Source organism: Pieris rapae, chromosome 7, assembly GCF_905147795.1.
Source record: "Pieris rapae chromosome 7, ilPieRapa1.1, whole genome shotgun sequence".
In the NCBI taxonomy this organism is placed as follows: domain Eukaryota; kingdom Metazoa; phylum Arthropoda; class Insecta; order Lepidoptera; family Pieridae; genus Pieris; species Pieris rapae.
In genome coordinates, this window is record NC_059515.1 from 3,165,349 (window position 1) to 3,226,296 (window position 60,948).

The 60,948-nt window shown below is 32.7% G+C and overlaps 6 protein-coding genes across 13 annotated transcripts; 4 read left to right on the top strand and 2 right to left on the bottom strand.

Annotated features, from left to right (window-relative positions):
* Positions 1–8,330: 8,330 nt before the first annotated feature.
* Positions 8,331–31,329, bottom strand: LOC110992689. Of its 4 annotated transcripts, none has more exons than XM_045628837.1 (26): positions 31,134–31,329; positions 30,002–31,054; positions 29,772–29,887; positions 29,179–29,327; positions 28,661–28,921; positions 28,290–28,410; positions 27,390–27,652; positions 26,678–26,815; positions 25,906–26,015; positions 24,901–25,084; positions 23,915–24,404; positions 23,285–23,395; positions 23,164–23,209; positions 22,533–22,660; positions 21,905–21,966; positions 21,306–21,457; positions 16,422–16,579; positions 15,940–16,013; positions 15,543–15,640; positions 14,395–14,557; positions 13,772–13,889; positions 12,958–13,128; positions 11,683–11,833; positions 10,086–10,319; positions 9,537–9,697; positions 8,331–8,597 (listed from the first exon to the last, which is right to left on the bottom strand). In XM_045628837.1, exons 2-26 carry the CDS (start codon positions 31,023–31,025, stop codon positions 8,550–8,552), a joined length of 4,731 nt encoding a protein of 1,576 aa, XP_045484793.1. In that variant the 5' UTR covers positions 31,026–31,054; positions 31,134–31,329; the 3' UTR covers positions 8,331–8,549. The 4 variants fall into 4 exon arrangements, with proteins under 4 accessions (XP_045484793.1, XP_045484794.1, XP_045484792.1 ...); XM_045628838.1 differs by having other exon boundaries at positions 24,901–25,075; positions 28,290–28,413; XM_045628836.1 differs by having other exon boundaries at positions 28,290–28,413; positions 31,141–31,328.
* A 585-nt stretch (positions 31,330–31,914) lies between these two features.
* Positions 31,915–36,385, top strand: LOC110992679 (TAR DNA-binding protein 43-like). Its single transcript, XM_045628966.1, has one exon. It carries the CDS (start codon positions 32,081–32,083, stop codon positions 33,311–33,313), a length of 1,233 nt encoding a protein of 410 aa, XP_045484922.1. The 5' UTR covers positions 31,915–32,080; the 3' UTR covers positions 33,314–36,385.
* Positions 36,386–36,647: 262 nt separating this feature from the next.
* LOC110992692 (U5 small nuclear ribonucleoprotein 40 kDa protein-like) lies at positions 36,648–40,046 on the top strand. Its single transcript, XM_022258614.2, has 6 exons — positions 36,648–37,380; positions 37,713–37,936; positions 38,005–38,194; positions 38,683–38,884; positions 39,587–39,784; positions 39,859–40,046. The coding sequence occupies exons 1-6, from the start codon at positions 37,163–37,165 to the stop codon at positions 40,030–40,032; spliced, it is 1,206 nt and encodes a 401-aa protein (XP_022114306.2). The 5' UTR covers positions 36,648–37,162; the 3' UTR covers positions 40,033–40,046.
* A 16-nt stretch (positions 40,047–40,062) lies between these two features.
* On the bottom strand, positions 40,063–52,206 carry LOC110992691 (protein phosphatase Slingshot). Of its 2 annotated transcripts, XM_022258611.2 has the most exons (8): positions 51,793–52,206; positions 51,324–51,382; positions 47,093–47,264; positions 46,791–46,954; positions 45,659–45,724; positions 44,722–44,916; positions 42,437–42,706; positions 40,063–42,174 (listed from the first exon to the last, which is right to left on the bottom strand). In XM_022258611.2, the coding sequence occupies exons 1-8, from the start codon at positions 51,844–51,846 to the stop codon at positions 40,257–40,259; spliced, it is 2,898 nt and encodes a 965-aa protein (XP_022114303.2). In that variant the 5' UTR covers positions 51,847–52,206; the 3' UTR covers positions 40,063–40,256. The 2 variants fall into 2 exon arrangements, with proteins under 2 accessions (XP_022114303.2, XP_022114305.2); XM_022258613.2 differs by lacking the exons at positions 51,324–51,382; positions 51,793–52,206 and adding an exon at positions 48,727–49,058.
* A 1,209-nt stretch (positions 52,207–53,415) lies between these two features.
* LOC110992700 (serine/threonine-protein kinase PLK4) lies at positions 53,416–56,254 on the top strand. 4 transcript variants are annotated; one of them, XM_022258622.2, is made up of 4 exons: positions 53,416–53,538; positions 53,617–53,694; positions 53,776–53,868; positions 53,971–56,254. In XM_022258622.2, exon 4 carries the CDS (start codon positions 54,074–54,076, stop codon positions 56,081–56,083), a length of 2,010 nt encoding a protein of 669 aa, XP_022114314.2. In that variant the 5' UTR covers positions 53,416–53,538; positions 53,617–53,694; positions 53,776–53,868; positions 53,971–54,073; the 3' UTR covers positions 56,084–56,254. The 4 variants fall into 4 exon arrangements, with proteins under 4 accessions (XP_022114314.2, XP_045484841.1, XP_045484840.1 ...); XM_045628885.1 differs by having other exon boundaries at positions 53,453–53,694; positions 53,953–56,254; XM_045628884.1 differs by having other exon boundaries at positions 53,453–53,694.
* Positions 56,255–58,189: 1,935 nt separating this feature from the next.
* On the top strand, positions 58,190–60,654 carry LOC110992727 (60S ribosomal protein L23a). The gene is made up of 5 exons (XM_022258656.2): positions 58,190–58,337; positions 58,751–59,175; positions 59,650–59,777; positions 60,175–60,351; positions 60,534–60,654. Exons 1-5 carry the CDS (start codon positions 58,307–58,309, stop codon positions 60,616–60,618), a joined length of 846 nt encoding a protein of 281 aa, XP_022114348.1. The 5' UTR covers positions 58,190–58,306; the 3' UTR covers positions 60,619–60,654.
* Positions 60,655–60,948: the final 294 nt, after the last annotated feature.

Below are 60,948 nucleotides of genomic sequence, written 5' to 3' on the forward strand. Positions count from 1 at the left end.
TGCACAGGCCAACTTAACACCCGACTGGACTGGTAATTTTACATGAAATGGAACATTGATCCTAATACAAGGATTTGTTTTATCTTAGTTTGTTCGCTAACGGTACAAAATATTTTTAAAAGCAATGTTTCTCATGAAGAAATAAAAAATCGTTTTGTAAATTTTTTTTCCATGATTTCCTCAATTAACATGCAAGTACACTTATTTATTAGTTATTACTCTATCGATGGCAGTGTTTGGCGCGTTTGTTTCTCGACTCTGAGTGCAAGTCTTCGAATACCGGCACCATACATTTCATTCTATGTAATTCTATGCTAGTTAACACTTGTAAATAATAACAACATAGCTTATTAGTCAAATTGCGTCGGAAATATAATATGTATTATTCCTGCCAATGAAGGTTCCAACCAAAGATAATTTGATAAAAATGTCATGATCCTATAATTTCTATTAAAAATATTCGTGATTTTTGGTTGGTGAATTTGTCACAAACACAATGTCATCATCAATCATGTAATTGCTTAACTTCAGCCAAGTGTGACATTGAAATGACAATGCTGCCACATCAACAGTCTGTTTTTCCTATAAATAAATATTAATAGGCGCCGACCACGAAAAGCAATCTCGGAGGGTGGCAGTTAAGTGCCCGCGGGTTATTTTATAACGAAGTTCATTAATGAGTTGCAGCGGAGCTTTCGCAAGAGTGTATTCAGCCACTTGGCACTAGAGTCAATAATCTGTTACCTGAGACTTTGCAACAACATTTTTAACGTATTATTTAATTGCGTAAAAAATACCTACATAGGGGGTAAGTTGTCTCTCATTCCTGTGTTGCATTACTAAATCTTAACGGAAACATAATTACCGGAGTGCTATGGTAATAGTATGGAAAGTAATTCGATGTACTTAATGAAAATTCGCGACGCAATGGCTGCTCTTCCTGCTAATTATTAATTAGAAGACGTGCAGAAGCGTTGATGTCTAATATAAAGCGTGTAACGCGCCTGCGCGTGACCGTCGCTACTTGTGAATGAATAGTGTGACGAAAACATTGTGAATGGAGGACGAAACGCTGACATTTGTATATTGAGTTTTTATTTATGAAAAAAAAAACTCATTTTGCTATCAATAGTTAATTAGAGGTGTATTTACCAGAACTTGCCTAACTCATAATATTATTATAAATTTCGCAAGTATCGTAAATGTCAAATCTCTAAAAGGAAACCTTGGTTGAAATCAAGATAATCCCGACGTCGCGTATTGTAAGCGCTTTTATAACACTTTTATGAAGAGCTCATCAGATTATCTCATCACTCGTTTAAAATCGTGTTCACGAAGGCCTTCTTGACGCAGCATCTATCACAAAAACCACCCAAATGCCTGCCGGATGAGCTAAGCCGCCCCGATCTCGCGCACGATTCATTGATTATGGCTATGAGTAAAAAATTCAATCATCGGCCAAAATTAATAACTATTACGAAATCTACGAGTTTTTAAAGAATTGGATTTCTAATTGTATCGGAGACATAGTTACGATGTTTAAACTTCTATTTATATTAACGTATAAAAGTAAAATCTTACATACATATATTTTACTTTGATAATAAGTACGTAATAAAATGAATCTGTGTTTTTTTAATAGTGCTGATGATATCAGGCTTTATTCTATACAATTTTCCGGAAATATTAACATAACGATTAATCTAATCTTCTTTTCGTGATTCATTTAAACGATACTATTAGCCGGATGTTTAACAAATAAAGGATGATATCAACACTACGCCAAAAACAAGATCCTCAAAATTAATACAAAAAAACTCATAACCGTCTTCTTCGGCGGTTGCTGTCTATTTACTATACTGAGTATATATATTTTGTAAGATTTTACACAACCGAGTAAAAGGACTAAGAAAGACTAAGAAATCCTTTTAATTTTCTATAATAATTGTCCTTCTGTAAGACATCTCATGTTTAACGTCATTTACGTTGTGAGACGACAGCACTGTGTGACAACATAAGGTTTTGAAACTTAATTTAGCAAATGTTAAAGCTTAAAATAGAATAACATATTCTATATTGAAAAGATTCCAGCTACTTTAATACAATCTAAATTATAGGAATTCGACCAGGTACCTGTTACAAATATTGTTTCTCAGAAATTAATGAATCATTTAAGAGCAATTAGTCCATCATCGCGAATCGAACCGGAACTGGACTTTTGAAGAGAAAAGTGTAAATAAACAATATAACAACGTAGGCAAAACACAAATTTTTTTAAATAATTATTTTTATTCTAGTTAGTTTCTAGTCTAGTTAGTTATAAAAATGTTTATTTTTAAAGAGCAGTGTTAGCCTAGTGACTTCAGCATCCGACTCTCATACCTGAGGTGATTGATCCCTGATTCCCGGGTGTGCACCAATGGTCATTCTTTCTATGTGCGCATTTAACATTTGCTCGAACGCTGAAGGAAAACATCGATAGGAAACAGACATGTCTTAGACCCAAAAAGTTGACGACGTGTGTCAGGCACTGGAGGCTGATCACCTACTTGCCTATTAGATAAAAAAATGTCATGAAAAGGATTCAGAAATCTGAGGCCAAGACCTAAAAAGGTTGTAGCGCCACTGATTATTTTATAGTTATAAAAATTAGTATTTACTATAGTAGTATATAGTTCGTCATAGTGAATTAGTGATAAAAACACGCCGCGTTGTAGCTCAAAGTGCAAGATAAGAATCAAAGTGCAAAACAATTAATGATTCTAGACACCTTTAAAAATATTATAAAAACAGATATAGTTATATATCTGCCCTATAAGAATTAAAGTTAATACCCTTAAATAATATAAAATAATTTGTTAATAAAACAATTCAAATGATGCATCAAATTGCGGTACAGGCCTTGACCATCCATTTGGCTTAAATAATGAGTGTTTTATTTCCTGCTTAAGGGATACTATTAGGTACTTTATTTAGGCATCAATCACTCAGACAAATTACTAATTATTACGCACAATCGGGAAGTAGACAGTAAAACAAATTATTACAATGCTAACGGGAATTTGTAGGTTACTCAAAACGTGAAAGGCACTTAATTTGCTTAGCTGCAATTACTGGACACCTACCATCATAAGTGCTATTCAGGTGTTTTATATTTTATGGCTTGTAAAGTTAAAGCTAAGGCTTCGTGGTCATCCATGGTATTTTATTGTATATTCGTGCGAATCTCATCTCTACAAGTGCCAATCTTACAGATACTATATAGCATAGAGTTAACTCTGGGCGTTGTACAACCGTAAACTTTATTCAGTCCATGAAAAAATTCGTAATATTTTTCAGCAAACTTACATAATACTTAGGTAATCCTTTTAACCAATCTCTAAGGGAAAGCCGTCGACAAGTTATTGCATTTTAAGAAGGGCAAAAATAGTTCGATAAATGATCTCATTTAGGAGAGGTCAACTTTACTTAACAATAAGAAAATTTATTTAAAAAAACCTAAAAGAAAGCTATATAAAAATTAATATAAATATTAAAAGTTAAACGTCATTATATATTTTCTTTACTTTCTCTTTCTCACTCCCATATTCTTTTATCGTGTGAAGAATTGCTATAACAATCTCTTCAACCTCACGAAATTAATGAATTCCTCACCCATTTTCTTAGAGAATCTTTTTATTAAATCGTTAAACAACTTTGTTGTCTGGCCATATTATATGCATAGATTTCCTCACACGAACACTTGCAACTAAGTATTTCTTGATAACTGTAGGTAATTTATTCAAATGTGATAATTACTCTGAAACACTCAGTTCGTGCTTAGGTTGAGTATTGAGTTGGTAGCCAATGTTTATGTGGCGTTTGTCCACAGCAGTACATGTAAGCTACATAATGACCACTGCAATTCATCAGACGACTCATTACCTGAACACTTTGATCGTAAACGCTAATTAGGTTCACAATTACTATAAATGTTTTAGTGTAATAAATGGGTGTTAGGATTTTACGCTTTCGTACTATATTAAAGGTATGCCAAATAATAGATTTACGAATTTCAGTCTCAGATATTATGTATTTCGCCACGTATGAATCTCCGAACCTAACAAAAATACCCGTTGGATATATGAACTCATTCTATCTAAGTAAATTGATACCTCAAAATTTATTTTTCCAAACCTCCTAAGTGATGCGATCGTGACCCTAATGTATCAGTGTGATAGTGTAATGGAATATTTATTTGAATCACTTAAGTAATTTATGGTCAATTAGTTAATCGTATTGTAAAAATTGAGCATAATGCATGAATTGGAACAAAGCGGCAAATTTTTTATCGCTTCATCCCAGTGCATACCTATTTTATTAAATTAATTAAGTCTATCACGAAATCCCAATTACGATATTGACCATGAAGGCATTAATCAAGCATTAATTGTGTCAAGAATTCGCAAAAATCCCTCTTATCCAATTTATTTTAGGAGAAAAAGACAAGTTTGCTATAAAATTTAGTTAACTTATACTGCAATTTACTTAGTTTAAAAATAATGTTAATATTTTTATACATATTTAACTGAATTTAATACGATATAGGTACGATTTAACTACTAAACTAAAATAATACTTTCCGTAAACATTTTCTCTTAGTTGCATCTAAAATTATTAATTAATGTTTTAAATGGTTTAAAACCCTGTGGATTGTCAATCAAGGGTTTTCTTTGATTTGTGTCTCTGTTATTTTATTTAAGGAAAACACGGAGATGTTCTTTATTAATTTAAATGTAGAAATGAATTATAAGCCTTACAGGTTTCACGATAGTTTTTTCAATTTTTAGTTTTTTAAAAAAAAATTGATTTATTTTAACATTATATATGAATGTACGTAATAGTATTAAGATACTAATGTCGTAAAGGGCCAATAATTCTGTGTCTAAGGGTCTGTCCCAGCTTCGAAGAGCTGGGCGTATTTTTTATTATTCTGGAAAGATAGCCTATGTGATTGAGGCATAATGTAACTAACATCAGGTGAGCCTCCTGCCCGTTTGCCCCCTGTTCTATAAAAAAAAAAAAAAAAAGTTTTTAAAACGATTCATTACTTTTTGACTTTATTTGTTTACAAATCTGTCCAAAAATTATTATTATAGTATAGATTCTACATTGCAAATCACATATTTTTATAAGAAGGGTCCCTATTTTATTAATGTTCAGCGTTTATATTTTCACAACAATATGAAGGACATCACATAGTTTTTAATACGTTTGTGATAGTCAAAAGGGGAAATTATTAAAAAGAATATAAGGAATTCCGTTTTAAATACAGATATTAAAGTTTCGTAACCGTTGATTAAATGTACATAGAACGTAAAGCGAACTAGGTTGTCCATTAACATATTTCGACTAATAGCTTAACGGAAACTCTTCAATATTAATCTCAGTGCATCGAATCTTTATAATGACAGCATTTATAAGAATTTTGAGGAAAACAAAGGGTTATAATTATCGTTAGTGATTTATGTAAGTGAATTAAAATTTTATCTTTTTACCCTAATGGTATTATGTATCGTACTTAAGCCATATATTTTAAGTTTATTTATATAAAAAACGATACGAATATGAGTACAAGATATTTAAAAGCCGTTTAAGGTAGTTTGTACGCGTATGACTTTGATTAAAGTGACTTGTGAATCGTACAATTAAGTTATACATAAAAAATATATTTTATATCATAACTAAAACAACGTAATGAAGATAGTTTTTTTGTATTAACTATACATAAAATTTAAAAAAATACAAAACCTTGTTACATTTTACAAAAATCTGTGTCAAATTGCACCTTGATTCCGTTAATGTTTCAGAAGTATCTGCTTAGGTACTTTGGGGTTACATTCCTATATGCAATCTATATTATAAAATTGTCTTGAATTACTTTAGTAAATTACACTTCATGTAACTCAGATAAGAATTTTCATATTGTTTCGTGTGTATTAAAATAAACACGAGACTTAATTACGTATATGTGATTTATTAGTCCCTTGATGCATATTAAAATTTCGTTTAAATCTTAACCATTAAATCGCTTGGAAGTCCAGTTACAATCAATATTTTACGTTGTCAGTCAAATCAAAGTAACTGTATAACATGGAAAATCAATAAATAAACCTATAAACATTGTGTCGTAACCATCGCGCATACATCTCGTATATTGTAAATAATCTAACGCCCAAAGCGAGATGCGCAAGGTAAATAAGAATAACGGTGGTTATACTGCCTCGGCACCGCTGCGCTCACCTAGACTCGGAACTTTGCCAATTCTCAATACTCGACCCTTAAACATTGGAATTTCTCACTTCCATGCTCGTAAATATTGTCCTTCTTTGAAAAGACTGTTGTACATGATTTGAGATGCTCTAGACTTAGATAAAAATGTACATATGTAAACTCACGTAATCCCATAATATATAAATACAGAGTCAGTAGACAGATAATTATTTTTAATTGAGTATTTTTTAGGAACAACTACTAGTCCGTCGATGTCCTACTGAAACTTTATTGTGTAGCTAGAAAACGAATCTAGGACCTGCGACTTATTCACATTGATTAAGACAACATAAACCAATGTCCATAATACGTTTTGCTTCTTTGTAAAGGTCTTTGCCCTACACTTGACTTAACAGATGACCTAAACCGGTCAATTGTCATTATTTATGATATACGTAACTTGAAACAAATTTAACGATCATCACACGTTCACGTGTTCCAGATCTTTGTAGTAGGCATCGACTTAACTTATATTTTACGACACATTACTTAAAAAGTAAATTCTTATCCAATAAACCTGTATAAGCAAGCCAGTTCTTCCCGTTGTTTATAATTCAAGTTACAATTAATAACATCATATTTCTCACGGACTTGGTATGTAATATTAGTATTTTCATATCACTATTGAAAGAAATAAAACAAAAACAAATAAGCCTACAGCAGCGATAAATTACATTTTTATAATTTTTTGTTCATGTGTACTAACGCGATAGCCAGCAAACGGATTTGAATAAAAAATACTTTTGCTAGCACAGAAAGCGACCATGTGAGACCAGACGCAAAAAGAATGATTTTAATTGGTCAAATGGTCCTTCTGACATATTGCATCATGTCAAGTGTCAAAGCGCATTGCACTTTAAATACTGTTGACCAATACGTATCGAATGTGGCCGTACAATCGTTTCGTCTTTCCTTTTCAATTGTCATCCTTCACAAAGTGCAGAGTACCAGAGATTATCATAAACATCAAGAAATCACGGAAAATCAGTCTGGTTGCTGACAGCCACTATAAACGGAGTTGGTGCTTTGCCTAGCTTTTTGTGATTATTTTTTCCAAATAAGTTAATTTCCTTTATTTTTCTACAATAAAATATTGCTTAAACTATGCATCTAGAATATGTGCATCTGCAACGTGTCTAGCACCGCACTTACCTTAAATAGATCGTGACTTCCACCCAATCGAAGACAAAAACCTTATTTGTCCTGTCCGCTCCTGTTATGGTGCGGTCGGGTGATTACCTCCTCGCACGAAACGTAAAAGAACTAACAGAAATGCTCATCATGACTCTCCTTAGAATGCACGTTTAAAGGTAAATTCTAAGGTCTTCTTACGCAACATATACATCTGCGATAAAGCTGTATTCCCTTAAGCGCATGTTTTTGTTGCTAGTTGGCAACTCAATAAATATCTTCCCAGCCAAATTATTGCAATTAATCTAATAGGAAATCGGTAAGTTACAAATAAAATATCGTTTATTGTGTTCATTGTTTAATTAAACATGATTAAGACAAAGAAAAGTTTTCTAAAAGAAAATTAAGTGTATATCTCTATATAATTAAGACTCCTTCAATAATCTGTTATCAATATAATACTTCTTCTAGCTATAAAGTATATGAAACTCGTTATTCTACATTTATTTTCCTAGCAAAAATTAATAGAAGAATATAGATTTTAATGGAATAAAGTGGAAATTGATTAATAGTAAACATTGACAGTGAGATTTATCAATATAACAAAAGTATATAAAGATAGTGAATGTTATTATTAGTTCTAGAATCGCTTAAACAATCACCAAATATCCAGTCAGTTTGAACATTACAATTTAACCTAAGTTTGGATCCAATTTAGTAATTTCATGAAGCGATAAAATAAACACTAATTCTTGTTAAATATCAACATTTAAGCAACAATTCACAGTATTAACTATTACAAGGCAATATTCGTCTACTAACGCTAACAATGTACTTTGTGGTGATAAAAATATCATTTCATAAACTATGTAGAAAAATTCCACTAAAAATGACAGCAACATTTAATTCTACAAAATACACGTAACAATGAAAAAGCTGACCCAAGACTTCTTAAGCGATTAACAAATTAATGTATCTATTAGTGTACTTTTCTTAAACTATTCAATTCCTATATAACTAAGTGAAACACATTCGTGTCGAATGCTCTGGCGAGTAGATTCCTACCTTGTCCAATGCAAACCTATACTAAATTCATCATTTTCGGATTATTTAGAGTCGATGGTGGCAGAGTCGACTGGTAAGCACTCCGCTTTCTGTAAATAATAAAAAGTAATTAGACACGAGGACATCCAGTGTTTTGGATAGACTCCCAGTCTTCTAGATTCAAGCGCGATAAAATTCCTTCCTTCCTTCCGACAAGAATTCACAGTATATTACGTCTGTTAGATAGGTTATCACATTTTTCATATGACTATATTCTACTACTTGGCATGAGTATAGTCACTATGATGTAGACCGATTGAGATTCTTGAACTGTTTCTTGACTACCACGAACGATATATTAACACTTGACACGAGGGTTTCACCTCCAATTCAAATAAAACTAAAAAACAAACAATGAATATGTTTCATTGTTTGTTTTTCATACATTCTTGTCTCTTAGGGCTTTAACCATGTTTAAAAATACATGTAGACTTTGAATAAAATAAGGGTTTCTACACCCAAAGCTAGACAGAGTCGTCATAGCGGAAAATGCGACTGTCAGGATTTTACTTCAATTTAATTTGTGATACATAGGCATAAACGCGATGACGAAGTAATAAATAATCCGCTTACGTAAACTTCAATACAACATTGCCATTAATATACCTCATACCTAGCATATTTTTTTATATTGAGTTGAATTCGGGAAAATGTAGTTAAAATGAAATGTTAAGTTAATTAATAACAAGTCATCAAAATTAATCAAAGCGTTAAAATTAATTTTAAAAATGTTCAAAGCCAGCAACCATGTCAACGATTCCCTTATAATTTCCTGACATTGGCTCTTCTAAGTAAGCCAGGGGGTCATCATACAACGAATTCGAATTATTTTTAATATCTGCAGATGTTGCATACTTAATATTACGTATTAGTTACAGTTCGTACCCTCTGTAATTAAATTCAATCATAAGTATGAATACAAAAATCAGTTTAAACTTAAACATATTCTTAGTTAGGGTCAAATAAAATTAATGACAAAATGTTATTACCGTGACGTCACATGCAATGCCCGCCCAGTGCATAAACGAGGGTAGGTCTCGAGCCGGCAGTTCCGCAGCTAGAGCTTTGACTCGAAGGTTTCGGTCATCTGTCAACAATACCACTTCGAAAACGCGCCTAGGACTCTTCGTGTCAGAATTTTCTTTTGTATCTGTTTAAATATAAAGTTCTCTTTTAGTACGTTATTCAAAAGACTAAAATTTAACAAATACTTAAATAAAACTCATTTAAAAACCTACCTACCTACTCATTTAAAAACCTATTTAGAAAGAACTTTTGAATCGTGATGTCTTAGTTCCAAAATGGTAGGACTTTTTGATAAACCAAACTACATTCTGGCATGCCAATTTTTAAGTTGATCGATAAGATAAGGATAAACTATTTCTTTACATATTAATGGATATATGTATGTCAAAAAACTTCACTTCAATCATCCAAATTTCTTTTCTCGTTATTTGAACAGAACATCAAGTATCAACAAGTATCAGAAAATAGGTTGAATTAAAATATTTTAATAATATATTATTAATTGGACCTACCCTGTTCAGAAGCGAGATTCGCCTGTAGATTGATAGCTGTATCCAATACTCTGTCATCATTCGAATGGCCGGCTCTGTGGTTCTCCGCAGTAAATGTACGCGAATTCAGCAGTGACCCACGTGCGGTAACGAGTCGTACGCCTCGCGTGCACGCCCCGCCCACCCAGCTCAGTGCGTTACGGGCAGCCTCACCCAAGCGCGAACATTTGCATAGCCCCTCCAGCTCAGTCATAACTTCGGAAGAAATGTTAGATTGAGACCCTGTATGACCACTTAGTTCTACTTTGAATAGCAAAAACGTTAAATATAGATGTATAATACTACTACTACGAAACCGTAATAACATCGGATTTCGTGGCCCCATAGATAGAATGTGTAATTCCTATAACACTTACATTTTCAAAGTTGATGTGTTTTCCTGCTCATTTTCCCCTATTGCTTACAATCGCTTTTTTTAATTCGTTGTTGTAATTGTTTTGTCTTTTGTGTTTGATGGATGTGATTACATTTTCAATATTTTTTTTTTATTTTTTATTAGTGTTGCTCACACTTTAATTTAAAAAAGGACATCTCTGTGTAACAATTTAAGAACACTTTCTTATATTTGTAAAATAATGACATTACGAAATTGTTTTATATTTTATGAAAACTTTTACAAAAATATTAAAAAAACATGGTTCAATACCATCATGTACATCAAGTAGATTTCTTTCTCGGAAAACACTATGAAACGATGTAATGTATAAAATGCATAAGAAGTACTTTAATGATGTTTAAGAACTGGCGAATTGCCAAACGTCCTTGGACTTGACTCATTATAAGACAATCGAACTCTACAAAACACAAACCATATTTACAAGTTTTAATATTAACAAAAACTAAACATAACTAATGATGATCATGAATTATTTTTTGAAAGTTTAGGCAGGGTTTTAACGGTGGGAAACATAAATAGTAAAAAAATTGTAAAAACGAATATTGGATTTTACGATAATAACTGTACTTAGCTGAGAAATATTTGATTTGTCTAAGGTCTGTTTAGATATATAAAATGTCACTTGATTGTCATGTAGTTAAAGTGTTTCATATCTGTAGAAGGTCTGATTTCTTTGGTATTAAAAAAAAAACAATTAAGTTTAGGCACAAATATGAGGGTATATGATAAAAGGAGATTCAACGTTTACCGGGTCACCTAGTAATTATAAATGTTGATTTTCACACATCACTCACATGACACAAAACGGTCAAAGATCAGAAGAATGTATAAAGTAGCATAATTGTAAACTATATGCCTTCGTCTAACTTATCTTTAAACTGACCTGGACTAATCTTATCGGGGGCTGATTTTGATTGAAATATAATACATGGTCAAAAAGCCCTTTATACAGATTATATTTTCAAAGGCATAGTTTACCCAAGATAAGCGTAACATATCATGAACTGAATTAATAAATTACTTATTTTCAATTAAGAAATTTCTCTGGTGCTACGGCAAGTATGATCAATGCTTAATGCATCAGGAAAACTTGAAGTTCAAAAAAATTGTTGTTCGTTTTCTTCCGGTGAATTTTGTTTATAAATCTTTTCTTTTTCTTACCAACAAGTGGAACGGCGATTTGATATGGCTGCGTAGGCGCAACAACAGCTTGTAATTGTGACAAGTGGTCGATGAAGCAATTGGTGTCGGGCACTAGCCATCGAGGACGCACTTCCACTTCGCTAACTGCAGATCCACCGCCCAACATTTCCTGCAACATCATCCTCGTTAACACCGTTTTATGCGATACATTATTGCTAAAATCTATATTAAATATAAAAAAAAAAAACAAAATTAAGTTGTTTCCCGAGCATAAGGAATTTCAGTACACTTCAGATAACCTAAATATACCTTTAGTTGTAATAAAACATATGTAATGGTCGGTAAGTTTTCCGCTGCGACATTAAAAGTTAATTGTTTAACTATAGTCAAAGCCTACAAAACGGTCACATGACATTTTTACTAGGTTACGTATATTTACAATAACGGTGGAATCATCGTAGGATTGAATAAACATTGTGACATAAATACCGTGGAATGGCGACAATAAGGAAAAAATAAGATTCTTTGACTCATAGAACGACGCAAGGATTTAAATATTTTACAAAAACCCGTACGAAAAATCCTAATTGATATGAACGATTTTATCTTCCTTTTTTTAGGATTTGTAATGAGTCACAATTATTGTGATTCATAGAAATTTTAATCGCTCGAAATTACCAGTTTTTTTTATTTAAATAGCGTTTTTTCTTCTCAATTTATATAATTACAATAAACCGCTTTGCATTGTTCTTTTAAATAAGAAGTATGCCGAAGACCAGAAGTTAAGAAAATTTTGTTAAATATAGAAGGTTTACTAAGTGTTTCTGTCTGATGAAAAAAATTTTTGCGGGAGTTATGTAACTCACATTACTTAAGTTACATATTGTTTAGTTAATAATTAAGAGAGCCATCAAATTTGAGCAATTATCGCAAACTTTAAGCCAAAATGAACCCTTTAGTTTTTCCCACACTCATAAACCCCAGTATCCCTAATTAGTAATAAGCTCATATTTATATAATTAAAGCCAGTTAACACCCAGTTATAAACAGTTACATTTCACATATAATGGAACATCAAAAGAACTAAACTTAGCTCGGGTAATGAAAAAAATCCGGTTATTTTTTTTCATGTGCGAATTCTCTAAGTAGCTAAACAAAAAAAAAACGAATACAATATTATTCCTATCAAAAGCATTTGTATCTTTCTTAAAAGATAGTCAACCTGTCTTTTATATTTAATACATTTTAGTCAGGAAAAACAAATGTGGAAATAAATTCCATAATAATATATACCTGCATACGCTGCTTTCGTTTCTCCATAGTAGCCTTTCGGGATTCTAGTTGTTCTTTCCTTCTAAGAAGCCTTCTAGTGACCTCATCAGTACCTTCCACATCTAAACCTTCGCTATGGCTGGTCGGACCGCTGGTAGTACCGCTTGCACTGTCATCTTCAGAATCTTCCGCCTGTGGATGTTGAGACACATTTACTAAATGGTTACTATATTAAATAATCAGCATCGGAAAGTCTGTTATCGACTCAGCGGGGCAAAGATGTGCACGGCATGTGATTAGCCTTCTGTGTCAACCAGAACAATAAAAATCTTCTCCGGGAATGGTATCCAGGATATACATACGTCTTTATAATCGTCAACCGTCTATGAGATAAAAACGTTTAATATTGGCTTCGCACAGCACACATAAAACAATGTGATTCATGGTAAACTTTGGATTTGTGGAAATATTTAGGTGAAATGAGATGGTAATAACGCAGGTTTTCCTGTATAGTTCAAACAAAAATAATTATAATAATAAAATCGGCGGACATATGGACACGTATTACACACAGTTAGTTGATATTTTTGTCGCAAGAAATTACTCTTGCTCATATATTACATATTGACGATGGTATGATTATAAGATAGAATTCTTTTGTTTTATAATGTGGGTAGATACTTGCGATACTACTTTAATGTGTTTTTATATATGTAACGTGAATCGCTGTTATGGTTGGTTGACTGTATTTTCTTTTTGGTACTCGTGGAATTTGTGTCGTCTGTTCTATTAAATAAATGAACCTGGCAAATTGACGAATATACATAAAACTTACCAAGTGTTGTAATTGAGGGTAGTTGACCTGCGTCTGTTGAACAGCACTAACGTATCGGGGCTGGGATTCTGCTGGGTATTCTAATTTTAAAACTGGTGGCTCTACACCCACTAGGTACCTGTAAGGTTATCGTTTACGTAAGAATAGTCCACATACTTACTATAATAGAACAAATTATTCTAAATTGTTACAAAGGACTATACAGGTGTACACACAAAAGAAAAAGAATATTTAAATGCTATTAAACAAATTATTTTGTATGCTTTATTTTTAAAGTTGAGCTAATAGGGCACGGGGATCAGTGTCTCTTTTATTGATATGATTATTAAGGCACATCGGTGGTCATCTTTCTGAGTAAGCGATACGATTTTTTTACCTAAGACTGTTTTATACACGAAACAGTTCGGTTTCGTGTTTTTGTGAAGTGAATATAGTATAGTCTACTATATAATATAGTCATACTCAATAGTCTGTGCAATGGTACCTACAAATACACCTAGTACACACCAGTACAACCCTAGTACACACCTAGTACCTACAAATAAGATTTGGCTAATGATTTATTAAACCTTTTTTATTTTAAGTTTCTGTAACCATTTTCAGTTAAACGTCTAACAACTTACTCGGTGCCGAAAAATAGAAGTTTCCTTGTACGTAAAACGTGTTCCGCGGCGTGTGGTGATAACGCAGGGCTAGAGCGGGCCCACGCTATCGCCGGCTCCATATACATCAGCGGAGTGAAGCCAGCCAACGATGTGTCTTCCGCTAATCGTACTACTGTGTGACCTAAACATTTGTTAAGTATAATCTATATTTATTTATTAAAATAAAAAATAAAATACGTTTATTTTGGAACATAAGATCTTCTAGGTATCACTTATTCCACGTCAATCAATTCAAACTTGTAGGCATCCCTACTCATCGGCAAAGACAGAGGGTGTAGTAGTATTTGCACGAATATAAACACCAGTTCGACCTTTTGCGGTCCAGGCCTCAGATTTCTGTTTCATGATAAAAAATCTAATAGTCAAGTTAGTTCTATGCCTAAATGGCACTGGTATGCCTCACGATATTTCCTTCAAGTTCATTAGTGCACAGTCGGGAATAGAACCAACGACCTCAGGGGTGAAAGTAGCATTTCTTTTACATATTCTGCAACTTTTTATATATATTGGCAAAATTTTGTATTATATTAAAACGTTATCAAATATATAATAAGACAACGATAATCATTATAATTATACCACTTTAAATTCATATATTTTCTTCTCTCGTTGTATTTACACTGTGATTAAGAGACACAGTACTCAGTAAAAACCGACAATTTGACTTATTTGTTAAAAAGGTTATTATTTCTAAATGAATAAAAATAAAATAATCGATTTCATACGCAAACAATATCAGGGAGAACATAAAACATACGAAACCATTGCGTGTTTCGTTGATGCATTCGTGAAAATTTTTAAAATTGAAAAGCTTCCTTAATGATTCCGTTATAAATAAAATAATTACCGAGTTGTTACTGCAACGGATGTTACCAGTATAAAAACACTATTATTTTTTAATGACTGAGTAATAATTTACAATAGGTGTCTTAACAAAAAATAAAGCATTCTACACAGGCTTATAAATGGAAAATCTCATAGCAGTCAATGGATGTGGGAAATCTGATACTTTAGGAACAAAAGAAGATCATGTTAAGAATCCCGTATTGAAACTGCAATTACACGATTTAATTAAATAATCGTTCATTATATGCGTTTGATCTTACCTTCTTTCATTTCGCTTTCGAGGTCTACTGCTTTTTCATCGAGCGATTCCAGAATATTCATTAACTTAGCTAGCCAGTCCCATGGGTCGTTTCCGTTCCTGTGTAAGCCAGTACTGATCAAGATATTGCAAATTTTAAAAAATTTAAAATTTTAAAATTAATATTTTATCCTAGTTATTTGTGTTCGAATTTTAAATAGTTTTATATTAACAATATATTCTAACCAATCAGTTAATAATCTGGATTATAGTCAAAACATTTTATAAGTAAAAAACGTATTCAGTTAAAATTAAACAATACAATTAACTGCGATTAGAGCGTTACTGATAAAAAATAATGAGAAATTTCAGCCAATAAAATGTTGATGTATCTTTAAAAATTGCTAAAACATACTCACTCTATTCCGAAATTGTGCAGGGACGGCGGTGGATTCCAAACGCTACTATGACATAACATCCAGTCGGACCACACCTGAAATACGAATTTAAATTCTCACAGCTTAATTCGCAACTTATGCACAATACACAAGGATAATCTGACCTTGTCGATTGGACGCGTGACTTGATTCGATAAAAGACATTTCTTAATACACACACAAATTATAGCGACAGAAAATGTCTTTAAAAAATCTAAATGTCTACTAAACAATATGTGTGTAAATCAAGGCGGTTATAATATACTCTTGATGCTTTTATGCTTTAACAGCTAATGACTAATCAAATTAAAACTGTCTTTTTACGTTTTCGACTGCAGATTTCAATCTTTGACAACAGTCGAAGGCGTCTTTCGTTCTATTAAGATTGGTCAAACGAAAAGACCAGACACTGTCAGCTAATGAGAAATAAACAAAACTCTCTTGTTTGTGAAAATTAATTTTACCTTTATAGCAGGTAGTAGGGACAATGCATCTGTATGTTGCTGCGAATGAGTTGGTTCAGGCAGCAAGGCACAGCAACGCTCCAACATTGCACCAAACATTAAAAATGCAACTCCTAACGCACAATCTAACCATGCAGTTCGTTCTGTGCTTTCATTACCTGAAACAAATTTAATTTATTGTATAGACGAATATAGACGAGTAAATTCGGTAACCAAACCGGAATTATCTACTTCCTTAGGTTGTTGCATTATGATTTAAACGTCTAGTCTGAATGCAGAACATAATATACCCCTTGAATAATAACACAAAATAATCCAATGCCCAGTTGTCAACATCCCATTAATTTACGGCTACACGTAAGACGCATAGTTTGTTAATAAAACGGGTTTGTCTAATAATAATCGAGTCTATAAAAGTATCTAAAAATATTTTAGTTTTATATTAAAAAGATAGCAAGAATAATATTTATATTTAATACTTGTAATAAAAGTCGATTGATACATAGATCATATTAATGTCCCATTTAAGCGAAATTGCGTTCCTTTAAAATATAAGCTATAATTTCCACGTATTTAAAATACAGCTATTATTGTTTTCATTAAAACATTCTTATATTTCTTCGAAACAAGTGTGAGCTAGAATGGTATGTATGAGTTCTGAATTCCCATGCACAATCGGTTAGCAACAGCGTTCTTACAATATGTAACAGGTCAACCGTAACCGATCTATATATAGCATCCACCCGAGATTCGATGACGCTACACTAATCTTACGAAAACAGACCACGTCCGAAATTTAAATATACCCTTATCAAATGTTAATGGAATTTTGAATAATTCAATTTGTGTAATTACACAAATAAATCTAATCAAGTGCATTTTACCGTTACATTACATCCTCACCGAATTAATATTTATTTTACATACATTAGAAGGGGAACCAATCCCTAAAATAAGTTTTACCACCCTATATGAAAAATAAGTAATAGTATTAGATCAGAAGAATCGTTTTAACTTTTTTTCCTACTGAAAGAACATGTTCAAACTTTGCCCCGACACGCAATCTCGCTAGGTTACGTACCGAGACGAATACCATCATTGATCATACATTATATAATAATTAAATAAAAATGTTAAATTGGAGTGTTTGGTCAAGAATATCATGACTTCTTTAGAAGGAATTAAAAAAGTATTGAAAAATGAGTAAAACGTGGCAGGAAATTAGTCAATAGCTGATATCGATAGACAAACTATGCAAAATTTCACTTAGTTATAAGATTAAAATTATTGTAATATTAAAATGTATTTAAATTGTATAGATATCGAAATACATGTAATTGCAATTTACATTCAAAGCTTTATTTTCTGAAAACTTGTTCCTATGGGTTAAGAACAGATACATGATAGACAATGACCGACTATTAGTTGAAGGTTCCTGAGGACCGGTACGTTAAAAATAGATAACTAAAAATAACTCTGCACGGATTGCACCTGCGGATTCAGGTCCATTCCGTTTTTTATTAAGTTACACTAGGTTTATCGAGTTCTAAATTCGATTATATTTACTTTTCTCCTCTGGAACTACGTACGTAAAGTACGTGAAATCTGAAAACTATTATGAACAACTGAAATTGCGGTAATTAGTTGTATATATTGTGTGTGTAACACACACAGTTCCAGTCGAGAATACATGGTTTGATAATAAAAAAAAATATTTTACTTTTTTCTAATAATATATCACAATATGTTACATAGCAGTCTTGTTTAGGCGCGACAAATGCATGTTAAAGTAGTTTTTTTAATTTAGAATTTATGTACTTATAGCCTTAATACTATAAAGTAGTATGTAACTCAAACTTTGTCTAACATCTAAATATTTCTAGTGACAAATATCTCTTTAGTCGGTCTGAGGGTCGAGGTTAGCAAAGAAACATTTGGAGCGGACAATGTTACCACCAGTTTCTGTCTAGCTTTACTTATTACAGTGCATATTTTTGAGGACTATGAGTCTTTCATTTGATCGATCCATCTGGTTGGTGAACGTCCATGCGATCTTTTGCTTTCTGTATTCTGCAAGATCAATTGTATGGCCAAAATATAGGCGAGTACGTGGTGTTATAAAGGGTTAATTTTGTTGTTTAGGAAATCTTTGGAACTACTGAACCTCTTACCACGTAACTCCTGAGAATCATAGACAATAGTGACACATTTGAGTTTTATGTTTAGACAACAGGTATCACCATTATTGAAGGAATTGTGTAAAAAAAATTATGTAATATATATTTTATAATAAATATTGCGTTTATTTATGTCATGAGTCATGCGAACCGCTTAGTTTGTTGAACTTACACCAACGAAAGCATGCATAACACGGCCTGTGAATACACTGGGCGCCGATCGCAGTGCATCAACCTTTAATAACATATAATTAGAAAACCAACAAGTACGGGAAGTCGATGTACAAGTTATTTTTTAACCCTTTTAAACTTTTATAGGTCCAATTATAGCTTTGCAATCTTAATACCCAATTTGGTGCAACAAATATTAATGTATCGCAACAGATTTCGAAGCAATTTATTTAAATAAAATAATTACGTTAAAATTTAGATGTGCTTTTTGTATTTGATATCTGGGTATTAGCATGCAACACGCAACATGATAAAGCAATTCTGACAGACAGATATTAGTATGAAAAAACGTCTGCTAATTATCTGCATATAAGAAGCTGATTTATAAATTATCAGCTATAATTTTTCTCTAATAATGAAATAATATTCGCTTTCTGTATACATAAATCAGTAGTATTAGGTATGTGAAGAAGATTTTCTTAGAGAATCTTTAAGTACAATTAAAAACTAATCGGACGTTAAAAGCTGTTGCAATTTAAATTGAAACAAATGATTTAAAGAGTTGCAGAAAACTGAAAAATTTAATAAATATATCAAAACCCCTAGCATTGTATTGTAGTGTGTGCACTCTCCCGACCTTTTGTTTACGGTTTTTATAGGAAACTTTTTCTAAGCTCCAGTAATGATTGGTTTTCGTCACGCTTGGTTGTTAAGGAAAGTGGCAAAAAATATATTTCCACGCACAAGTCGTCCATAACCAAAAGGTGTAGGAAAAGATGTAATATGTTTTAATTAAAAGAAATAGAATCAAGTAAAATATATATAAAGGTGTTTTTATAAAAAAAATGTAGACAGCGAATCTTTAAAGTTGTCAATACATGTTTCGCAATATCAGATATTATGTAGTTTTTTTTAAATTTAATAACGCAATATTTTATAAGGTTGCAAGTGTTATGCTTTGAAATATGTATTTAAAAAAATACGTATCTTTTTACTTTTTGCTTGCTTCCTTAAACTATTTAAGATTTCCATCTTTATGGATCATCGAATCAACAGCAATTCTTAATCCAACGTGTATATATATATGTGTTCTATAGCTCGCAAGACGTTAATAATTTTTAAACGAAAATCTTCCAAAATGTGCAGCAAGAAGTAAACAACGAATAAAGGTATGACTGAGTCATGTAAAAACGTATTCGAATTTCGAGACAAGGATAATTGAGTACTTAAATGAAGATTGAGTGCATCCTGACTAAACCGTTTGAAGTAATTTAAATATACTAGGAAAACCGACTTATATGCGAATGTGAATAATAGGAAAAAAATAAAAGTCGGTACAAACAACTCTGTAATAATAAATTTATAGGGGAGACGTAAAATTCTAGGAAGGAAATTTTATTAGTAATTCTATTGAGGTACTTCCGTGTCGGTCCTATGCCGAAAAATGTTTTTTTTTTATAAAAATTAGCCACTAAATTGTATTAATATTAAGCGTTGGGCATACTATGTCTATATACAAATCAATTAACGAAATATGTTAAAATATGACAAGTTCATATTTAGACAATTCACAAACGTTTTCTTAGAAAACTCTTTCCAATTATCCCTCAAACTCAGACTCATTGACCTGATTTATTTATATAGTTTTTAACTTTTAAATTCTACACCTTGCAAAATTTTCAATAATAATTTATTTCTGTCTATCCTAGATTAACTTTTTACCGACGGCTCATTTATATGCTACTTTTAATGTTCTTGTAAATAGAGCCTATTTACAAGAACATTAAAAGTAAGGCTAAGGCAATATAAATTATAAATACTGAACACAAAATCGATATTATACAACAGCATATTCTATCTTCCCTTTCATCATAAAGTCATTTATTCTGAATTCATTTTATTAAACAAATATGGCGCATTGTTAAAAAAGAGACATTGACGATATGGAAGTGAAGTGCAAGTAAAATATAATTTAGACTTAATGTTAATTTATAAATGACTAATGTTTTATAAATAAGATTTACCTAACGATATTATGTGCTGTTTCAACAGTAATATAATATTGTTTGACTATCATTTTATTAAGAAACTGTATTTCTGGATAGTCGTTTGATGATTTGTGGATTAACGTTATTATTAATATACAGTATCCATGTAAATCATAATACGTAGTGTGTGGATGGGGAAAAAATTGTGATTTTCGTTCACGCTACAATTTTATTCACATTACAGGATAAATGGAGAAAAGTCTTGTTTATTTGAGTTCTTAAATCTTTTTTTTTTTTTCTAATATTCTGAACTTTAATATTCTACTAATTGTGTAAAATTTGTAACGTCATATCTCGTACGATTAAGCATGCAAGAATTCTTAAATACTTAAATTATTATCGAATTAGACTCCTTAAAAAAAGAGCATACCACTACTTACAAGGCCGGCAACACACTCGCCAACTGCGACACGCATTGAGTGTTCATGGGCGGTAGGGGGGTAGGCCCTTTTGCCTACTATTCCATATAAAAAAATAAGATAACTCACCCTTGTTTTTAGAGACGTTAGTCTCAACAGCAAACATATTAAGCGCTGTCAATTGAAGAAGACGCGCGGCTGGCGACGGCAATGGCTGTCGGTGGAGAAGGGCCCGAAATTGCCCCAACATTTGCGACGCACTTTCGTAGAAAGTTTCCATTCTGATAAAGTTTTAAAGATTAATAAATATATCGTAAATTCATACCAAATTAACTGCTATTTTCATTTATATGTAGTATACGTAAAAATGTTCATAATATCAGTGTTCAATATATTCAAATACTTTAAAAGGTAAATTACATATTATATCTTCTAATTAAAAACCTTTAGTGATAAGGAATAACTGAATGTGCTTCTTTAATATTTCATAACTTTTTCTTTAATAACTTTTAATTTATGAAATTTTTAATTATACAGCATATATATTTCATAAATATTATTATTGTTCGTTATGTATAATCAGGTATTTAAAAGACTTGATCTAAATTTAAAAAAAATTGAATTTGAATCGAATAGTCTATATGGTATGGTACTTATATGTATTATGTCAGTGAATATAAAAAAAAATCAATTTATTTGTTTTACAATTCGATATCAACAGCACTCACCCAATCTTTGTAATTAACTTCCCGTGAACATGCAAATACGCGGTAATGAAGTTCTTATTCAACTGAAACAAAATATATCCTGTAATAAGACTCCCGGCGAGGGTTTTCCCTGGGACATGCGACCTCCACATGTTTAAAGAAATTAGATTATACTCCTCCCTCATAAGCCAACAACGCATCCACTAAAATGTATGTTCATGGGCCACGATTTTCGGGTGACCCATTTGCTACTTAAAATTTGACAGATTATTTTAATTCCGAAAACAAGTTTTTGTGTATCTATTTGAGATACAAAAGTTTGACTTGAAAAGATCACGTGAGCATTGTAAGTTTTTTTAACACGAAACCTCCAACCACCTTAGTCATCGTCATCGTCAACTACTTCGATAGAAATTACTGTATACAGGTGTATTGAATCTTCATATTCTGGGATATGAAGATTCAATATACCTGATACAGTTTCCAGGCGCATTTGCCCGTTGTGTTCACCACAAGACTTCATACAGCACTGGTTATATGTCCTATAACCAACATATACAGATCGTAGATATTTCTATAGATAGTGCATTTCAGTAGTATAAAATCGCGTTTCACATGTTTCGAAGCACATTTGGTGATCATAAAATACCTCGACTGGCGTCATATCGTCATAGTCGTGCATAGAGGTGCTATACGTCGTCCGCGCACGCGCAGTTCCAGGTCGAATCCACACTTCTCTTCTAGTACCGGAACTACTCTCACCTCCACTTTCGTTACCTAAACACAAGGTAGAAACTTTAACTATACTTTATAATAAGGCGATATTTATATTAATTATATATTATAAATACCTTAAACCAAGACTGTATCTGACATATGAACATTGTATAATACATTACAATTCACAACAGCGAATAATAATACAACTATGTTGCTTACAATGTTTACAGTATAATTTCCAATGGGAAAAGTTTTCAGAGATATTCCGGTATTTGTTTTAACTATATTAAGTTGTTTTTATTTGGTTTTAATTTACATATTGACTATGTCAGAGGTTGGCGCATAGAATAGAACTAGAAAGCCCGCTCAAGTGACACCTCTCTAACTCTTTTAAGAAGTCTCTGATCTACATATAATAACTACCCATCAGAGACAATCATTTCGTCGGTACGTAAGTCTTACTTAAAATGAGGAATAAAAAATTTATGATTACATAATATTTATATGTATATTTTTATTGTGTACTTCGTATTAGCTTCATTAAATAGTAGTACACTAACCTTTACATTCAAACTGAGCGCGTCTCTTTCGTTCTGCCGCTTCGTACTAAACAGAAATAAAATTATAAGGTATATACAAATAAAATATTAAAATACATAAAATAAATAAATATATTATTACCTTTTTTCTATTTTCTTCAAACAGGGAAAGCAAACTTTCGCGAGCCGATTGAAAGGGATTTGAAGACATTAAACTCCTCATGTAATAGTAAACTGCGTCGAGCTTTCGCCTCTGAAATTATAAAATAATAAATTTATATTATTTTTTAAAATAAAATAAAATCGTCTTTTAAATCAACTCTTCTGTCTCTTAATATCAATATCATCTTATATAAAAAGCTGCCACCCAATTTAAAGTAAAAAGCAATAAATTTTATATAATAAAGGACATGGATTAAATGCATATTATGTATTAAAAGATCGCGAGTATGGGAAGGGGAATCCCCCACGACAGTATCAGGCTCTTTTGCGGGAATCCCCGAATTCTGCATAGATCTGAGCTAGTGCTAGTGGGGGAATCTCTGAAAAATAAATTTATATGCTAGCGATTTTTTTTTTTGGACATTGTTCTTAAAGTTGAGAGACGGGGTGTGTGTCACCCCAAAAAAGGTGACACCCGATGCGGACCCTTTGCTACGCCACTGGTTTATTTTTTATATGTAAAAATCAATGATCCTATAAGATCATGTATAACTGGACTGTTTAAATATAATTATTTAAACAAAATTTAAAGTGATATAACTACACTTACGGCATATATAGCCAATATCGCCAGCTGGTTGTAAGGCCTCCCATTCTTTGGATTCACCTGTTGAGCCTTCGTATACCATATCTTACTCTTCGAATAGTTATTCGTTTCGTTCACTTGTTCCTTATATCTCGCCAAATCACCCAAAAACACGTACAATTTTTGGACTGAAACCATCGCTAACCCAACGTAGCCCAACCCTTTGGGAGGCAGAGCATTATTGTCATTTAAATAATCTTCAGTATTAAATTTATATGTCTTTTCTAATAATTGAATGAGATTCTCAAAAAAGGTGTTGCCCTCGTCAATAATAACGTTTATTAGTTTTACTATTTCCAGCTTTTCCTCTGGTGTTGCCTGACTTATACTCTTTCTTAGCGTCTCAATGAAATGGTAGTAAAGAATTTTCCAAAATTGCTGTTCTATGTTTTCCGCTTGACAGAATTTTAGATCAGACATGAGCAACCTCTGAAGAGCACTTTGCAAGAACATTCTGGAAAAAAACAATTAAATGTAAAAGTTTAATGACTTACGCAGATATCAAACATCTAAAAATGTTGTATTTTTTTATTAAATCGGTTAATACTGAAATATTGTTGTCACAGAAATGTAAGTGCCTGATCCTATTACAACAACCCTGTTGCTGTCAAACGATAGTTTGTCAAAATTATTAATTTGTTGATATTCTAATTAATTGCTTTAAGATGTAATGGAACATATACAATAGTTGCAGCTTACAAACATTTTCTATACCTAACATAAAATTTGGCGATAAAAACGAGTAACGGAAAATTCATTGGAAATTCTTCTAGTCCATTCAACACCCTTGATTTATGACCTGGCAATAGATATAAAGTAAGAATCATAATTTGTATTTACTTATTAATAATCATAAGTGTGAATTGCCGTACCTTTATGAATAAATAAGCATTTGTATTTTGTTTCTCATTCTGTTGTTTTTTAAAAAACATACTTCTACTAACTATTACCTAGTCTCAGTTACATCCGGCCAATTAGTGGTAAGGGCATGCGCGCCACGTACAGTATGCATCTTCAGTATCGCATCGGCACGGTCCACTTTCTGCAACACGGCGACATGTCTCGCAGCTCTTGCAGCTTCGCCCTCGTAAGTTGCACCGCTTCGAGTCCCGCTCTCCCTTACACCTGACAAATCTATACACTTGGTTTACAGAATTTGTCGGATATCTACGTGAAGCTTAAGCCGCTACGGTTAATGAGCCAATAATAGTATTACAAGCAGCCAATTGTCGCTTTTAAAATATAAAGCACCTAAATTGAAAAAAAAATATAGCCGTTTAAAAAGTGCTAGCAGGAAAAATGTATGGCCTTAGAATATGTTAACACTACTGTACAACTACCACTGGTTGCCATTCAATAGAAATAATTCAGCATATAATATATAAGGTCAGTTGAAGAAAAGAAAAGATCAAATAAAGTAAAACAGTCCGACGCAAAATTCTATCGGCTCGGAAGTTAGGGTTTAAATGCAATGTCGAGAACTGTTTTCCTTAATAAAGTTAATTCTTTAGTTACGAGTAAGGAGACAAGGAGATCCATCTAAAAATACAAGAAGACTTTACTAGGATCTAAACTTTATTTTTTCATTTGAAGATTCGAACCACCATAAAATTTGCGTCAAACTATGAATAGTACAGTATAAAATAGTGAGCTACCTACTACTACCATACTATATAGTCATGCTAAACTACCAATTACTAGGTAAATTTAAAAATACAAATTACGCTCTAATAAAAAATATATGATAATCTTCCTCTTGTAATCATCCAAATCGGTCTGTGGATTATACTTATAGGCAGAATAATTGTTTATTAAATGAATTTTTATTTTTTTAGCATTACAGTATAAATATATTTTTTTTTTAATTCAATCAACCAACTCCAATTTAATTGTGATACAAGAGATGAACGGACACTTTTATTTGCTTGTGAAAATAAGATAAAAATATGTCTTACCTCTTTCCATTCTACTATCGGGTTTAGCCGAACTCGTTTGGACAATAATAGGCTTGGATGGATGGTGGTGATCATATAGAGTTTTCTGGATATCGTTTGGTGCTGCCCGCCTACAAATTATATACAATTCTAGTAAACGTATGGATATGTGTGGAAAGAGAACAGGTATGGCGGTTTGCTACGGCATTAAGAATTTTATCGGTATTGGTTTTTATTATATAAATCTTATATATAACATTCTCGTATCGCGGTGTTTCTGTTTGAACTCCTCCGAAACGGCTTTCCCGATTCTCATGAAATTTTTTATGCATATTGGGTATGTCTGAGAATCGGACAACACCTATTTTTCATCCCCCTAAATGTTAAGGGAAGTCGCCCCCAAGTATGTTTTTTAAATTTTTAGATAAATTTTTATTTTTTTATCAACTGTATCAACAGCATTAAAAAATATATACAACCCTAAATTTTCAACTCTCTACGATCAATTTATTACAAATGATATACATGGCAAAACGACGTTTGCCAGGTCAGCTAGTATATATATATATATATATATATATATATATATATATATATAAATACAGTTACAGGTTTTGGCTCTCCAGATAAAAGAGTGTATTTCCTATTGATACATATTAAGTGTCAAGATAAGACCGTCCTGTAATGACGTAACAACACAAGGTAATCTAGCAATGCACTGAAATCCCATGGCGGTTTTCTTTCCGGACAAACTCTATATAGCTCACTATTAAAAAAAAATGTAAAAACTTACATTTGATCTTTATGCAACTGGGTAGAAGATGCCTGAGGTAATACCAGAACTCCTGGTTGTGAAGAAGACGCCTCGTTCAACGATTTATCCGAAAGAACGCTGTTCAGCCTGTTACGCTGATGAGAATTTTCGGACACACTGAAAGAAGACGCGAAAATGAAATTTAACTTAAGATAATCATATGAAATTTCATAATCAAAACTTTGGGTTGAAGTACTAAAACATCAAATCTCACAGAAACATTACAATTCTTGATTTGTACTTTAGAATGTTACACTCATATTACAATACAACAACATTACATTAAATATCATGACACATGGGCCTACACATTTTATTTCAAGTCTATTCCTTTAACAAACTAAATATAATCTCATCTTAGTACTGCATAAATAAATAAATCTGTGGCGCTACCTCTTTAGGTCTTGGCCTCAGATTTCTTTCATGATAATTTTTAAATCTAATAGGCAAGTGATCAGCCTCCAGTGCTTGACACACGTCGTCTACTTTTTGGGTCTAAGACATGTCGGTTTCCTCACGATGTTTTCCTTCACCGTTCGAGCAAATGTCAAATGCGCACATAGAAAGAAAGTCCATTGGTGCACAGCCCGGGATCGAACCTACGACCTCAAGTATGAGAGTCGCACGCTGAAGCCACTAGGCCAACACTGCTCCTTAGTACTGCATAATATGCTGTATACATATAATTTACCGGTCAGACGCCTGATGTTTCTTCGCTTCTAGTATTTCTTCCCGCCAGTTGATATTAGTTGGAGCTGGTACGGCCCCAGGCGGGTGTGGCGACGGCTGTACATTCTCCGTATTACGTCCACGTTTACGACCGGCTCGTTTTCGGGATTTTCGACCGCCCCCTGTATTCGTTTCAACATTTTCGCTCGGCTCGGCATTTGGCATTGGAGATTGGCGTCTTCTTTCTACGCTTGATGGACGGTTATTCCAGCCTTCGTTCCGCTTCTAAAATTATTAGACTCGCGTGAAGTAGGAATAAAATATTCTAGTTTTGTGTCTTTGAGAGAACACACAATAAAGTATGGTTTAACAGTACTTACATATATTTAAATTATAAGTTGTTAACGGATATAAACGCGAAAGTTTTATTTATATAACTCAACGTTTTGAGTGCTTTTAAAAAATTTTGCCAGAAAAACATACACTGCTACAACTTGACACCTAGATGGTTTAAGTCTAATAAAATTTATATTAACGCCATGTTAGAGTACTAGAAGCCCCCGCGAACTTTTTTTCGGCATAATATTATTCTTTGACTTAGTCCACCATTTTAGTAGCATATGGAATGTTCCTTGCTTTGAAATTGAGTTTACAATTACAGAAAAAGAAAACTGATTTTAAGGTTACTATCTTTAACTTTCACAATTGTTATATTTATAAAAACATCAGTTCCAGGTATAAATTAAAAAATAGTTGAACTAATTGAGCTTATCAACTTCTTACATACATATTTTTTGATAATTTTTTTTTAATATTAAAATTTCAAATTTAAAACAATCAAAATTAAGTGAGACAAACAATCATATCTTTATTAAAAATATATTCTTATATTTTATACATATTTAAAAAAGTTGAAACACACCTGGTTAGAAGACCAATTTCCTGATCTAGGGGCCATAGTAGGAACTCTAAAACCGTCATGGTCTCTTGGACTCATAGCTCGATTCACTGATGTATCCCTGCTATTACATTGTGACACAATTCTTCTGAAATAATTATGCTCATGTATTATGGCCCAATCATTATAAAGTATTATTGGGAGAAACCATGTAACATTATATAAAAAGAATACATTTGTAAAAAATATTTAGCTTATGCTTCACCCATTTAGATTAATAAGATTTTTTAATATATTAACTTCATTAAACTGCGGGTGCATATATGAAATATTGCTTTGTTATAACAACCAAAATTCAATACAGAGCAAACAAAATGTCTGATATTTTTTCTTACCGTTCTGTACTATGTTCCCGGCTGTATGAGCGTAGTGACCTCCATCTATCCAAATCATCTCGGCTATTGCCAATGTTTGAGGATCTATTGCTTCGATGACTGTCTCTTCTTTCGCGGTGTTTTGGTCCAGGCATATGATCATATTGTATACTAGCATTACTGTCTTTGCGAGTGTACTCAATATCATTTTGTATGCTTACAATACTATCTTTCCTGTTGCGATCTTTCTTTTCTGAATTTCTTTGACCCCTGCTACCACTTCTAAAGGAAAATTAAAGATGTTTCATTTTCTTTCCAATAATATAACTAAGAATAGGTATTTTTCTCATAGTAAATGTCTCAAATTTAAAATAATGTAGGAGCAAATTTTTCAGTTTAGATATGAAAATAAATTTTAAAATTGCTAATTCTAGTATTCATATTAATATAAACAAACTAAAATGACTTTAGTTAAATAAAGTATAATAAAAAACATAAAATATATATGTGGAATTTTAAAATATTAGATGACTTTTTACCTCCTGTCTCTACCACGTGATTTCTTTTTCGTATCCTTTACTTCTACAGCTCTTACATCTTGCATTGGCTTTACACTTAAAGAAAAGCTAGTTGTTGTTTCTGAGATCTCATCCAGTTTTATGTTTTTCTCCACTTCTTCAGTCCAGTCCTGCAAGTTTTATGCTTAAAAATCAACTTAAGCTACCGCAAAGTTATTTAAATTATTAACCAAAAAAAAACTTTGGAGAAGTAACATCTCTCAATACTGAGGTTGTGTATTTGAATAACTGTGGAACCAACCAACCAACCAACACTGCTTGTATCATACAACTGTGACGGGCTGGCGGCAGTCTAAATAAAGGTCATTAATGGCGTGCCTAATGCATTGATTTGATTGATTTGATACATGATTTCTATTTAAACAATGTATTTCAGTGAACAAAAACAATGAAATGTTGCATGTCTCATGCTCAAGTTTTCCTTACACAAGAATATGTACTATCACAATTTTATAGCGATAATCATTTACTTTTACATATTATCCTTAGAAACCAAAATCAATAGAGCAGGAGTTCAGTACCATACCACACATTAAAACATTTAAATGCCTTACCAAGTTTATCATATCAGAAAGACTAGTGAAGGTATCTTTTGATTGTTCACTTGCACTTTTAGTATCATCATGTTTTTCTTCTTCTTTTGCACAGCTTTCAACACCATTATTCATCTCTGAAAAGCAGCACATAATGGTATTGATATAATGAATATAAGTAATAATTATCACTTATAAATCTACTGCAACTAGAAATTAAATTTTTTGCCAGTAAAAAACTCCAAACTTACCAGTTTCAAGTATATTCCTGTCATTTTCAACATCAATATAGCCACTTTGTTTGTTTGTATTTTTAATATCTAGATCATTGGTATCATATAAGTTTGAATATGAACTGCTGGGTGTAGATCTATGAGAATGTTGAAGATCATAATTCTTTAAGTATGAATTAATATATTTATCCCTATCAAAATGTTCATTATCCCTCAATCGACCTCTCCCACGAGATGGTAATGTTTGTGACCAATTTGAATTAAGAGTCTGACCAGGACCTAATTGTGAAATATCATTTTGACCTTTATTACATTGATCTATATTCTCATTACTGTGATAACCAGATTGTTCCAAATATTTTTTTCTAAATCTTGGTGGTATATTATCTAGGTTAACAAGGTGTTTATGTCTAGGTTCAGAAGTAAACCCAGCTGAATTTCTACGACCTGAAGGAGGTTTACCACCAGAATGTGCCTTGTATCTTCCTGCCCAAGTTTCCATACTTCTACTGTCACGGTTACGCTCAAGGGAATTCATTCCAACACTTCTGGCTGGTGATGTTGTCCTTGACACTGAATCTTGTTTATACTGTCTATTGAAATTAATATCACTATTAACACCATCCTTTGTATTGCCTTCCTTTCTTGAACTTCTATAAAATGACCCTGTATTTCCACCACTATAGTTATCTTGCCTGTTTGATAGTCTACTATTAAAATGACTAGAATCACCACTTCCGGCTTTTTTTACCCTTCTATCATCCTCGAAATGCAAATCTCCTGATCTGGGTTGGTAAATTTGCTGTTCGGGTTTACGAAAACGATTATTCACCATGGGTTCTTTTAATGAATCACTGTCGCCATTTACTGAATTAACGGAGCCGTAATGACTACGAGATTTCCGGTTTTGAGAATCATCTACTTCATATGACTCCATTTTAGCATCTAAACCATATCTAGACCTTCTGAGAGGACCACTACCTGGTCTATAAAGTTTTTGTTGTGGTTTGTTTTTTCTATAATCCTTACTATCATCATCCATAATATAGATCACTTAAGTAAGTAGTATTTCTAAAATAATAAAGACAAATGGTAAAATCAATCAAAACATCAAGGTAATAACAAAAGCGTAGTACATTTTTTAACTTACTACTGACATCGTAAAGGTTATGTTGTAATTATTAACCAAAACTTTCTGAGCCAACGGTAAAATTAAAATCTATCAAATAAAGATGATACTGTTCATATTCTTGTGTTCTAAACAAAAAATCACAATTTATAAACACGAAATTAAGATAATCAAATGATTTAACAAACGATTTAAATCTAATGTTTTGTGATAATTTTTTGACAAATATATGCCTCTTTGACATAATATATAAATATAACTCCATAGACAAGTCTCACAGTATAAATTTTAATACAATTTATATTAGTGGTGGGCAGTTTCCAGCCGCAAAAAGTTTCCCAAAAACCTCTCGCGTATTATTAATTGTAAATCATTAAAAAATATAATGTCAGTAACCAAATATATATTTTTACTACCGTTATTCTCAAGTAACTTATATAGATAGTAACATCTATGATAACTAGGGCATTTATAGCCTGAGGGACAGATTGTAAAGTACTAAAAAGACCCACTAAAGCGCAGAAACTTTCATTTAAAAATAAACGGCATAATATATCTATTCTATTAACTACAATAATTATACAACCTATGGCAATATTTATATTTTTGGTAAAATATACTTGCCATTTTAAAAATTAGTATGTTTTATTATGTAATTCTGAAGTAAGGTAACTTTAAAAGAATGTTGTCAACTTTAGAAAGTTGTCTATTAATATAATGCGATTTATAAGTTTTGATCCACAACTGTGCATTAAAATGTTATATCGTATAATGTAATTGTATCAAGAATATATCATTGCAGTATGTTTTCAAGTAACAACTAGCAAATTGCAATGGGTTTCTAACCCGTAGCTGACGTATTTTATATTTGTATAAATTAGGAAATTGTACAGATTTTTAGTGATAAGTGTACCATCTGTGTTTATTTTTATCCAATATTATTTATTTCTGTTCATGATTAAGAAATAATGTCCTTCGAGTACTTACCCGTAGCTGAAGATGAAAATGAAGAACCCATAGAACTTCCAGTCGAAGATGATGGGACTTTAATGTTAACAACTGTGTCTGCGCAATTTCCAGGTTGCTGCGGTTTAAAATATCGTCATCCTGATACAAAAACATTTAGAGGTATAAGATTAAGAGACGGCAGACTATATCCTCCGCCAGAGGGATGGGGCAATCATTTATACATTTGCAGTTTCCCAAAAGAAAATAAAAGAAAATCTGGTGACTGCTCTGAGATTACACTCTTAAAAAATAAACGAAACGACAACTTATGTTCTGATTTAATTGTCTTAGGATTACCTTGGAAGGCCACAGAACAAACAGTAAGAGAATACTTTGAAAAATTTGGAGAGGTATTAATGGCTCAGTTAAAAAGAGATCCGAAGACGGGTATGTCAAAAGGATTTGCTTTTATCCGTTTTTCATCTTATACATCACAAATGAGAGTTCTAGCTCAAAGACATATGATTGATGGCCGCTGGTGTGATGTTCGGATACCTAATTCTAAAGAAGGCTCTATCACCTCAATGCCTTGCAAAGTATTTGTTGGACGCTGTACTGAAGACTTATCAGCAAATGACCTAAGAGAATACTTCTCACAGTTTGGAGAAGTCACTGATGTGTTTATACCAAAACCATTTCGTGCTTTCAGTTTTATAACATTTTTAGATCCTGAAGTTGCACAAAGTTTGTGTGGTCAAGATCATATTATAAAAGGGGTATCTGTGAATGTATCAAATGCCTCACCAAAGCAAAATAAAAGTAGTTCAAATCAACGTAACTTACCCAGTCGGAACTATGAAGAGAGTCATCACAATGCATCAAACAACAATTCCTGGAGTAGCCGTAACATGGATATGGTTAATATGCAAGCTTTAGGTATATCTGGCCAACATGGCCAATCTGCAGTTGCTGCTGGTGCTGGACAAGGTCAAGGTGGTAATATGCCTCTGAGCATGGGAGGTTTACCAGTTAACCAAGCATTAGTAGCAGCTGCATTAAATCAAGCAGCTGGTTGGGGTCTCATTAACAACATACCTTCTGGAGGATCAGAGCAAGGTGCATTTGCTGGACCAGCATCTTCTGCACCACCAGCTCCACCCAATTTCCTATCTTGGATGCAACAAGGTAATTCAGCTCAGGGACCTTCTAGTCAGTGGGGACAAAGGCACCAATCCCAAGGCCACTCTGTTTGATTCAATGGTAAATAATAAGCTCACAATAATCTCTGTGATTGTAGCAAAAATTAGATTATATTATTTGAAATTAACTACTACATATATGGGTTGTTTTTGGTGTAGAGTGGTTTGCTACTGGTGTTATACACATATATTAATTTATTATGAATTTGCTTGTTTTGTTGTTTTCTTTTGTCATTAACTTTTACTGTAGTTTAAAAAGCTTTTTGTCACATTACATTCACATATGATAAATATTATTATTGGTGTACTATAGTTTAAATACAAGCACACTAGCAACAAAAAACTAATTAAAATTTCTAGCTTCAATTTTCACTAATTTCATAGTATATATTTTATTGTTGGACATCAATGGACAAAAAGTATTCATAAAAGTAAAGGAATCTATTATCATTACTTTTATGACAAATAAGAATATTTTGTTGTTGCACTTATCAATTTTATCAGCTATTTGTATAATACACTAATATATATTAAAAATCCATAATTTCTAACAACTTAGAATATTTTAATATTGACACTTCAGTAATTGCTTCCCATTTTATTTAAGAAATTATTAATATATTCGAAATGTTTCGATTTATTTACAAGAAGTGTATGAAGATTGAAGTTGTTTTGTTTTTATGTTGTCATTATATTTTAAAGTGAGCAAAAACATCCTATGGAAGTGTAACTGTACCTATGATAGAATAAGAGTACTACCCTTTGTACAATTAAATGGTATAAGTTATATGGCAGATTGTTGAAAGGTCATACTTGTGTATAGAAAAGATAGAGAATCTATTGATTGTTATCATTGTTTAACAGAGTAAATAATGTTGATTATTATTATAAATTTATTCTGTGTTTCCTCAGGACATGTGGCTTAAATCAAGGATAAGTATATATATTTTTGACAAAATAAATGGCTAGAATATTTTTGTGACTATGCTATATTTTTACGGAATTGTTTATTGAATGGGTACCTAGCTATAGTTGTAAGAATCCTGGCATATGTGTAACAGAGAATACTAGTGTGTCTAAGAGACAAAAGCTGTTTGTACAAAATTCAAGACTGTAAATAAGTAAAGGTCAGATACAATGTATAGCTATGTTTAAATAATATTTAACATTTATAATGGCAATAGAAGTTATAAAGTAGCATAGGAGGTTAAGCGAAAAATACATACAAAATAGGTATTTGTAATTATATGTTGGAAAATATATTTTGTATATCTCAACAATCAATATATATATATTGATTCCAAATTCTTGCTAAAAAAATAGATTCTGAAAAAATGTTAACAGAATCTTCAAATATGTTAAAGTGACTAAAATTTATAATAGTAAATAAAACAACATTATTACAAAATTATTGTTCAGGTACCTATGATAAAGTAACTTAATAACAACACCTTTAGTAATCACAACTATTATAATCTATTAAACTTTCAATATAATTTATAAGAAAATTGTAAAATTTGTACTCAATAAATTTTTTTAACATTGCATTGGTAAACACTTACTATAATATTGTATAATTTAACTGTGTGAGTAGCTAGATTTTAGCTAAATACTCAACATTAAAACTGATTGTCGTGGGTACCTATTCATTATTTTATATCAATAACATTGACTATGTTACTCTTGAAAAGAAATATTCCTTTTTTTATTGTACCTATAAGTGGTAGTTTTCGCTTGGGTTTGTTTGTGTTATTAACTTATTCGATAAGATGGGACATCATCGGTTGACGTTATTTATTATTGTTCGTGAAAATTTTTATTTGTCAGGATAGTATCGGTAGGAACGGGTTCATTTTTGCTTGGCTTAGCGATCGATCATAAATCTAACAACAGGACGTAAACATAATGACAAAAATATTTCCATAGGACTAATGAAATATTTGATTGAAATTTCAAAATAATTCTGCTATATATGTAAAGTGTGTATGTAGTACGTACATACTTACGGTAACAACACTTTTTAATACATTTTTATTTGATTATTAAATATATTAATTCTTAAACGTACTATAAGCCTCAAATAGCAGGTGAATATTCTAATCAATCCCGTGACATTTAAAAATATAATATATTTAAAATCCGTTTCAACTAATTTAGACTTATAGTACGTTATGAATAGCATCATTAGTTTGTTATGACAGTTGTGGTGAAAACACTATAAAATGATACATAAAATAATAAATATCGTTTATTTTGTGCAATACATTATATTTGTATATAAGTATCTTACAGTCCATGAAAATGTAATGAACTAAATTATTACCAACTTATAAATAAAAATTATTAATCGAGTACCGATGTTCGTGTGTGCGCTTAGTCATTGCATATTTACTTGTAACAATTAATTTCTCACATATTTCAATAGGATCAAAGAAACAAGGTGCTATATAAATCGATGATATTAATAGCTCATCAATATCAGCGTAGTGTGATGAAATTATAATGAGTTCTTATAGAATATAATATGTATGTGACTTGTACAATCATATTGGCAATAAGTATCTATATCGCGTTTATCAAACTTTGTTGTTGATCAAACTTTAATCAGCTTAGCATTAAACTTTAATAAGCTAGTTTGATTAAACTTAATTTACTTTTTCTTGGGACATATTTTCCGTAGACATTACTTAAGCTTATCGACTAATGCATACTAATTTGAATGTTGATAGTGATATAAAAATAATACGATAGAGATACTTCTTTGCAAATGCAATATATCTTAAACAAAGATTCAATTAACATAAAACGAACCTCACCATATACCGTGCCTATTAAATTATTGAGGATTTTGTGTAACGTTTGGAACGTTGTGTAGTGTTTCTAACTCAAAACATGTTGAATGATTTGAGTCTGTGTATAAATAACTAGAGCTTTTATTGTTATTTTTATTATCTTCAGCACTGTGTATATTTGAGTTATAATCCGTCATTAGAGTGTAACTCCTTTTTATTTTGTAATGGAACCGATATACTGTATAGTTTTTTCTATGCCTGTTTTTATTGATTCTATTGAATTTAATTTTTGTGTCTGCATTGATTGAATAAAGTACTTAAAATAAAAGTGATATTGCCATGACTTTAATTTTTCCGAGCGTTTATTTATATTTACCTCTAATCAGTAAAGTACACACTAATAATTGATACGGGTTGGATACAACATACGTACTTAATATACCTGCCGTCTAGGTATTTACAAAATAGTTGGCTGTGTGTACTAATGATACAGCAAAAATGTTACTTGATAAGTTATCCACACCATGTTATTCGCAAGAACAAATACATCATTAATGATCAAATTGTCTGAAAAATAAAGATAAAAACTTGGGAACAATCGTCAAAGGACCTTTCTCAAAAAAAATCATATGATTAGAAAGCCAGCGAAATATACTTTCCGCCCGCATCAAATTAAAACAGATAATCAATACGTGGAATTTCACTATTACCATATATATGAATATGTGATCTTACAATGATTGATTATGATTATTTATCATAGGGCATTTATTTGTGTTTCCTATATGTGTTTTATCTAATATAGAATATTAGTCCGTGGCTAGTTACAGTTGCAGTACGAATATGGACCGCGTACCCACATAGTACCTAGGTATGTACGGTAATCACTTTATTTACTTATATCTAAGCTGCTATTAATTAAAAGCCTTTCTCCTTGCATAATCTATGCATAAAATATGCCAATAAAGTCATTGTCATCATTTTAGAAACATTAGATTCAAGACTTAATTATAATAATATACAAATATTACCCGTTCTAAATTGTTGTGTTAGCAGAAACATATTATTGTACAAGAATTAGTGGATATTTCATTAAAATGGAATATCGAAAATGGACCCACAACGAAAGAAAGAGGCTGGGCCAGTAGCACCAAGCAGTGTTAAAGCAGCACGAAAGAGTTTTGCTGTTACAAATACTTATTTAAAAAATGTTACACCTCAGAAGGAAATTATCACAGTTCATACTAGTTCACCGCAAATTGAACATAGATCATTTCACAGTGAACAAAACCAAATATACCAAGGTGATGTGAATGTTCTTTCTATAATGTAAGTACTAACTTCTATTAATTTTAATTCGATTCACACGAATCCCTGGCATTATGGCAAAGCATAGCTTTCTATTTACCAAAGCAAGGCCTTTGAAAATGTAGATTTTCTAAATATAATATGTAAGTATATTCCTTTAAGGTATGATTGTAAGTATAAAAAAATATACTTAGAGAAATAAATTAGTAAGATTTCAGTATTTCAAAATTTATTAGGCATTATCTAACCATGATAATTCAAGGGATACATGTAAATATCTTCAAATTCTTATAAAATGTAAAATTAGGGTTTAGTATTTTCTATTAATAAGCATATTCTTTTATCTCGCATAGCGATACAAATAAGGATATTGTGTGCTGCAAATACACTGAGGACACAAAAGATATTGCAACTGGTTTTATTGACGGAACGGTCAGGTTATTTGATTGCAATACTGGAAACTGCACACACACACTTGTAGACGATGAATGTCGTGCATATCCTGGCCCAGTCACGGCGATCAAACATAGACCCGTTAGTAAGGCGCATCCTATCACGAACATCCTATTGTCATCTTGTTAGTATATTTTTGTCTACATTCAACACTTGTTTGAGAACGTGTATTCACGAGAAAATATGTTTTAGATGTTAACGGTTGCATAAAATGTTGGAAGTATAAATACGACCAATGTATTTATACCATACGAGAAAAGCGCCAGACTTTAGGTTTATGTTACCATCCACGATTTAGTAAGTTTGTTACGTATGGAGATGATGCAAAACTTAATATGTACGATGAAGAAGCACAAACGCAGGAAAGAACATTCTATTCAAGGTCTTTTTAACATGTTTTGCCTTCAGAAGGACATGACACATACATATATTTCAGTCAATTTATGCGTGGCGGTTGAGTACCTACCTTATCAATCGGCCTGCTAAAATCTGAACTAAAACAATATAATTAAAATAAACTTTTACAAACTTAATGAGTGATAGCTGTCCTTAGAAGTCGATTAAAATTTAAATGACATTTTTTTTAATACATGCCAAAATTCAAAAATAATAAATCAGTTTATTTAAATTGTGGCAATTGTAGGTATATTATCTTATTAAGGACCTTTATTACGTTTGTTTTGCGTATAAAACAATATTATCACATATAGTGAGGTTATCTGCGTGGGCATACGATCAAGTTATTCGTCAGAATAAAGTCTTAGGTTTATTACTATTGGCTGGGCTTGCTTTTGCGCCGAGTTTTTTATTTATATTATTTTTTTTCATAAAGTACGTACAATAAATTGTCATATCTTTTCTTATATCCAGTCAACGAAAAAATATCATAGATGGACATACGTCTAGGATTTTCGCATGTGCATTTAACCCTAAGTCGCACCATGAGCTTATATCAGGCGGCTGGGATGACACGGTGATTTGCTGGGACGATCGTCAACCCTTCGCGACCAAATATTTCCTAGGAGTTCACATGTGTGGTGAAGGTTTGGACTTCGATAAACCTGGGAAGCAGGTATTTATTTCAAATGAGGGAATTATTTTTGTATGTAACCTAGCAAAAGTTTGGAAGAAAACAAAAAAACGGCCACTCGCGAATGTTGTCTCCACAGATAACGTAAATTATCTGGGTACTGACGGGAGAACAAATATTGCCTTAATTGTGCTTGTACAAACGGACACAGTAACATGATGTACGTGGAATAAAATAAATTTTATATAAGATATACAGGTATCACTTATTCCACTTCATTAAATTTGAACCTGTAGGCATCCCCCTACTCATCGGCAAAAACAGAGGGTGTAAGCCGAGAGAAAACGCCGGCGTAAAAAACTCTCGAAACACAACACATATTTTAAAACAAATATAGCAAATTAATTAGAAGTAGCCTGCCCAGTACTAGTCCCAGGCCCTTTTATCAACTAGATAATCACTAACTTTGCAGTAAGCCTTTTTGATTTTTACACAGCTTTTCTTTAGTGAGATTTTATTAAAGAAGATTATCCCTTTTCCCAAAATATAATTACTAACTTTAAATGGTCTAGTAGTCGGTGTACACCTCGTTGTTGTTGACTATCATTTTTATTCTCACCTCCTGATCTATTTTTTAATTTGCTTTTCGAGTACATAACCCGTAAACATAAATAAAAACGAACATTAAATAAAGTAAGGCAGACCGTACCATAACCATAAGATACTTTTGTGGTAACATTTAAGATACTTACCTGTTCGTGGCAAGAAAAAGACACAATTCAAATTTGGGACTACGGCTCTTGTAAACTAATAGAAACTATAGTTCCCGACAACCACCAATCGAAGCTGTATTGTGGAAAGTTGGTTCCTCAAACCAACTTGGCTGTATGCGGTGGTTCCGATTCGAACACATTGCGAGTTGTTGACATTAATATGAAGATTGTAAGTGAATAAACTTTTTTTAAATTTAATATTATTTTCGGATTTATATTTTATCTGGTTTTATTGATTTTCAGACGGAATGCTCAATAAGAAACAATCCAGGCGCAATATATGCATTTGATTTCGGAACAGTAAGAAGGAAAATGAGTAAAGTTCCCGATACATATAAGAAAATAAGCGAAATTCAAAACATACCTAGAGTAGCATTCGTTACTGGCAAACGATTACAGATTGTAGATTTTGGATAACTATCGGAACTTCACAAAAAAATATTCACGAAAGTTGCACATCATTTATATCAATTTTTACATTTTCTCTACAAACAAACAATATTAAGTTTAATATACAATTTTATGTGACAGACACAATACACCGTGATTTCATTTGTAAATAGTATAAAACTCTAGAAAGATAAAATTTCGAGTTTGGCAAGAATTATATTTATACAATAAATAAAATAAAACAATTATCTCTACATAGTATTGTACACAGGATTCGAACACCTAGCGTTCGATCGATTCAAGTTGAGCCTCGTCAACGGGTGCGTCTTCCCGTGCTGCGTCAGTTTCTTTGTTTGAGCTTTCGACAGAACGGTCGACACCACGAGGTCCGTGTAGTGCAGCGGGGCCAGCGCCAGCACCGTCGGCGCCACGGGCGGCCTCTCAGCGCCGCAGAACGAGCCGCGAACCGCCCGACCGCCCCCGCCCGACTCCGAGCGAGCGCGGGTCGGAGCGTCGTAACGGTCCACCAACACCCGGACCGACACGTCCTCGCCGCCGCGACCCCGCGACGCCGACCGTCGCGGCCGCTCGCTCTCGGAGCGCGCCTCGAATTCCTTCTTCAGGTTGCTGACTAAGCCCGCCGCACCCGAGACGGCTGGCGGAGGCGCGGGCGTGTCACGCGGCAGGTCTCCATGGGACGCGGCGGCTAGGCGACGGCGTCTCGGCCCGGACCGCAACCACGTGTCGGGCGGTGCCGAGGCCGACAGTCTTCCGCCCCAGGTCGCCGCAAGACTCCGCTCCTCGCCCGCCTCGGTAGACGCGATCTCCTTCAGTATGGCACACGTTTCGTTGAATTTGCGTTCGTTTTCCGAGATATCGACGGGCGGACGGGGCGGAGCGCCACGCCGACGCGGTTCCGTATGCTCGTCGATGATGCCGAGGTCGGAGGCGGGCTTCGGCGGCGCGGGCGAATCGGGCGGCTCCTTGGGCCGTTTGTCGTCTCTTGCGACCACCTGGGGGCGAGAGGAGCGCGTGTCGTAGGAGCCCCACGAGGAGTGCCGAGAGAGGTCGTGGGCCGCACTGTCGAAGGAGCTCCAAGAGCTCTGTCGACTCGGTGGCGGCGCGTCCTCGTCGACGGCTCTTCTCTCGTCACAGTCTAAACTTCGTTCGACCGAACCGTATATGACGTCATTCGGTTTTAATTTAATGTCCACAATACCACTATCACTCTTCACTATATTGTCACTGTCGCTAGGGTTCCCTAATTCTTCACTGTTCACCCACTGCGCTTCCCCCGGATCCCACGTGTGTATTCTATCATCTATTTGCGAATACTTTTGTCCTACGTTGCGTAAGGGAGACGATTGGAGTTTACTTGACTGATCCCCGATATTACTGCCTGAAATATTATCGGGGACGTTGTTAAAATTTAATCTCTGATTTCTACGGGGAGCATCCTTTTTATCCCCGGATGCGGCATTTTCGATTTCATTAACGATATGCTTAACTGAAAGAACTCCTTCTTCCTTTAGTCTAATGATTTGATTTGGAGAGACACTGTAGCTGCCACTAGCGCAAGGCATCAACATATGTCGGGTCTCTGACAAAGCGAGGTGTTCAAGGGACACCGAAGTCGGAGGAAGTAATTCTGACGCTAGTTTAGTGTCAGGAGACCAGGAACGCGGTCGTCCCGTATAAGAACCTGTCATAGCCAAAGCTAAAGGCGTGGGGTCTGTTATTTTGTTATCCATTTTCGATGCATTCTTTGGGGACTTAAGATTTGTTTCTGACTTAGACCTTTGCAACTTTTCTTTATTTTTCATGGCATCGAGAATACCTTGGTATGTCTCTAATTGGTTCAAGAAATTTGTGTTCGGTTTAATGCAGTTTCTTTTCGCTTTGACATATTTGAGAGCTTTATCGAAATGCCAATTGAAGGCCTTCATGGCATAAGCGATCACGACAGAGGCAGATCTGCTGATCCCCATTTTGCAATGAACGAGAACTTTTGATCCCTCATTTCTGGCTTTATTAATATATTTATAAGTATTATCCCAATGTTTTAAAAGGTCAGTCTTATCATCGTCATATACTCTTACATTTAGGTAATCAAACATGCCAGGGAAAAAATTGTCTATTTCTCTTGTTACATTTAAAATATGTCGAACTCTGAAAGAAAGAAAAAACATTTTACCACAATGTTGTATTAAACTTTATTTTTGAAATATCTTTTTAATTTTCATTGTATCTTAAATTGGTTGTATTTTATTTTTAATATAAGAATTTACATAATGACCTAGGTCTTATAAGCCTACTAGACCTAGAAAAATAACAACCTAAATAAAAAAATCCCCAAAAAAAAATGCCCTCTGACTGATCAGACTGACGGAAAACCAAATATCAATCAATTAGAAACTACAATAAATCTTACCCATTCCTCTGCAATTCCTCTAGATTGCTGGCATTCCATTCGGATCCCAAGTAGACGTGGTCAAATATTTCAGTGGGGGCATCCATTTGTCCTAGTATAGTCAGCATTTCCTGATCTATGAAAGATTTATATTCAGCTAAATCCATATCCAACTCATCCTCTAGGCGTCCGCGGATCGCTTTACTTGTAACCTCGTCCAAATCTACGCTCATCATAATTTCTTTTAGTGTGCACCTTATAACTCGCTCTGTTTCGTCTCTTTGTCGAGGTCTGAAAAAGTATAAATAGGACATAAGAAATGCATGCATAACACGACCTATACAGTGTCTACTAGTAAAAATCCCCGAAATAATACCAAAATGTCCGTGATGGATAACAGATTACAAATTTCTATCCCGTCGAGACACTTAGGTACTAGGGAATTATCAGACTATTATAAGTTATCAGTTTTTTTATAATTCTAACATGTATTTTAAGTCATTCTACAATATTATTTCAAAATTTTACAGTTGCAGTATATGGTATGGGAATTATTTGGCTTTAACTTTTATTGTAGGTACTCTATTCGTAATATTACCTGTGGAGTTATTAGTAATATTAAGTGGGTATTAAATGTAGTCTATAAAAGGGCAACACGTATGAAATCAATGCACGACGCGTCGTGAAATAATTAATATTATAATAATTGCATTCTATAAATTTTGTTGCGTAGATTTCTGGCATCCCCAGAGTTATAATATATGTGAATTAACGTTTCGATAACATTATTTAAAGAATTTCAAAATGTTAACACAAATGAATCGTAGGACATTAATAGATTTATCGTTCGTGTAGGATTTTAGAATCCAAACTGTGCACATACTTGTAAAACATTACTTTAATGTTAATCTTTTTTATTATATGTATATATGAGGCAAATTCTGTGTATCGTGATATGTTTAGCTGACCCTGGCAAATTAGACATTTTATTTTTAACACAATCTAAAGTTAACCTTAAAGGTAAACTTAATAATGAAATAAAATCAAAATTTTGGCGTTCGTGCCACAAAATTAGTAATCGTCGCGGTATTCGAAAGAGGAACAAATATCCAACACCAAATTATTAATGACACGTTCAATCTATTTTTGTATATACTATGAATATCAATTTGATATAGGTTACAAATTGACGCAAGTGCCACTCTCAGATAATTCAAAATTGTTTCGTTGAGCATTTTGCACGCAGCAAATGTGTTTAATTAGCGTATTTACCAACGTCCGATCCTTTCCGAGGTCGAGAAATGAGGTCTAGGTACCGTAACGGTTTTATATCGTAACAAGATTTATATCCAAACAAAATTGCTGAGTTAACATAATGTATGTGATTACTAATAATTACCTGATTCGCGAAAAATACAAATTACGCCATTCTAATTGAAAACTCTAACGGTAGATTAATCGAATTCATATGTATCTATGTATATCTAAAGAATGACGCAAGTCGCAGGAAATTTAACGCTCCAACATCAACAGGTTTAGGAAAGCATTGGGCACTGGAAAACCTTCTTAAGCCTGCGATTATATTTATAGAACTCATTTAGCTGCCTGGTGCCTACTGTTATTCTTAATGAACAACTTTGTTTGAATATCAGGGGAAAGAAACTCGCCTTGGTATTTGGAGAAGTCCAACCATCAGTTTGTATTAAATAACAAAATTGTACAGTCCACATGTGCTGTGCAAGACATAATAATTATTAGAAACAAAACAACGCGCCGATATTAACAACGAGGATGTCAATAAGGAAACGTGTTAATTTACGTAATTACGTATTTGTATAATTAGAATAAAGCAAAGATAACTCGAACAACAAATAATCACGCTCGCTAAAAATATTCGTATAAAAAACTATCGCAAGTAAATTATACGATTAAGCTTAGTGTCAGGACCAGTATAGCAGTTAGATTGGCTGTTTTATGATATAATCCATGTCTTATTGTTGAGGTCCTAGGTTCAATTCCTCCATAACGACAAAAAACCAAGAAAAACAATGTGTATGTTTTTGTTTAGGGATTTAAAGTTTAAACAAACAGTTGCGTTTTTAAATGTTTCCAAAAGGTGATTTTTTATAATTACTAAGCAACTAAGACATCATGTCCCAAGGAGCAAATTGGGTTGGTTTGTTGAATATTTTTACTGGAACAGGATAAGACTACACATACATAAAGTACTTGTCGCATAGTACATCGCGAAATTTTTCAATTACGCAGTTCATTTTATACTTTGCCTTTGTTAAGCCGATACTCACTTATGTCGAAGAGAGTCAGGTGAGGGCGGTCGGCGGGATTCAATACAATCCATGGCGTGCCATTCATTAAGGCATGAGCGGTCCGAATCTATATGGCCTTCATAATACGAACACCATGCGTGAGATGTCCCGCCCGCGAAATGGTTCAACTCCCGCGCCCTGCCGCTCGCCCTGTGGAGAGTCTGTAGAGCCGACCTGAAAATGACCGGCTCACTCAGATGCTGTGACAATATTATTCAAAATAAATAATTAAGGAAACTGATCAGAAATATTATTTCTGATAGGCTGAACAAATTGTAGGTTGTATACGTTTTTTTATTTATTTAAACGCTATCACAATTTTTCATAGGATTTTGGGAATGGATCGTATATATTAAGCATAGATGACTTCAGCGACGCTATGACTATAAGTGCGAATGTGTATACTGATGGAACACTATAAAGATAAGGAAACAAGATTTCAGTTGAAAAACAATCAGTATAAACCTGGTGTATTGCCAAGCTTTTTCTGATTCATTCCATTAACGCTCAAGCTTTTCCTAGAAGCATTCTTGCATTTATTCAATTAATTTTTCAACTTTACTATGAAACAAAGTTCAATTTATTTTCATGATGGATAATGAAATACTTTTTACCAATATCAAGTCATTTAGACGATATAGCGAATTATCGGTTTACAGAAACATCGTCTGTTTGTATGGTGAGTATTACCCAACTGGTACAGGGTTATACAAAATGCTGCTTTCGTAAACATAGGTTACTTGTTTTACTCTGGTAACTAAAAATTAATTTCGGTAACCTGCTCGTAATCTGAATGTTTAAGCATTCGCTGAAGGGAAGCAAATTATTACTGCAAATAATGTGCACAAACGACTACAAATAAATTGCATTCAATGTCAACAATACTATGACAAAAAATTATACATAGAGTACATACCACATGGCTTGAACAGACACCGGTTTGAATATATGTTGTCGATTGCACACACACACACTAAACCCGCTGTGGACAATGAATCTTCAATTAGTTATTGTTCCTTTCAAACAGGGTTGACAGATGGCAAAAAAAAACAATTTAAACATTAGAAGAAAAAAATTCAAACACTCGCTAACCCTACTTGGATACAAACACCGAAATTGATTTTTGTTTTATGCGCCATCGATTTGCGATCGCATACATCGCATGCTCAAATAATTTAAGCAAATTTACAAATAATGCACGAGACCCACAAATTAGTTCTAAATAACGCGTTACCTAGATTACATTTAGAACAAGTAACGTTGAACTCATTGTTGCGTTTTGTTACAATTGTTTTCAAGTTTGAGTCATGACCTAGTTTTAAAAAGGCATCATTATCCTTTAATGGTCACACAATTTTCTTCCATTGAATGACCTGACGCTAACATCCTGGTCGAATCTAAAAAAATATCTATCGAGGATAAATTATTACTACTTTAGTTCAATTAAATTATAATATACCAGGGTATTGCGTTTATTACGTTTTATGTACAATATATTTGCATTCTATTCCATCTGAATAAACCAAAGGCTAAACATAATGTTCCTTTAAGCAGGTGCATCGAATCGGTAAGGTTCAGACGATTCACATAATGGATGTTGAAAGGTCAGACTAAGTTAATGTCTTAAACCAAGGGCGTTCCTATCACTTACATTCACATTACCGGATTATATCCGAATAAACACATTTTGACCAAACAGTAAATTATTAATATAAATTTGCAAGTGGATTATTAAATCAAGCTCATAACCCACGCATTCAGGTGTCCTCGAAGAGAATAGTACATTCTACAATTGTAAGTTGAGTGATCTAAGTAGAAATATCTTAAACACAATGAACGGTCAAGGTCGGTTGCTCGTTTTATATTTTGTAGGTCGGACAAAAAACGTTATTATTCACTTTATATTGCAAAACTGTTGCAAATATTTTATTTTATTTTCACTGTAAATCATAGTAATCGGCCATTGTATTTTTGACATAATTATATGGTTAACATTTGCCTATGACGAATAAATAATTATAGAAATTAAATAATGTAAATGTACTTGCCCATCGCCATCTAATTTGATAGATGTATCGGCGAGCACTCGCAGCACAAGGCCTACAGTCGTGCCCTCATTACAGTCGATGCCCAGTAGGGCGGCCTCATCTTGCCGGCACACCACTACCAGGTAGCGCGTTCGACCGGCGTGAGCGCTCTCCAATTTCACCGCCTAGTATCAATATCAACAATGTTTATTAAAACAAGATTATTCTAGTCACACAACATTGACCCTTTCAAGCTTATAAACTATTTAATATCCAATCCGTAGGATCGACCAACTTAAGAGAAACAACATACAAATAATTACCATTTTGAGCGTCTCCTCCGGGCGCACCAAGTAAAACATGGACTGTAGGTGGTGATGTATGTCGGGCTGCGGCTGGACACGGGTCGGAGATCGCCGCCGGTCAGCGCAACCGTTCTCTGCGCTACCCAGCACCAGTGCCGCGCCCTTGTTCGCAAAGTAGCACTCATTGAGACTAGAAAAACATTAGGCAAAGTTTAGCCCTTTACTTAGTAAGCTGCGAACGCGAAGAAATTTTCATATTTTTTAGCTAAAACCTGCTTTTAATGATGAAGTAAATGGCGATATGCGAAATTAATGTCTCGCGATAACTGTCAGATTTTGTAAATTTTAATCGCAAACTGTATGAATGACGCCATTTTTAACTTGTTGTCGCAATCGGTATTGGCGTAGCAATTACCTCCCTTTCACCAGTGTCGAGTTCAGTTCTAGGGAACAGACAAAACGAGGCTCGGCTCGTTTGCGGAGCCGACAGACGACGCGCTGGCTGGCCCTTGAGCCGTGAGTTTGACGTAACACTTATTTAGTCATGATTACGATTAGTCACTCATTTCGATCGAACATTTATTTAGTTCAGTAATTTTGTGCACAGTGATGAGTCGATTTCTTAAAACGTTTTTGTTGTTATAATTTCGTAGTGTCAAAATATAATTAAATGGCCCCACACCATATGCGATCCAGTAGTATGATTATTCTCTAATACGACGGTGTTTAAATGTTTAGGTGTCATTTCCATTATAGCAGCAAGGGCGGGTGCTCTCAAGGTTTGATAAAAATAGAGTAGCGGCCCGTTGCCAAAGAAGCGTTGCGCGACCATACATGCGCGTACGCAGCATGTGTGTTGCTTCTCTGATCTTTACCACATATGGATAACGATGCGGTACCTACTATAATTGCAATACGAGAAGGTTTACATTTTTATTTACCTACCTAAACGTAAAATTTGACTAAAGATAAGACAATAATTTAAAAAGTACTTAATCGCTTCGTATTTGTTTATCTACCTCGTTATCGTCAACGATGTACTCGCTCAATTAGTGGACATTAGGACTTAAATGTTACGTTGATAGCAATGTTTTTCGTTTTACTAAAGAATTTGATATATTTATATGAGCAGAGCAAAGAAAAGATTTTAAATGTGTTATGATAGTAATACCACATCACAGACAAGTAAAGTTAGGTAATTGGTTCTCTAAACATAACAATTTCTTTGTTAAAGCCTACACGTGTTTATGAAATGATAACCAGTAAGGTCAGCAAATATATTTGCTTTTTTGAACTTAGACTAATGTTGTTACCTACTTCAGCAAAAAAAAAGTATTTATTAATCCTAATTAAATTCATGTATGTTTCATTCATCAATCAATCATAAAATATACAAATGTACCTATTAAAAAAAATACACAACCGACATCAATCAAGATGGTAATTTGACTCTAAAAGTACATTTAATTACTAAACGAATTCATAATTATATAAAAATACAATTCTTATGAAACGCCCCTTCAAAGTACTAATGCGTTAAATTAATATATAGTACTAGTATTTTATAGTGTACTAAATATTTACAAACAACGGAGGTCACTGTTGTCAGTTTGTAAACAAACGCCAATAGATTTAACGAAAATCACCTTTACCTAAATGCAACCATGATGGAGACAAAGGAGCACTGTATTTTCACAATATTTTCAAAACACAAAAATATGGCACAAATATTTTATAGCACAAAAGCGTAATGGATGATTTCGCGACGTCGCATCGGATATAGTATGAGTTATGGCGCGAGCGCACGACCGGTGCGCGCCTTACCGTGCACCATCCGCTTCAAAAGCTCAACAACAATACATTGCAAGGCGCTAACGCAGACATTACGCCGTGAACGGCCATGCGTTGTCAGACGTCACGGCTTTCCTCTGAAGTCTAAACCGAGCGTGTATTGGCAGCGTAAATATAGAAACACGACGCAAAACAGGAACAAGGAGTTGGGATGCGCTACACGCAACACTCGTGCCTCAGCAGACTACTTTTTAATCTTGCCGTTTGCGATAGGTATTAATAATGATATCATAATAATAATATAATAATGATTCATTAGGAACAATTTATACTTTCTGTTTATACACAGTACTTTTATTCTAATTAATAAATGACGTTATTAACCTGATATGTTATCAAGAACTTTCTAAATAAATAGAAAAGTCCTCCATTCCTGCTTGTATTTTATATATATAAATAATTATTTATAAAAGTTTATAATATTAACATATATCTAGTATAATATCTATTTAGCTACTAGTACAAAAATCCTATTTTTTAAGAGTTGTATTGAAATTATGTTTTAGTATTAATTCGAAAAACACTACCTATATGTGTAACTGGTTAACTGTCTATTAGTGATCAGACATTTAGCATAAGAATCAGAGTCGAGACTTAGAAAGAACGCTAAGCATAAGTCACAGTTCGTACTACAAATACTGGGTAATGTAAAATTAAAAGCATTTAATATAAGTACATTTCTTTTTTGATGTTCATAAGTGAACATTGTGTTACCTATATGAAAAAAATATTTTGAATTTAAACATAAAATAGTTAAGTGTGACGTTTGAATTTTTTTTTATATTAAAGTTTTAGTCTACTTGTAGTTGGCATATAGCAAAAAATTCCACAGTCATCTGGAAGACAGAAATGCTGGGTATTTTGGGTGGCCAAATTAAACCACCAACAAATAAAACCAAATTTAATCACTGTTGTTGTAAAGTTGACTAATTGTGACAGTGTTCTTGTAAACTATTCTCAACTCTTCCTAAATCTTGATAGCTTAAAAATGTTGTATATTTAGCTTTAAGATTCCTTATGCGTACTTTAGCTGTTGAATTGGGCCCCTACGGAGTTCTTCGAAATGGATACAAACTACAAATATATCTATGCCTAGGCAGGCACTCATTAATAATATGGACGCCCGTTAGATGCTGCAGTCCCTTTATTGGACCATTAAAAAAAGGCCAAAACAAATGAATGTTGCCCATTTTTGATGCTTTGTGTAGTAGTATGAAATAGGATAACATTAACAGGTCCTGTAGTGCAAACTCAAGAAGGCGGATGGCCTCGACATTCACGTCATGAAAGTGAAGTATGTAGTTACACTATGAGAACAAACATTATGTATTTTCTAAATAAATTCAACTTTTAAGGCAATATAAAGATATTGACATGTAACACCTATTCTATTGTTTTCATTATCATCTGTAGCGAATTATTAAATACGTAATGATTATGCAGTGGCGGTTCGATTCTACATGTGTCTCGGCTTCTTGTTTTATATACATATATAAATACTGTCAGTTTATTCACGATGTTTTGCCTAATCGTAAAATATTAATTGCTTAAATAGAAAACCTGTTGGTGAACAGTCTAAATTTAAATACATATGAAGATATAAAAGATGGAAAGTTCCATGCTTACACAATTAGGCCAATTTTTAAAAAATAAAAGATATATGTATGACTATGATGATGATAAAAATCTTGTTAATATAACAGAATATTCAAATTCATTGACACTTAGCTTCTAATATCAAAGCAAGTATCTAAGCTAATTTAGATTTACTTGAATAAAATAATTGTTGTACATATTTAAGTTGTAACAAAGTTAACTAGGATAATAATAACACAAAATAAACACAACTTCTGATGAAATTATAATCACGTAAATATATAATTGTCATGCCTCATTGGTAATTTCAATTCACACTCCATACATTTTATTTTGTAGCAATTATGAGTGATAATAATAATATACTCCGGGAGCACTCAGTCAAGGTAGCTAACCTATATTGAGACTGGCATGGCATACATGCACTTCTGTGTGATAAAATGCACTTCTTATTCATATGTTAACCAACCAAGGGTTTTAATTTAAGATCAGATCTACAGTTAAATATACTCATTCTTGTAGTTAAACAACAAGTTTAAGAACTATACAACTACTAATGTGAATACAGAGCTCATCATTAAATTAGTGAAGCAAAAAAAGCTTATTATAGGCTTATTCAACTATAAATAGTACATATTTTGAAGCGCAATCTAGTTTTGGAACAATAATAGTAAAACATTATTAATAATATTGAATTTAATTCGTAATACAATTCTTTGTTTATGGGACATGAATCAGATTTAAATAACAGAACGTTAATGAATTAAAAATTTAACTTAAGGATCATGTTTTAAAGACTTACCTTTTACTAGTTCGATTTGTGGCATCTTCATCAACTTCACTAGATTTTTCTTCTTCATCCTAAAATGAAAAGTAAATCTTTTGCTCAGATTGATAATTCAAAAACAAATACTAAATCTAAATTAAACTTAATAATTTCAAGTTAATAAGGTATAAATTGACAGAGATTAAGCGGGGTTAAGCCTATTATAAACAAAAAAAAATTGTACCAAATTATAAATAACATTTATTATTAACTATTACTTTACAAATGAAAAGATGAAAAGGTATAATATAACATCAGTATAATAAATATTTAGGGGTTTCCATTATGTACCTAAAATGGGATGATACTCAAATGTCAACATTATAAAATAAAATGATTCTGATAAGAATACCAATATGAAATGGTTATCAATAAATATTAACTTTATAAATAAAATGATTACATATAAATATACTCAATTAAGTAGTTTATTGGTTGAACTCACCGTTTTTTTAGGCGTTTGGACACTTGGAGTACGACGAATTGTTACCAATGCCATACCACACAAGTCCTAACCAATCATTATTAAAGTAATACACAATCACGAACATAAAGCGATCCCATAAAACTTATCATTAATCTAGCAATGAATCACTTTAAAACTGAAAACCAAGAGAAGAATAACCGTAATCGAAAAATTTATATTCATCCATAACACAATACCAATAAGTATAGCACCAATAACTTTTTTAAACTTTTTTCACAGGACGATTGTTATAATCACTTTAAGTTTTAACAAATCATTACGAAAATTTGTAACGTTAGCTATGAAATAAATTTATAGATACAAAAAGTAACACATAATACCTAATTAGTACTTGTAGGTACCAACCGAGCAAGTTAATAGAAAGAAACAATCAAAACCAACCAAAAGCCAAAGACGAAAGAACTACTACTAACCACAGACACACACAACAATTGCCAAATGCGACTCAGGTGTCAAGTGTTCAATTAAGTAAGTTTAAGTCTTAAATTTTTTTTATTAGCAATTATCATTTCGTTAAGGTTCGTTCGCAAAGTTTCCTTAAGTAACGTCGAGTCATAAAAATTCGCTTATATTACAAAGTAGTTTTATAGAATTCTTTTTACAATGAGCACAACTTGAAGCAACGACAAAATCACAGTCTTGGTAAAACACCGTGGGGAAGAATTAAGAAAACAAGTTAGTAGGAGAGCCCGTGGGAGGTCGTCCTTCACCGATCTGATAACCAGATCTGATAAGTTAGCAGATCGATGGAGTCACCTGTTTGCCAGGTAGTTATACACTGAAATGAATAGGCAAGCATACCTAGGCATATTCTGTGTATCAAAAACTATCAGTCAAATAAATTTCATTTGGTTATCAAAAGGATGAAGGTGATGAAAAAAATCGATAAAAGTTAATTTAATTAAAAATAGCCAGTACCACTTTTCGTTAAGCAAGCAATTATAGGCATATTTGTTTATAAAAAATATTTAATAAAAAATACGTCTCATCTGGTTATCAGATCGGTGAAGGACGACCTCCCACGGGCTCTTAGACCAAGTGGAAAGTTAGAATACCTTGTGAAATTAAATGCAGGAAAATAATTTCGATTTAGTGACCAAAAATAAAAATTGGCTTAAAGGTCTCGTTTCCAGGCTATAAAATTAATTTAAAAAAATGCATAGTCTTGGGGGACCATGACATGAGACTTTACGACAGGCGTGATCCACTAAATGTATACCATTTTTATGTACTCTATGAATTATTTTTGTATACAAAATAAGTTATAAGGCCTATGTTCCTATCGAGAAATCTTGTACAAAAGCTGGTCTGGCTGGCTGGATCAAGCCCCCAGACATTAAGTATATTAATACCAAGTATACTTTTAAATATTAGTATATAGTATTCAAAGCCATGTTCAAGTAATCGGAAAGATATTATATTCATACTATTGTGTTTCTTTTAAAACAAATATAAATATAATTTAGTTAAATGACTGAACTTAGCGACCTTTACTTATAATTTTAGTAGAAAGTGGCCTTAAAATACTAATTGCCAATTGGCATAGTCTTTCATACTTTCATAGACACATAGTCTGTGGTATTTTGTTGCTATAAAATTATAAATATTTACTCAGCTTCTTTTCATATAAAATAATAATTTTCGTGTTGACGACATATTATATAATTAAAGAAAATTACGTAATATAGAATACCATTTAAATAGGTAACTAATCAAATGATTTGTTGCTGGGCGAGAAAATTTTCTAATCTAGATAAAAATTGTGTTATGACATCATTACAGTTATACAAACATCTATTACGCCAATGTGAGAAATTGCCTCCGGACGCTTGTAAATATTATAAATTCGCTGTAAAACAGGTTAAGTTTATGTAAAAAGCTAACCCATACTACTAAGATATACGATTATTTGTAACTAACGTGAACAGTTTTTTCTTGTAGAGTTATAAACAACATAAGACAGAATCTGATCCAGAAAGGTTAAGAGAAATTATCACTAAGAGTAAGGAAGATGCAAATTGGATAATAAACAAGGTAACTCTAAAACATTAATTTATATAATCCTTATGTTTTAATTATGTATGATGCTATCCATTTATTTATCATAGAATTAAATAGAAATCCTTATTTTTTCAGTACACAAAGTAATAATGGGGCTAAGTAGCTGTTTTTTCTTTTTACTGCTAAAGAACAGTAAATATTTATTTAGAAGTTACATTCTCATTATATTATAACCAATATGTTTGGGGAGAAAATAGAAGACTATGAAATTTTAGAACATCTTGGCAAAGGTGGGTTTGCACATGTATATAGAGCAAGATGCAGAAAAACAGGGTACTTTGTGGCTATCAAGATGATAGACAAAGCTTTAATGGCCAGAGCTGGTATGATAGAAAGAGTTAGACAAGAGGTCACAATACACTCTCGCTTAAAACACCCAGCAATCTTGGAGTTATATACATTCTTTGAAGATGCACATTATGTTTATTTAGTTTTAGAACTAGCTCACAATGGAGAACTAGCAAAGCACTTTAAATTAGGCACTCGAGGCCTTTCTGAGAAAGCAGCTGCTGATATTTTTAGACAAGTTGTGAGTGGAGTATTATATCTACATACTCATAACATTATACATAGAGACCTATCTCTTAACAACTTATTATTGACTAAAGATTTAAATGTTAAGATTGCTGATTTTGGTTTAGCTACTCAATTAAATGGCCCTGATGAAAAGCATGTTACAATGTGTGGTACCCCAAACTATATATCACCTGAAGTTGCATCTCGTGAGCTTCATGGCCTACCAGCAGATGTATGGGGCTTAGGATGTATGCTTTACACATTGTTGGTTGGAAGTCCACCATTTCATACACAACATGTTAAAACTACTCTCAACAAAGTCATCAATGCTGATTATAAAATTCCTAGCGAATTGTCATTTCAAGCTCAGGATATCTTACAGAAATTATTGTGTAAAGATCCATCACAAAGAATTACATTAAAATGTATAATGGAACATCCTTTTATTAATAATTTTTTTAATGCAACGGGAGCATCTAAGCAAGACCTATCTAAAGACTCCGGATTTCTTACTACTTTACACAGCACTCAGCACAGTAACAAATTAAGTTCTACCAGGAAGAATAATTCTGATTATTTAAGTAATAATATTATAAACCATTTTCATTTGCCTTCAGAGAATGCAAATTATAATAACCATCTGGAGCCTAAACAAAATGTGAATAATATACATCACTTAGGAGAGCATACTGATAATAATTATATTTCTAGTGGTAGTGGGTCTTATAGAATATTTCCTACAAATAACCAAATTGACCATCAGAGTGTTGAAAATTTTCTGCCAAACTCTAACACTAATATTCGGAGCATTACTGAAGATGTTAAAAGACTTGGTATAAATAAGAAACCTGAAGTATTATTGTTAAATGATGACAACAAGGAGAACCTACAAAAACTATGTGTTAGTAATTCAAATACTATTGGGGTACCACCTTTATGTGCTGACCGCTTACCAATTATATCACACAAGACAAGAAATGCTATTCTCAAGATAGAACCTACTGGGGTTAGTGTGGAATTTATTAAAAAGAAGGGTAGAGATAGAGAAGAGAAAATTGTAGAAATCTGCAATATATCCAAAGATGGTATGAAGATTATAATATCTACACCAGAGAAGGGAGTAGAATTATCAAATAAATCTGAACAAAAACCAGATGAAATTTTTTCCTACCACAATTTACCTCAAAAACATTGGAAAAAATATTTATATGCTGCCCGCTTTGTTGATCTTGTTAAGGCTAAAACACCTAAAATAACCTTATATTCATCATTGGCTAAATGTCAGCTTATGGAAAATGGAACTGATATTGAAATGTTTTTTTACAATGGTGAAAAAATTACATACACTTCAGCTGAAGGTTTAAAAGTCATTGATAGACAATTAAGAACACACAATAATGCTAATACACCAGATATAAAGTATTTATATGATCATTACGAAGAATGTTCAAATAGAATGAAAAAAATTGAAACTGCTTTATCTGGTATTTCAGATGAATGTTATCCTTTAATTATTGGCAAAAGACCAGTACAACAAATATCACATTCAGAAACTGTAGCACCACATAATAATGTTAATAGGAATATTAATACTCCACTTTTGAATTATGGTTCTTTTCATCGTGCCACCCCATGTTCTAGTCAAGCCCATAGTGATAAACAAAACTTTTAGCTAAAACAGGCAAAAAAGCAATCTTGAATTAAATAATTACCCTATTTTTTAACAATATTATTAGTATTTATTATAAAAACAGTATTATTACTGCTCGTGTATAAGTCATGATTTAATAAACTTGTTCAAATATAGCTTCTAGTATGTAATTATAGTGCCCAGTAAATACCAGTTGATTTTTTTTTTCAAATTTAATCATGCCACTTACTTAATTTAAGAATAAATTAAATTACGAATTAAATAAAATTGAAAAATTTCTCATTAGTAATATATAAATTTGGCGAAATCCTGCTTTTGAATTAAATGTGCAGTAAGCATTCTTTTTATGAAAGTTATTAGTTTCAGTAATATTTATATCGTCTAGCGCCCAAGCAACACTTGCCACGTGAGGTGACCATATTTTCCATTGTAGGAAAAAACCTATGAACGATTTATGGACATTAAGATGACCAACATATCTGAATCACTATTCAAACTTCTAGTAAGATTGGTACTGAAATAAAAATTATTTTATACCATATCGTCGCTGTAGAGTGATAACCGTACGACGTTAATCCAGAGAACCAAACGTTGCATAAAACGAAAAAAAATGTTTAATTTCATCAATGTTCGTTAAAATATTATGTGCTTGTGTCCATAGTTTTGGATGGTAAAAAGGACTTTTTTATTAATAACATAAATACGTCCTTACATCACTAAATTTAGATTATACCAGTGAATCACATAAGAGTGTAAGAATAAAAAATAAATGTTTTTTTACATACGAAGTTATCATTTTAAGTGACAATATAGAAACATATTTCATTATACCTACCAATGTTTTCAGAACGATTTTGATTCCTTTTTCCCCTTATGTAATTATGCTATATTTTTTGTAAATTTAATGCGTTTTCAATCATTAATGTTATGTCGCGATTAGTTTTCTCCTTTTTTTTATTATGCATAAATTGTAAGTAATTAAAACAGCGAATGACTTGGGTAATGGGTCGATACTCGATAACGATTCTTTGTCTAGGCCAGACCGCCAGAGTTTCCCAAATTTTTTTTGGTGTCGTAGACCCCTTGCCATGTTTTTCCGTGTTGGGTAGCCCCCCTCCTTACCTGATATTGATTTCCTATAAATTTCTATCTGTAGTGAAGTTTAGTGTTAAAAACTTAAAGTAAAAACACATGTTATTTTTATACATTTATTTATTTAATTTAAATTTTTGATGTGATTTTAATGGCCGATTTCTGGCGTGGCGACGCATGCCGTGGCGACGCATCGCCACGCTATATGATATACAGTCTAAATGCAGTAGTAAATTTCACATTAAAAATATTTAATGAAAATAATGTTTATTCAGTCATCGTTATCTGGAAAAAAATCGTAATATTTTATTTTATCATTATGACATTATGACATATCACAATCTATTATTTTCTGCATATTACTTTTACAAAATAATGTCGATGTTTCACATCTGCCAGGCGTCCCGTGACAGCTCTAATTTTTTTCTTTTAGAATTTTAAATTCAAATATATTTTTATTTCTGCCATTGATCACTCTGTCATACAAATATTCTCAGCATTAGCCAGTCAGTTTATTACAAAGGCTTCGGAGTTCGGCTAAATGTCTGTCTCTTGTCAGGCCGATAGTTCGGAGCTGTTTAATGTTTATAAAAAATGCTGGCGGCTGGGGTGTTAATTGACAGCAAGACGTTAGGGTGTTAACGAAAAGTATATTATTAATCTGTCAAACCAAAAATTCCATAGTCTATTCTTATCATTGTTCTCATTTATTTTATAAGTATTTAGTCTATAAACTGATCTGCCTGCAGCCTATGGTTTGCCGTTTGGTGTTACTATTAGCTACAAATTTTAATAATCAAAAAGGGAAAAATAAACAGGGAGAGTAGAAAACTTTGCATTATTTTTTTTCGCAATTAAATTAGTTAAGTGGTTTCATATTAATAAATTGCAATATGTCATCAAGTTAAAATTAAAATATAAAAACACTTTCTATAGCTCTAAATTAAAACAAAATAGCTTATGTAATAAATACAATTTAAATAGCCTAGGTAAGGAAGTTATATTCATGAAGTTTTAATTTGAAAAACTGCAACCCTACTTTTGAGAAATATTAAAAAATAAAATACAAAAATGATCCCAACTAGTATTGCCAGGGTTAGTGGTACTTCTTGATTTTCGATATGTTCACACCGACTCCATCTTTTTGTCACGATGCCTCCTAAGAAGCAACCAGAGAAATCAGGTGTGTTTTCCATTTTGTTTAAAATATTATCGTAATTTATATTATTGTAACTTTGGTTATACATAAAGCCATTAAAATTAAGAACCGATGTAAAAAAATATGTTTAGCAGTGTTAAATCTCTGATTTTTCTCGTAAACAACATCACTGACGTTTTGACTGCACGCCACGCGGTTCATGCTTCAATTTTTATTGTGTTTTAACATTTTATTGTTTAATCAATAACAGTCCGAATGAATTAATACAGTCAAATGGTACATCCGATGCATCTTAATGTAAGCAGCTTTAATATTAATATATTTTTGTTTTAAGGTTAGGTTAGTGTGCATTCAATATTGACCTAATGTGTATTAATATCTTGTAATATAGGTTACTTAGGAGTACATATATTTGTTAATAACCTCTTCTCATTCAGCGTCGAAGCCGGCTGAAAAAAAGCCAGCTTCAGCCAAGACTCCCGCTGCTGCACCTAAGGTAGCGACTGCATCTGCAAGTGCTCCCAAACCGGCTTCTTCTAAAACACCAGCTCCAGCACCCAAGGCTGCTGCTGCGAAATCGGCTCCAGCTGCATCTAAACCAGCGCCAGCCAAAGCTGCAGCTAAGCCTGCAGAAAAAAAGGCGTCCGTACCTTCTGCGAAACCTGGCTCTGCTAAGGCTGCAGCTTTAAAGACTAAGTCTAGTGCTAAACCCTCTGCAAAGAAAGCAGCAGCAACCTCTAAGCCTAAACCCAAGCCAGCAGCTGCTAAATTAAAGATCGCTCCTAAGCCCAAGAAGACTGGCATTAAAGGCCAAAAGAAAGTTGTAAAACCAGTGGTTAAGGCTCTTAAAGCTCAAAGAAAGGTAAGTCTTATATTTTTTATAATGTTCTAAATACCCTGGTTGTGTGGAAGTGTAATCAGTATTTAGTGATGTTTTTCCCTATTAGTGAGAATAGTAATGTTGAATTAGTCTAAAGTTATAACTTTTGAAACTTATCCATATTGTAGTGATGGCAATTAGGCATTTTGTGAACTTAGTTAAGTTACTGTTTAAAATTAATATAATCCAAAGAATCTTACTTTGTAATCTAAGGCCTCATGTAAATTGTACTGGTTTCTTTGCTTACATGCACATGCATGTTAAAAGCAAATACGCAATTGTTACATATTGTCTGATTTCAGAAATAATATCACCACCTTTCTCAATCCTAACCCAAGGTTATAATTCCTTAAATTCATACTATGGTATTATTTGTTAAAAAGTACTTTTTTTATGTATACTTTTTCATATATCATAAATTTAGAATATTTATTTAATTCTGTTTGTATGTTCCAGGTAGTCAAAGGAGAAAATGGAACGAGGATCAGGAAAATCCGCACATCTGTGCATTTCAGGAGGCCTAAGACTTATGAAGCTCCAAGACATCCTAAATATCCAAGGAAATCACTACCTAAAAGAAATCGGTAAGTTAATAACATGATTGAGAAATACGAAAAGATCCTGCACTGCTCATGAAGCACCAAGCATTTAATTTATAAATGATCCATATTACTTCTTGGTTGCTTTATTTTCACTATTTCTTTCTTCCATAACTTGACTAACTACTTACTAACTAGCAAACTTTTAATTGTAACTATTGGACGTCATATCAAGTCAAGCTACCAAATTAAAATTACCACAAGCCAGTGCTAATTCCTATCACTTACGCCTTATTAGCAGAGCACCTACATGAAACTTATTGGTAATATAAGTTAGTTAGTACTTTTCTTTTCTTTCTTCGAGAGTGCATCTTGCAATCAGTCTTCTGACTATGAACAGAGAAGTTGTAGGAGTTGGTACTTAGTTCTGGTTTTATTTCAGTATGGATGCCTATAACATCATAAAGTATCCGTTGACTTCTGAAGCTGCAATGAAAAAAATTGAAGACAATAATACCTTGGTATTTATTGTTCACACAAGCTCTAACAAACACCACATTAAGGCTGCAGTTAAGAAACTGTATGACATCAATGTTGCTAAAGTGAACACTTTAATCAGGTTTGTTTGAATATCTTTAATTTTTTATATAGTTTATTTTCAGTTGATATGATGAGATATTTAGTGGGAATCTCTTTGAAAAAGGATGAAAAAAGAAAATACACAGTTCTGACTATATTAACCACTTTCATTTAAAAGCATGAGGTGGAATCTTTGTATGCTTAACATGTGTATGCTTTCAGGCCCGATGGTAAGAAGAAGGCGTACGTCCGGCTAGCGCGAGACTACGACGCTTTAGATGTTGCCAACAAGATTGGAATCATATAAGCAAATTACATTATAAGAATACAAACAAAAATATCATTCCTGTGTTTTATTGCTTATCTTTGATATATATATAAATCTCCTGTCATGATGTTTGTTCACAATGAACTCCTAAACTACTTAACCGATTTTAAATTAAATTGGCACACCGTGAGCAGTCTGGTCCAACTTAACAGATAGGATAGCTTAGATCTTTAATTATAGTCGTTATTTTATTGCAAATATTTGTTTATTGTTTCAAACAATTCTAACAGATGGCGCTGTGTTAAGTTTTCCAATCGTTTCTTTGAATAGTTTTCTTCTATGTAATATAACAAATACCTTAGCCACAGC

Excerpts from the sequence above, each read along its gene's own strand:
- LOC110992700 (XM_022258622.2), top strand. The coding sequence starts at position 54,074 with ATGTTTGGGGAGAAAATAGAAGACTATGAAATTTTAGAACATCTTGGC.
- LOC110992689 (XM_045628836.1), bottom strand. The coding sequence starts at position 31,025 with ATGGATGATGATAGTAAGGATTATAGAAAAAACAAACCACAACAAAAA. Across the intron at positions 25,085-25,905 it reads CGATAGTAGAATGGAAAGAG|ATTTGTCAGGTGTAAGGGAG; the intron begins GTAAGACATATT and ends CCAAGTGTATAG. Across the intron at positions 15,641-15,939 it reads CTGCACAATTTCGGAATAGA|GAACGGAAACGACCCATGGG; the intron begins GTGAGTATGTTT and ends TGGCTTACACAG.
- LOC110992691 (XM_022258611.2), bottom strand. The coding sequence starts at position 51,846 with ATGGCATTGGTAACAATTCGTCGTACTCCAAGTGTCCAAACGCCTAAA. Across the intron at positions 51,383-51,792 it reads TCCAAACGCCTAAAAAAACG|GATGAAGAAGAAAAATCTAG; the intron begins GTGAGTTCAACC and ends TTTTCATTTTAG. Across the intron at positions 45,725-46,790 it reads ATCAAATTAGATGGCGATGG|CGGGTTTAGTGTGTGTGTGT; the intron begins GCAAGTACATTT and ends CATTGTCCACAG.
- LOC110992679 (XM_045628966.1), top strand. The coding sequence starts at position 32,081 with ATGTCCTTCGAGTACTTACCCGTAGCTGAAGATGAAAATGAAGAACCC.
- LOC110992692 (XM_022258614.2), top strand. The coding sequence starts at position 37,163 with ATGGACCCACAACGAAAGAAAGAGGCTGGGCCAGTAGCACCAAGCAGT. Across the intron at positions 37,381-37,712 it reads GTGAATGTTCTTTCTATAAT|CGATACAAATAAGGATATTG; the intron begins GTAAGTACTAAC and ends TATCTCGCATAG. Across the intron at positions 38,195-38,682 it reads GAAAGAACATTCTATTCAAG|TCAACGAAAAAATATCATAG; the intron begins GTCTTTTTAACA and ends TCTTATATCCAG.
- LOC110992727 (XM_022258656.2), top strand. The coding sequence starts at position 58,307 with ATGCCTCCTAAGAAGCAACCAGAGAAATCAG. Across the intron at positions 59,176-59,649 it reads CTCTTAAAGCTCAAAGAAAG|GTAGTCAAAGGAGAAAATGG; the intron begins GTAAGTCTTATA and ends TGTATGTTCCAG. Across the intron at positions 59,778-60,174 it reads TCACTACCTAAAAGAAATCG|TATGGATGCCTATAACATCA; the intron begins GTAAGTTAATAA and ends GTTTTATTTCAG.